Raw genomic sequence first — 67222 nt, 5'->3', positions numbered from 1 at the left:
GAGTGGGAGTGGTTCTGCTATGTTGGTTTAGATTGCAACACGTGTTGAAGTGAATGCAGGGAAATCGCACTCACCGCAGAGAGGGGGGTAACATTTTAAGTATTTCTTTTCTGCGATTTCTGCATCTAACATTGATTCTCTGTCACATCCTCACTTTCCAATATTTTCTTCTATTATATAACTCAAACTGCATAAACTCAGTCATTCAATTCAGATTTATAATAATCACACCATCTTTTCAACACAGAAAAAAAATAAATAAACAGTAATCACTATTTCGTATATAGTGATAAAAGAGTAACCTAACCTAATTTGAACTCTTAATCTCACTTATTTTAACTCATTTTTACAACTCTAATTTCTACTACTTATAACTCTTTTAGTTTTAAAATAAACACGTTTATATTTTTTTCTTATCATCTTATTATAAAATGAGATTCACACATGTTTAATCTTTACTCAGAAATATATGTTTATAATAAATAACATTCACCTCATTTACATTTTATTTTTAATAAATACTACTTTCTCTTTTATTTTATTTAAAATACCATATAAAACTAAACTATGCATTACATTTTTAAAATATGAAATAAATATTTTTTATATAAAATTTAAATGATTTAATTATTGCATATTACAATATAATAAAAACTAAATTAAAAATTTCTTAAAAATATAAAAAATATTATATTTATGAGAAAATAATAATTTGATATCAAATAAATAAATAGATATAAATATATTACTAAATTTTTTAACTTATTACTATATTTACATATAACTTTAAATCATGGAAAATAAAAATATAAATAACATGAGGATTATGATAGTTACTTTATTAAGAGTATAAAAAAAAAGAAGTAAATAACTATTTTAAGATTAAAATATGATAATATCTTTCAGTCTCCTTCAGAGAAACACGAGAGACACTTTATTTAAAATGTAAAAAAAAAAAATCTTTTATTAAAATATAAACAAATTTGATATTTATTAAAAACATATAAGTAGGAGTATTATTGTATTAAAAGTATCAAATATATGCATCTATTTTAATTTTAATGTGGCTTTAATAAATATAACATCCTCTAATTTTTTATATGAAATATGAATTTAATTTTAAATAGGACAAAATAGTTATGATCAGACTCCATTGCGGTGTGTAAAAAGGTGCTTACATGCAGAGGTTAAGAGTCACATTACAGAAAAAAAAAAAAAAACAAAAAAAACTGCTTTCTTTACCTTAACCTTTACCTACACTCGAATAAATCAGAAGTTATATTCTCACCATAATTAAATTAGAGAATACACCTGGAAATCTAATAAGACCAACGTTACAGGAAAATAAATATATACTTTCACCTATAATTAATGTGGCAAGATCAGATATAGTTGGATGTTCCATATATACCATCACCTATAATTTATGCATTATTAAATAGATATATAGATTATGAGTGAGTAAGTGTTATTATTGTAGATAGAGCTTAAAATAATATTTGAAAAAAAAATAGAACACTTTTACCAAGTTAAAAAATATAAAAAAAATAACATAATTTTGAAAAATAAATACTTATTGGTTATTGTTAGTCTTAGGTGCCGTGTGAAATTGGAGCGTATAAGTACATAAAAAGAGTGAGAAACCGATGAATGTAAGAGATTTTAGCTATAAAAAATCTATCATGTAGATTCTAAATGGCGGATTAATTCATATATGTTCTGAACTGTGGAGAAATATATATAAGGAGTTATGTTTTATAATGATGGTTGTCTACGAGTAAAATGTTTAAATTTAATTAAGTTTATTTTTTTATTTAATTTAAATCCAGAGAGATCTTCTAGAAAATGTTATTTTCATAATCTTTAAAAGAAAAAAAATTGTCATCATATTTATGGAATTATTCAGTAAAATTGAGATTTTTGCATGCTGTTGAATATATTGCAAATTTGATAAGAGATACATAGCATGTACTTTTTTTATTTTAATGGTTGAGATTGTTGATTAGACGTCTATAATTAAAAAAAATCAAAACTTTTGGTTTAGAATTATATTTACTTATGGAGACAAATACTTTACTTTAAATAATAGAAATTATCGAATTTTTTTCATTAATGATACATATTAAGTTTTTTATTTTACATATAGCATGTTGTTTGTTATATTTACTTATATAACATAGTTAAAAATTTGATTTTTGAGAAATCAAAATTTTAATATCTTTCATTCGAAACTTGTTTGTCAAGGAAATTAATTCTGTGAATGATTTAGAATTTTAATTTAGAGAAATTTATTTTTATTTTTTACTTTCAAACCTTCTCCATTCTTTTTTTTTTTTTTTTATCTAGCAGCCGTTTCCCTCTCATTTTTCTTATATAATTATGTAAAATCTAGTCATACAAATTTAATCAAAACTATAATAGTACTTGAGTATTGTGTTAAAGGAGTTTATAAAAATTCAATCATCTTTTCAACCAACCTATTTGACAAAATATTTTTATAAATGTAGAGAACTAGTATGTGCCTATAATATAGTATGTCTGATTTTTTATGTAATGTAGTATATGTGTATGCGTTTCCACCATGGACCATTTAACCCCAACATTCATTCACTATGTCTCAGGTTCATTGAATTCCATAACAAGAGATTAAAATAAATTAAATTTAACAATTTATAAATATACTCAACCACGAAGATTTTGGGACAAGATTTTGATGCTGCTATTAACTCCTAAGGTTTTTTTCTAAATTCCCTAACTAGGCTCATAGGTATGGAAGGTGCAATAGGAATGCAGAAATTCACATGACAACAATTATTTAAATATATTCATTGTTATTGCGTCCTCCAATGATTCATGAAGCAGTAGGTTGAATACTATGTAGCCCTAACTCTAGATTAAATAAATAATAATGCATGAATTAGTTGTTGAACATCGTCGTAATTGTCCTTGTTATTGATCCTGTGCAAAGACTAAGACGTGTATATAAACAAAGTTAACAAATTTTGTATGCCTCTATGGAGTCTTAGAGAGATGTGACTGAATTAAAAAGAAAAGAGAGAGAATAGCAAGGTGATGATGAAGATGGTGAAAGAGACACTAAAGGACAGGGAAAATTATAGGATGGATCGATCACTGTACTTATGATATTCAAAGTGAATAGGTCAGTTATTATTACTTTTAATTTTAATTATTTCCCTGTCTCTACACCAATTTTAACTATTTAATAGACGTTTCTCTTTGAAATGAATCATAATTAATAATGCAATTATTAGTGTAATAAGATTTTTTGCTAAATAAATTACTCTATAAAGGTTTCACATGAGATAAAATAAAATACTAGAAGGATAAAATAAAATAAAAATGAGGAGAATGTAAATTACCAAAAAACGTCTATATACAAAATTTTTGTACATAATATTTACCACTTTATGAAATTTTAATTACATTTTATTAATTTTTTTTAGCATACAAAGATTTTTTTTATATTTTTTTAATTAAGTATATGCTATTTAATTTTTACATTAAACCGCGTCATGTAATTGTTGTTATCTTTCGTCATCTCGTAGGTATATATGTATTCACGTGTGTTGGATATAAAAAATACAAATTTATTAAGAAAAAAAATATGTGTTGGATATAAAATTATATCGCAGTTAATATAGAAATACAACATATTTTCATTGAAAAGCCATTAAATTACAAAATTATCATGTTTTTCAACTGCTTTTACATTATCACATGTTATCAAGAGACGGTCTCATGACCATTAATGATGGAAGATTTAATCAAAAGTGTATTTGATAATGAGAACATTATACTCTTTAATAACTTTCATGATATCAACTATCCCATCACCACTATTGATGGTTGATAAAAATAATTTTTTATTTTACATATATAATTTTATATTAATAATTAGTGTAAAAGAAATTATATTTAATATCACTCATTTATATATTCTAAATTGTTTTGGGTTCTAATTAAATTGTAAGTTTAATTCAATTTCACAAAACTAATAAGTAAGGTAAAATTTACATTTATTTATATATTTTATATTGATTTTATCTCCCATCGATATATGAGACTTTTAACACAAATACAATTAAAAAACTATTTTATAACATTCTTAATTTTATCATATTCGTTGTAAATATTTGGTCTAGAAACATATAAACAAATGTTTTATCTATAATTTTACAAAATTTAAATAAGTTTGGCAAACCTTGACTTATATGTGTCTTAGGAAGCCGTGGGTCCCTACAAGCCAAATATATAAATAAAATGTTTCTTTTTTAATTTTATGTATTTTGGCCTCTCAAATTCTATACATTTAGAAAAAAAAAATTGCAGACTTGATATAATAGAAACGATCAATCTACTAAATACATATATATTATTTCCTCATTTTAAAATAAAAATACTTTTATCAAAATTAGTCCATGAGAGTAAGCTAAATAATAGCAAGATTTTGCTACTGTTGGTCTCTTGATCCTACATCATTTTGGAGATTTGTTTGGAGAAAACTTTGGTTTGCAAAGTATAATGTGTTATTTGTTTAATTATTTACATTAAAAATAATTAAATAAAATTTTCAAATTTATAGTTTTGTAACTAAGGTCATGAACATAATCATTCTCCTCCTGTTGTTTAATTTTTAAACACCTATTAATTAGTGTTATAACTTAATTCCCGTAAACCTTAAATATTAAATTAATGTAATTAATGAATTATATATTCAAATACTTCTGGAATTTTCATAATTTTAACATTGTTCTATTATCATTATACACTTTCAGAATTAAAATATAACTGTGTACAAAACTTGTTTTTGACTTTGGTTTATTTGACAAAATTAGATTATAAGTTAGCTCCTAGTTTGTAAGTTGCTATCTTATAAGTCAAGATTCGAGGATTTATATATAAAATGGCATCTAATAATTATAAGAATATTATTAAATAATAGTTAATTTAAAAATAAAAAATAATTAGATATTATACTAACTAATTTAAAAATTATTTTATAAATTAAAAATTATTAATATCTAAAATAGCTCTATTATTAATAAAAATTTATAACGAAGAAATTAATTTATCAAAATTTCTAAACGCACACTCTCCTTTGCAAAATTCACCCCTTACGCACTAAAATAACACTACACTCTTTTTCTTTTTTTAACTTTAAATTCTTCTTATCCCACTCAAAACTCAAATAAGTTCAAATCTTAATATTCAATTTCTCTTTAGTATCTATAACTCATGTAAACAAAATATATCCTGAAATAAATTAAAACTCCCGAAATTTTAAATTTGATTTTCACTTAAAAAATATTTCACACACTTATACTAGTTTAATTTAAACTTTGATCGCTATCATATTAATCTAAGGAAGTACTTATCTTAATAATTTAATTTATTGTACTAAACAAATATATTAATAAAATATGAACGATTATTAAAGAAATATAAATTATACTTGATTATGTTATATAACATGATTGTGGCGTTGACGAGAAAGAGAAAAAAAAAATCCACGTATTATATATATTATTTAATATGAAACAATTTTGTAACTTCAAATATGTTTGACTTTCTTAATAAATGACTAAGGTTTCCCTTAGATAAGAAGGTACACAAGATCCTCACAACTTTTCATATAATCAACATATTTGAATAGAAGCAAACAAGAGAGTCTTGTTTTGTGGCTTTCCCTACTTCATCAACAACCTTGAAAGCAAAAGTAGTTTTATTCAACGAAGTTAAACTTATTAAGTAATACTTTTATGTGATACGTCGGCAACTTATACTTTATCACACTATTACATTAGATCTCCAGATAAAATTTTCCCCTAAGATTAGATTTATATGTTAAAGAAAGTGATTTTTAATCTGCTGAAGTGACCAAATAGTTCTTAGTTGTGACTTGTTTATGCTTTAGTTTTGCAGCGGGCGAGGGGAAACAATGTACATGCTTGAAAGGTGAAGGTGAAAGAAGGGAGTAACGAGGGAGATCCAAGAAAGAAAAAGAACTATCAAATCGTATTAGTTGGGTTGGAATGCTATAATGGCTCCAACATATGATTAAGCCTTTTCTCATTACACAGCTGATGGACATTATAAGCATGATTACTTTTGTTGCCTCTAATTATTTGGTGAAAGTTGTGATTTTCTGTTCTGTGCTGAAGGAGAGGAGAGGGGTACCAATGTATGTGTGTCTGTAATTGGACGACATTGTCTGCTAATAGACATGTCACCTCTTAGAGTACGGTGTATATATAACTCCACAATTTTATCAATCAAACTCATTTTCGAATACTCTCTGATAAAATTAATATATATCTAATAATAAAATTGATTTTAAAGAGATTATGGAAAGGAAAAAATGAAATTGTTTAATAAAAACTGAAGCACTGACATAAACTCCTCAGTCCTCAGTCACTTCACCCCAAGATCTAACCTCCAAAAGAAAACAAAAGGTCTGAAAGAAATGAGAAAAAGTGATGTAAGTACTTGACTATTTGGACACACATAATCTTACAGCTCATTCATGCTTAAAGAACTGAATCAATGACATGATAAAAGCTGATGCTTGCCCATATAATGCTGTACTCCATTAGAATGCAAATCTAAATGCTGTCTTCCTTTTAGTGATATATGGCAAAATTTACCACCTAAATGACAGAAGATGTGTCAAATTTAGGAAACTCTTATCCGTGGAGGAGAAAGTCACCTCACCACAATAGTTTTTCATCATGTTTCTCTTCACACTTTACTAGTAGTATGTATGAAAATGCTTTTTTTTAATTCTTTCACAAGTTTTTCTCATTATATTCTTTGGTTGAGATCGATGTGCAATTAATCTTTAGGAAGCCACAATGTATATTATGTTTAAAGTTGCAGTAAGTCGTGCTCTCTCTTACATACCAACCAATAGAAAATGAACAACTTTTACTCCAGGGAGGAAAACAGTCCCTTTCTTTTCATTACGGAGGCAGAGAAAGATAAGGGATTGGAAGTACGCAATGAAGGTTTATTGTAATTCGAGCTGCCATGGAAGAGAGCACCAAAGTTTGGGTTGTCATCCATAATGCACCACTGACTCATTGTAGGTATATTTGATTTATTGATACTTTAGGTAAGAAAAGGATTCCTGCTGAATTTTGATTGGTTTTCTTTGGTTTAAATGTTAAGATCAAATTATTGCTGTCATTTTTTCACTGCATTCAAAATGGTCCACACTGCCTACAATCCTTTTATTCCCCTCTCACTTCATCATTACTGTTAGCAACACATTCCCAAATCGTCTCTACTTATATTATTAACAAATTCCAGACATTCATTACCCCTGATTTCAGAAATTATAGCATCTCTCTCTCTCTCTCTCTCTCCAAAACAATGTAACCCAATGATCATAAAAACTCAAGCAAGCTTTAAGAACCTTAGTTTATTATAAAGGGTAGTAGATAATCACCACAAATTAAATTTTACAATATTTTACCAAAAAATACGTTTTCTTTTTTCTTTCTTTTGTTCGTTCGGTGAAAAGGACATGTGAATGCGCAGATGTGAAAATAGCCATACGAGAAAAAGGTATACAATGTTATAAAGTATTGTTAGAATAAAGCGATTTTCATCTTTTCTTCCCTGCATTTTTCTCATCAATGAGAAGTGTAATTATTGTCATCACATGACTTCTTAAGCTTTCATGAGAATCACATTAGGACAATTATGGGATCCCACTTTTTTTACACCTACAAATCCTCAACTACTGATAATTTTATTGGTAGAGACATATCAATATTATTATAATGAGAAATAAACTGCGAGTTCAATGCATAGTGCCTTGGTCATACATATACTACTTTTTCTAATTCTTTCTCTCATCGGTACATAGAAAAAAGAAAAAAATAGTAAAAACAGAAAACAAGGGGAAAAGAGCCCTTAATTTCTTTAATGGCAAACACATATTTGCGGGAAATCCTATTTTTGCTAAGCTATTTACATTTTTTGCCGTTAGAAGTATTCAAAATGATGAGTTCTAAGCTGATATGGCTGATCCCTGTCTGTTTTGCTTAGTTTTGGTAGCAAAACCCTACTACTCCTAATTTTGTTCATATCACTGGGGACTTCAGGTGGCCTAACTGATCTAATTAAGGCCCAATTCACACCCTTGAAGAACTCATGCCTTTTGATCTCAACAGAACCCATACAGCTTCCAATTCTCTTATTTGGATTCTTCACCAAGAGCTTGCTTATAAGGTCTTGAACTTTCACCATCTCTTCATAATCCTTGCTGCTGCTAACTGCGATTCTGGGAAAAGCCAATGGTTGCTTCAAAATGTTGACCAGAGTTTTTTCATTATTTTCACCTTTGAAGGGTGTTCTCCCGTATAACATCTCATACAAGAACACCCCAAACGTCCACCAGTCCACTGCACTCCCATGTCCTTGCCCCAAGATCACTTCTGGTGCCAAGTACTCGTGTGTCCCCACAAATGACTTCGACTTCGCATCAATAGGCTCAGCCACCAGCTCCGGATCAAGCTCTTCCACCTCAACATTTTCTCTTATAACTGTTGTCACTGTCGCTTTCTTCTTCTTGCTTGATGCCAAGAAACATGACAGCACAGGCTGCATGGGGGCAGTGCAGGCTGGCACAGATCTCTTTGTACTCTTGATACTGCGTTCCACTCTCGTCTTACTCCTTAACAGCTTCGGCACAACGTCACATTTTAGTGAAAGATCAAAATCTGAAAGCATAATGTGTCCATCCTCTCTCACAAGCACGTTCTCTGGCTTCAAATCCCTGTACACTATGCCCATCATGTGAAGATACTCTAATGCCAATAGCGTCTCTGCCGAATAAAACCTGTGTAGTGTTTTCCAAAATTTACCCCGACGTTAACACCTTATCAAAATTGATCATTATTCAACCATAAATCACTTCATAAGTCTTATATTAACTTTTAAAATATTATAGTGGTTGAGTACTCTGATATAATTACTTATTTTTCAAATGCAATATTAAAAAGTTGGTAAAGAAAAAACACCAGTTCTCTAAAAATAAGTTGACACTTTCGTAAAGGAGAGAAGGTACAAGGCTTCGGATTCTCTACACTTGAATTAAAAAGCATGATTAAGAAGAGAGGGTGGGATTAGTGATGAGTGAAGTGATAAAAAGTTTGTATCAGAAACATGATTAAAAAAGAGGGTAAGAAAGGAGATAAGAAAAAGTGCTTACTTAGTGGATGTAACAGAAAAGCGCTTCCCGGGCTGGCGTTGGCGTGCAGCGTACAAGTCGCCACCGGGGCAGAACTCCATGACCAAGCAAGAGTAATGAGAAGCGTCAAACTCAGTGTACAAAGTAGGCAAGAAAGGGTGATCAAGCATGGCCAGAATCTCCTTCTCCATCTCCGCCCTTTGCAGCTTCTTCCTTATCGCAAGTGCCTCTCTGTCCACCACCTTCATCGCATAAAAGCACTGCGGCAACCCCACCACGGGGTTCCTTATCTGGCAAAGGTACACGTTCCCGATGTCGCCGCTCCCGAGCCGCCGCATCAGGCGGAAGTGCTCCAGACCGACCTGCCCCTTGTCGCGACGGAGCCGCCGCATGACCTCCCATGCAGCCTGGTTCGCCTTGTGGGGCCTCGCGTGCGGACTCTCCAGGGTGGAGGAGCACACGGAGACGGAGCTCCGGCGGCGGCGGCTGCCGAAGCTGAGGTTGGTCATCCAGCTCCGGGTAGATTCCGGCACGGTGATAGAGGAGGAGCTGCTGTCGTAGTCGGGTTCATCTCTACTGGGCGGTGTGGTGGTGATGGCGGTTACGGTGGTAGGAGCATTCATGGTTGGTGCAGGGTATCATAACATGTAGGTGCGAGAGTTTTTGAAAGTGTGTGGGTTTGTGATGAAGTGGGGTTTTTATATTTGCTTATGTATGGTATCTTGCACATGCGAGAGCAAACAGTGACGTGGAGCAAGAAGCAATTAGGAATTTTAGAAATGTTACTTTTACTAAATTAATTGAATGGCATTTTAACTAAAATTAAATGAAAGTTACAGTATCTAAGTTGTCGATTTTGTGTTTATAAATTGAGAGAATGTATATAGAAATAGAAACGGAATATTTTTTACTGAATGATCCTAGGAAGAAAAAATATATATATATATTAAAAGAGAACAGTGAAGATTCCTGAAATATTAATATTCTGTGTGATAGGCTATGTTTGGGAGTGAATGAATCCTTAGATTTGATGCGAATTGAGCATTGGATTAAAATTTGATGGTTGAGATATAAGATATTGTGTTTGGAAGGAGTGGTGGTAAGAAGGCATCAATTGTATGAAATGTGAGGAGCAAAAGGAAGCTTTTGAAGAAGTTGTTTATGTTAGCTCACGCACCAGGCACTACTTTTTGTTCACCCTCTAAACTTATTTCCTTAACCATCTATTCTATTCTCTTTGCTTAAACTTTAATAAATTCTCACTTTTCTTTCTTCTATTAAAAAACTATATTATCTACTATCGCATACCATTTTAATAACTTTATGCACCATCTTATTTCTTTTAATATATATATACATCAAGATTATCTCCTCATAATTGTCCTTCTAAAACTTCTCTTCATAATAACTCATTTCAACTTCACTTATATTCTATCACATATTTTTAATTCAAATATACGCTAAAGTGTATTTTCAATAATTAAATTTAATTACTAATATTTTCTAAAATATTTATTCTTGTTTGAAAAAGATAATCATTGTTGAGAATTCAGCTGTGATTCAAAGTTCAATTTTGATAAAAATAAAAAAGCATAATCCTATATAAAAATAAAAAATTCATTAATCTATTATCTTAAAATCTTGAATAAAGAGTTTTGTGTCTTTTTTAGTATAAGAATTAATTAAGTGTTAAAGTTTTCTTAAATTTTGTAATCTTTAACAATAACAAATTTTTGTTAAAAATTATTATACTATTAAGTGTTTAAAATTTTTATATTTTTTCAATTAAGTTTTTCTATTCAATTTTGTCATTAACTAGATTGTTATAATTATTACCTTGTATGATAATTATGTATTTTTCTTATAAAAAATAATATACTTCATTTTATTATGATATTTATTTTATTATTTAAAATTTAATATTTCAATATATTGACGTATGATAGTTTATTTTGCTTTTATTTCTAAATAATTTTTTATATTATTCTTATTATTTTAAATTTATTACTCTTATTACTTGTTTTAATCATTTTTAGCACAATATGATTAAAAAAATTTAAATATTACACAAATTAATACCGTAAAAATAAATATTTAGTTAAGTTTATATTCTTTATACTTCAATTTATTTATTTTTTCGAAATTTGTAAATATATAAATAAAATTGATCGTATAATATACGCATGGAAAAAATAACAATACAAAATATCTAATCAAAATTTAATGAATTATATTTTTTCAGGAGTTTAAAATTAATTAAAAAAATGTTGTAATTAGTCTAAATATATTTAGCCACAAAATAAACTTAAATTTATAAAAATATCATATAAATGTTATATTTTAATTTTAAGCATTTATAAGTATTCTAATAAATAACTTATTAAATATTTTTAATTTAATAGACTAACTTTACCTATTTACTTTTCTCAAGACATTCAATGTAAAATAATGTATATTTTATTTTCGGATACTTTAAATCTTTCAAACAATTAAAGTCAATGTTAACAATATATACTTTTTTTAAAATAAGAATGACATTAATGTGTAAAAAATAAATGCACTTTATAAGGATTTATTAAAGTTTAGATAACAGAGTTTAAAATAATTAAAGAATAAATATTATATGAAATTAATTCATTTTTTATTTATATAAAAATATTCTTTTTAAAAATTTAATTTGTTGTGATTTAGATAGTTATATTCTTTATATATGATTTTGTTCTTGTTTTCTTTATAACGGAGAAAGATCGTTTTAAGTCAAAAATAGGTTTATGAACCAATCAAGGGTTGAATTTTGATTGAAAAAATTACACTTTTAATATGTATCAAAATAAACTTAATTGAATTTGAGTCAATTTAGAGGTGATTAACCCATAAGTAGTTTTTATATGAATTTTGAATTATTGCATGATTTCAGAATAAGGATATGAGGATAATGTTTAAGTTAATTAATTTACTAATATGTGATAGATAAATCTATATTATAAAATGTATGTTCATGAGATGGATTACGTTCACCTATATTTAGGTTGATTCACTTTCACATTTTTAATTTTGAATATCTCATATGGTTTATAGATATTATTAAATTATATTATATAAATAGTTGCAAATCTCATTAAAATTAATGATTTTGTAAGATTTAAACTTAAAAAAACTTACCTATATTATTATTTTTAGTATAGGAAAGAGTTTTGACACTAGTTATTTTGGACATTGTTGTATTTCAACTTAATAATTTTTTTTAAATATATCTAAGTAAGGTAAAAAAAATGGTAGTTTTTTTGCTTCAGTTATGAACCGAAGCATAAAGTTTCATATTATGCTCCGATTCTAGAGAATCGAAGCATGCAACTATCGCATTAAATCAGTTGGATGACGAAGGAGTACATCACTTCTTCTCTCATTTGCATGTCATATAAGGTTTTTTAACATCTTTTAGATTCGTAAGTAAACACTTAAGTCTAAGAACGATTGAAAGGTATTAAACTACTTTCAAAACGAAACTATCCTGTTTTATGTCACCACTATCTTCACTATTATTTTTTTGCTTGTACTTTGATAACCCACACTTCGAAAACTTTTTCAAATCTTTGAATTCTTTCTTGTAATATACAATCATTAGGACATACATGTATCCTTTTATACTCTATATCCATCAAACCAAGAATTTTCTTAGCATCATAATTACGAGTAGGTAGTATATTTCTATATGGAAGCATTTCATTGAATTACACCAACAATCTGTGAAACTCTTATCCCCCATTGATCGCTTTCAAATTCATGAGTCTTAACATCGCTGACAACCGTGTGAGCTTAGTTAAACTGACATACTATGAAGTCTCCATATCAGTAGACATCATCTCATACACATGCACTTGTGCAAAACCTTTTGTGTCAACATAACGAATTATGTCTTCTAATTTCACTTCATCATCACTTATATCCTTATTATATTGTGTAAATTGTAAAAATTTTTCTACTCCTTTTTTTATACTTAGCATTGATGCATAGTAAATTAATCCAATCTTGATCCACACAAATATATACTAAAATTGTGTAAACAATTTCAATAATAGTTAAATAAATGATCACCTCGCTTTTATATTTAAGGTGTAATCGTATCCTATTCAATATTTTTTTTTTAATTCACTTTGATGAATAATATGCTCTTATTAGATGAAAGCTGAGAAAATAAGAACAAATAATATTTTTGAAATTTATAGTCTATTATAGAAACAGTTTTCATGTTATTGGAAACCAAGTTTTAGATTTATGAAAGTGGAAGTAATAATGCACAAGAAGACAACATGAAGCACGGCGTTAAATGAGTATTTATTAATGAGCTAAGTATTATGATTAAATCATTGACAATATCATCATAGGTAGCGTGTGTTAACTTTTATTTTAATTTCCCTTTTGTTTTGAAAAATTAGAAGTTGCTTTAATAATTAGCTCTCATAAAAATATTATGATTTTTAGACTTTTGTTGATCAGAAAAATAAAATACTCTTCTTTTTATTATGTTCGATCTGAGTTTTTTAAAGCGAAGAAAAAAGTTTAAAAGTTTAACTCAAACATTAGTTTAATATTGATAAAAAAAAACGTTAGTTTAAAATATGAAATGCCTCTAACTTTAAATGTTTAAGTGATTAATTGGAAACAGCAATCAGGCTTAACTTCCACGTCTCCACATATGAATGTTTGGGACATTGGATACACAAATTTTGAAATGCTAAAATTGCAATATATGAATCAAAATTCGATTTTTAAATCAAAATGCATCTGTAAGCGTCCAGTAATTATCTTTTACAATAATTAAGAATATAAAAATTATCAATTAATACATTTAGAAATAACAGGTAAAAATAAATAAATATTAAGTTACGAATTTGTACGAATCACAGATGAAAAGTTACATGGTAGGTAATGAAGTTTTACTCGTGACCCGATATTCATGGTAGTGTATTTTGGTTTTGTTGAAACAATTATTGTTGCCTTTCATATCAGCTTTTTGGGATAAAATGGCAAGGCTGTGTGTATAAAAATGGAAGTATTATTTTGTAATTTTAAAATTTCAATGTATTAAATTTTTATATAAAAACTAGTAACATTTGTCAATTTATGAACCAACTCAATCTTAAATGCTGTCCCTTTTCAGAGGACAAAAATAGTTAATTAAAGGAAAGTTTGTAATGCATAGATGATTGCAAATAGATTATAAGATGAATCCAAGACAATAATATTTCTTTTATCACCGTTTAGTAATAACGATAATAGAAAAAAAAAATAAAAAAATCTTAAAGGTAGATGGTCAAAAGCACCCTCTCTTTGTGTTAAAGCTTGTGCAACCGCAAATCAAGAACATTTTATTTCTTTTAGTTTTCTTTTCTGCTAACAAAGCAGAAAGTTGAAGCAGCATGCAGAGGACATCGTAAACTCTGCCATGGATGCTTCTTTTTGTCTGATCAACTGATTACTTGAACTCTTGTTTAAGGATATATCATATATATAATATATATGTGCATTCTTTCGTATTAACTAACCAGTGTTATGTCATGTGATGGAAATTAAAGAAAAAGAAACAAAATTCACTGAACAAAACACAGCAATAAATTGTCACCTATTACTCCCTGCAACGAAATCATTGCATAGGAATGAGAATGCACGAAGAACCCGTGCCGCGAATTGAATTCACCACCCCAATTTGAAATTGGATGGGAAGGGAACAAGTAACATTAATATTTTTGGCTTAGGTGTGCCCGTATTATTAATGTATGTAATTATTAATCATACGGTACAGTGTATAGTATAGTGCAGCATACTGATCTTAATTTATGGTATCCTTGGGATGCATGTGAAGCAATATTACCTTTGCAGGTGTGTGGGTTAGCCACTCACTTTGGTCCACACCCGCGCCCACCTGACAAATACGAAATATCGTATATACATACTTTGGAAAAAGTGAAACTACAACCATTACTACGACTCAATGATGTCATCTTAATCATGATTCTTAGAAATGCTCATGCTCTAGCTCTAGGATTTGATTTTCAATTGAACCTGTTTTGATGAAACATTCGTGCATGACAATCTGATATTGTTTCATAATGTAACAAGTTTATTACTTCGAGTGAAAACTATGATATGGTCCATCTTACATGCTCGTGTTTGCATTGCATAATTATCTCTTCGTAAATCCCACTTCATTGCATTTTTGCAAAGGCACGAATGCACTATCATGTACCTCACTTTTCAAACTTTATACATCAGTCAATAAAGGCTTATCCCCCCATCTTTCTTTCTCAAAGTAGTCTGACTACTTGTCACGTATCCATTTCATTATCTTGATCCTGTGGACCCTCAAACGGTCATTTTTCCTTTTCCCTATTAAGTTAATAATTATGCATGAATCACAAGAGCAAGAAAACAAATTCAAGCCCGAATGCCATGATATGGGTTGATTACGACCGAATTGGATGTATGCATATGCTGGCATATGTATGTCAAACCAGGTCTTGTTTCTCGTTTGATGCCATTGTGTCATTTGTGATTCTACAGAATTCCCTTTGAATTGTTGCTTATTGCTGTTCATGTAAGGCAATAATTCTAATCATTCTAGTGTGTCTAACTGAGTATCAGCAAGTACATTAATAAATTCTTTTTTTTTTTTTTTTCATTTCTCTCCTTTTTATCTGCAAGATCTTGTCGCGTACACTTTTGGTCACAATTCTGGTAGCAACCCAGCATAAATTGCAGTCATACAGAGAGGCAAACATATAGGAAGACTCGAAGCTCCATCACTTGCTCCATAACATTCTTCTCCCCAGACCTTCAAAAAGTACCATCAGCTATCCTCCAACGACCTACCTTTATGGTGTCTACTTGTTTGCATGAAGGAAAACACAACCCACAAAGAATTGGGATAGAAAAAAAGACAAAAACTTTGAAATAAGTAAAAGAAAAGAAAAGCTAGACAGATAAAATTACTGATTACTATACCAGTTTAATCAGTGATTCGAGTTTAAAAACTCACTAGGAGTTTATCCTTATAATCACGTCATTTTCATTTGCAATACTTAAATTTCAAATTTTGCTTAAGGAGAATGCGTAGTAACTAACAGTCAGACTCAAACAAGTTATGTTAAAACTTAAAGAAAAGTCTTGTTGTTTATAGTAATCAAACAAAATTTGACTAGGGTTAATTCTGATAAACGTTGGTAGCAGGATATTGAAGTGGATTATGTATGGAGCCCACTTATTAGGATGCCATAAAAGGAAAGGAGCAGGAAAGTCGAAATGAGAGTGGACTTATTTAATTTAACTTTTTTTAGAGATATGAGAGGGAGCCAGGATTAATGGTGTAAGATCTGAAGTGGGGTTTGTTGTTGAGTTCTACATAGAAACCTGCCACTCACACTATGAGTCTCAGCAATATTGATAATGATTTGACAGATTGTGTTAGATTTAACGACATGAAATGGTGAGAAGATAACTGCAAACGACGAGGACGCAGAAACAACCAACTTTAACATCTCTGAGAGGCAGCAGAGTAGTCAGACTTCCATTCCTTTAATAATTTGGTGCATACACTGAACAAAGCGTGGCCAATCTGTCAACCGTGCAATGTGATGAATGAAAATAAAGAAGAAGAAGAAGAAGAAGAGGAATAGCAGAAGTGAAATTGAGAAGCATATAAAATATTGGGAAGCATGAATTTCAGTGAAAAGTGGAGGAAGTGTAGAAGGACACGTACGGATGCATATAGCGGGAAAACAGCAGTGGCAATCTTATGCGATCTTCATTTGTTGTTGTCTGGGACATGTCATAATGGGCACGCCAGCTTCTGCTCATGGGTTCCAAACCAAACTAATACTATATCTATTTTTATTTCCTCTTTTTATGCATGTGAGTTTCAGTTTAAACCTATAAAAAGGATTATGGATCATACAATAAACTATATAATTTGGGTTTAAAAATGTTTCTTAAAACTCACAAATAAATAAAAATTAAATTAATTCTACAAATTAATTTATACATATTTTGCTTTTGTCTGTCTGTAAATAGATGGCATATATATAATATGCATCCACTTAACCATAAACGAATGCATATCATGCCTTCAGGACATACTTTATTATTTTTCATATGATAACTCCACTTATATCTTCAAGTATATAATCAATTATAAGTATCTCTTCTCACATTATTAATAAATGTAATTAACGGATTCCAACCATTATAATCGAATCAAATTTTTCTCATTCAATCTCAGTCTAAAGATTTAATTGACCCATAACCTAATATCATGTTAAAAAATAATTTAGTCTTAATTCAATTTTGGTTTAAACCCTCTCTTCGTCCTAATATTTGTGTGAAAATCTCAGTTCGGTCCTCAAGTTTTAAACTGTCTCAATTGGGTCATAATTTTTGTAAAAATGCATACATTTTACCCCAACCGTTAACTGATCTCAAACGGCGTTAAGTTTAGCTGACGTGGTATGCTGACGTGTTGGCTTGATCCCTTCTTGGTCCTCGTATTTGTGTGAAAATCTCAGTTCGGACCTCAAGTTTTGAACTGTCTCAATTGGGTCATAATTTTTGTAAAAATGCACACATTTTACCCCAATCGCTAACTGATCTCACTGTGCAACAATTATCTTCTGTTATCAGTGGAATAAATAGCTTAAAGGTTGGTGATAAACCTATAGGCTACCAAGTTGGTTCATTTGCAGAAAAGGCTGTGAAACTGATTGCACTGGTTACGCGAGTTTTCCGGTGACTTTATTTTTTGAGTACGCGAGTTTTCCGGTGACTTTATTTTTTGAGCCGACGAAATAATCTGTGTAAAATCCATGATTCTCAGAGAGATGAGTAAAATCCCTAATTCAAATAAACTAAATAATAGGCATTGTGCCACGTGAAACACTGTTTATTTTAAAAAATAATTCATATAATTAAATAATACATGTCAGCATGTCCTCTAGCTACCACGTCAGCTAAACTTAACGTCGTTTGAGATCAGTTAGCGATTGGGGTAAAATGTGTGCATTTTTACAAAAATTATGACCCAATTGAGACAGTTCAAAACTTGAGGTCCGAACTGAGATTTTCACACAAATACGAGGACCAAGAAGGGATCAAGCCAACACGTCAGCATACCACGTCAGCTAAACTTAACGCCGTTTGAGACCAATTAACGGTTGGGGTAAAATGTGTGCATTTTTACAAAAATTATGACCCAATTGAGACAGTTGAAAACTTGAGGACCGAATTGAGATTTTCACACAAATATTAGGACCAATGGAGGGTTTACAAAACTCATTAGTAAAATGAGATTTATACATACTCATTCCCATATTATAAATTTACTTTATTCATAATTGATATAAAACATTCAATTATACACAAATTAATTATATTAAACACATTTAATTGTTGTCCTAATTCATACACACTCTATAATACATGGATAGAAGGTAAAATGATCGCTGTTCCCATTATGTTTTGATTGCAGAATGGACGAAATGTGTTATTCTTTGAATTAAAAGATGAATAGTATGATTTGAGTAGATTTTAAATGAAAATTTGTATATAATACGATAGGTATGATAAATTAAAAAATATTTTAATAAATAAAACTAAATAATTATTATTTTACCTTTAATATAAATATGGTATAACTTTAAATGTAAATAATGAAAATTAAATTCAAATTCATATTACTTAATACAATGAAGTAATAATTCTTTTAACACAAGTTCTCTCTCAATCATTTTCTTTTTTACAAATATGAAACTGAAAGACTTTATCAATTTAGTATCACCCATACCTTTGGTACAAACTAATACTATTTAACTAAACAAGAAAAGCCTAGGAAAATGTTTTCATTTATGAGGTGGCAATATTAATGATGATAATCTCTCCGAAGCCTACTTCCTCAATTTGGATTGGTAGAAATAAATAAAATAGAAAAAAACTACATCAGTTCTATAATTTAATCCCTACATTTCTTTAGAATATTTTGTCATCCCAAAACTATCTTTCTTTGGTAGTGGTAAAAAGTAATTGTCATCAAATTAATTAATTATATATTATTCAAAGAAATAAGTTAATTTTATTACACTTTACTACTTTTACATTTTTTTTTGTTTCTTTTTAAGTGTTGTTGTTTCTTAAAAGAAAAATACAACAATTTTTTTTAATAAAAAAAGTTATGAATTTTATATTGATTTTTTTAATTTTTACATCACATTAAATAGGAACTTTTTTTCATTATTTACGGTTCTTTTATGTTGTAATCTTATCCAAGATTTTCAGTAGCAATTTAAGGATGAATATGAGTGAGTATTTGACATACAAGACAAACTTATTATGAAGGTGGAATGTGTTTAGGATTTAGGATTTTTTTTAAGAGTGAACTAGTATTGATTTATAAATGATGAAATAAGTTGACAATTCTAATTATTTCAAAAAGAATATACAATACTAATGTAACATGAGTGAGAGTAATAGATAAAAGATTGACATTATTTTTTATTCAAAATTTTAAGACAATAAATTTTTAGATCATTATTTATATATAATATTTAACTTTTTTATTTTTATTTAATACAAGACCCAAATTTATATCACTTCACTTCACTTAAATATAAATGAACTTAAGAGACATGGCCTGATAAGCATTATAAATTCATTTACAACTCCAATAAAAATGTAAAGGTGTGTTCATATATATAGAAGATACAACGATTGTTCTTGTTATATGCAACAAGTTTTTTGCGACCTTGAGCATTGTTACCGCTATAATATCATTGTTATTCCTATTGTACTTTTTGTGATATATTTTAACACATTAACTTTTTATTATGACAATAAATTATTAACATACTATTTTGCAATTTTGGCTTTCGTAAGCTTTATTTAGATAATGATTTTAATATTAATTATGTTGTTGATTGTGTTGAATTTGGAAACGTCTAAGCAATGGTCTTGATATTAATTGTACCTGCCAATTTTTCATTGTTTGAGCTATCACATCCATTATTAATTGTTTTAAAAACTCAACCATATATATTTTTGTATTTTGACATGATATTTTGAGCAAGATTTAATGGTATAATGGCTTCAATTTTCTCTTTTCCTACTTTAATTTAACTTTTCAGGTCTTGTTGTAAGCAATACTTATAAGTCTGGTTGTAACAATACTTATAACTTATCCTGCAACAGCTTCCTTTTTCCTCCATCTAAATTGTTTCCTTAATCCCTTGATGATTAGTTAGATTACTGCTTGTCTTTGTTTTCTTCTCAAAATTTATAAGTATCACTTTTTTTTTTTTTTATATTACCACGTGTCATATCACAAAATCGGACAAGTTTGTGTTGAGATACGGTGACTTTGATACTTTTTATGATAGATTAGAAGTACATAACCTTAGTTGCAGCATGAAGCACGAAACTTGGTTTTATTGAACTTTGTTTAGACTTTAAAAAAAAATCCAAGGTTACTATCTATTTATTTAGTCTTTGTTCTCTAATTATGTTTTAATGTTGTTTTATGAACAACAATGGTGAAATTGGATAAATTTGTGTCGAGATACCGTGACTTTAATGATGTTTGTGATAGATTAGAAGGATATAAACTTGATTGTATAAAGAAACTTTCGTTTTAGGAAAGGAAAATGTATTTTTAATAATTTTTTTTGAAATTCTTTTTAGAGTTGTTTATGTGATGATGATTAGTTTGTTTCAAATATATAAATTAATAAAATAATGATATACTATTACTCAAAAGTTGTTAAAAATATTATAGTCTTTTGGAAGCAATTCGGTTTAGGTTGTAAAAGAAATTCCTAAGACTTAGTGCCTATTTATCTTTACTCGTGAATTATGTTCCAAATAACTCAACATTTTCGAATTAAACATCATTTCTTACCCTTTTCCGAATGTACACTGATGACAACTATTCCTTGTAAACATTCAATTCATTTACAACAAATGAACCAAAAAGAAGTCCAATAACAACAAAATAAAAAAATTTAGAATTTTTTTATGACGAAGAAAATGAAGTTGAGATTATGTATTTTACTTCTATATGTCTTCTTGGACTTCATTAAAAAATCCCCAAACACAAAACAAGGAAAAAAAAAAACAACAAAGATGAAATCATGTTTTTTACCCTGAAATTGTAACAGAGAAAGCTAGATTTTCTATCCAAAGCGTTTGAAAATGAAGCCTAAGAAACTCGCCCATCACAACCAACTTATTTTTGAATGACCGCAAAACACAAAGAAAACAGAAGGAAGAATGATAGAATGTTGGATTTCAAAGGTGGACAACAACCACAGAAAGAAAGCAACGAGATACAAGTCCCGACTGAAAAGAAAGATTTGGAACAAAGCTCGTCCACCTACGTTGCTCGAAAACAAAACTCAAAAACTTGAAACGAAGATGCATCACGTCATTAAAATTTTGCATTTTCCAATTTTTATTTCAGCACAATAATAATTAAATAATAAATCAATAAAAAAAATTACACGTAAAAATGTTACAAAAAAATAAAACTGTTAAGATATGGTTTCAAGGTTTATGGTAATTAAATTATGTTGTCCATACAAAACGACTACGTTTCAAGTTGGAGTTTTTTTTTTTTTTTTTTACTTTCCGCTGAGGCACGTAACGACATGTCGTTTTGATGTTTTCAACATCATTTCTGTCGCTGCAGCAGAGTAGCACTGCACGTACTCTTCAGCGGTAAAATTGAAGAAAAACGCTTGTTTGATGAAATAATGAAATTCGTAATTGCGAAGAGTCCCGTTAATCTTCTCAACTCTCACAGTTCGCTTGTTCCCTTTGGTGTTCCTTCCGTTGAGCGCACTTTTCTTCACAGTTCGAGGGAGAAATGGACGCGTGGCTCCAAGCCCCTCATGTTTTCGTTTTCTTCCTTGAGAGCTCGGTGCGCTTCTTCTTCTTGTTCCTCGAATATGTACGGAGGTTGGGACGATCTCGGCAGTTCAGACGCGCCTGGTGAGTCCTACGCCTTGCGCAATTTTCTCGTTTCTGTTGGAATCGATGATAGGAAGAACGTTTTCGTGTTCTTCTTGGGCCTCGTTTGTGCGATGGCGATTTCTAGGGTTAAGGTTTCTTCTATTGTCGTTCTTCCTGCTTCCGCGTTGGTTTTTGCTGTTGGTTTCACGGTAGGGTTTCTCCGAAACGGAGCGTTCGGCGAAGTGAGGGCGAGTGGGAGTAAGAGGAGGGAAAAGCAGGACAATTCGAATTCTAAGCTGTCTTCAGAAAAATTGCGGAGTTTGGTGGAATTTTTTGACGAGCTTGATCTTGTGGTCAATAACTTGAAGAGTGAAATAGTAAGTGCTATTAGGAATAATAAGATTCGGGTGGATGATTTCTATGGCTATCTTGTAGTTACAGATAAGATTAAAATTTCACTTAAGAATGCTAGGAGTGTACTTGGGGATTTGATTGACAATGAAGAGAACTCTGGTGGTGTTTTGGTTGAGAACCATAAGAGTGGTAAAAGAAAGAAACAAGTTGGAGAAGGTGGGTACCAGATGTTGCAGGCTTTTAGCAGTTTGTTTGGGGAAAATTTGTTTAGTTCCAATTCGACCAAAGTCAGGGAAAATGTTAAGCAAGAGGCAGTGCATAGAACATTGGATCAAACTAGAGGAAATGATACAGTGCCTGTTGTAGAAGACAGGGCTTTGAACTTTGTTGATGAACATAAGGGAAATCGTGAGTTGGATTTGGATCCTACTCAAAGCTCGTCTACTAACTCTGTTTTGGATATGAAAAAAAGTGAAAGAATAAGAACTACTCCCGAGGGAGACACATTTGGCTTAGGGGACATACGGAGAAGCAAAAATAAATTCTTTGACGATAAAGAGCATAGTTACCGGAACAAAGGAATGAGGTTCACAAATAATCGCAGCTTCTCTTTGAAGATGGATTCCAGCATAACAGACATGTGGGAATCCCATGACAATCTGCTTGACTCTGAGAGCTTTAAAGTCAGAACGAAACGCATGGAAAGTGAGTCCTCTTTTACGCGTGAGCAGCTTTTCAACCAAGATCAAAAGACTTTCAGGTCTTCTCGTGACTTGAGGGAGGATGGTTCGGACAGGTCTCAATATAAAGATGATACAGTGAATTACGATGATCGTCACCACCATGCAGATGATTTGTCTGCACACGAGAACAAATTCAATACCACTTCATCTCCAAAGATTTCAGATGATATGATGTTCGATAGGTATCTTGATGAAGCAACAGATCTTTTAAAACAAGCAAAAGAGTTTATAAAAGTTAGGCAGGATGAAGAGCAAGCTGAAATCATGCTTTACAGGTCTGCAAACATACTATCCAAAGCTGTGGGCTTGAAGCCCATGAGTTTGTTGGCTGTAGGCCAGTTAGGAAACACTTACCTTCTTCATGGAGAATTAAAGTTGAAGATTACTCGTGAATTGAGAAGTCTTCTTTCTGGCAGCATCCAACCATATTCTGGAAAACATAGTAAATTATTGAAGGGACTGAGGAATAAAATCACTAGCGAAGAAGATATTGCATCTTTTCTTATTGATGTTTGTGAAGAGTGTGAAGAGCTACTAGTTCAGGCAGGCAGAAAGTATAGGCTGGCGTTGTCAATTGATGCTAATGATGTGAGGGCCCTGTATAATTGGGGTCTTGCTCTTTCTTTCCGAGGCCAATTGATAGCAGACATTGGTCCGGTATGTATTATTCTTGACATCATTAAATTATCTTTTCAGTTCCTGAATTTGTTAGGGTGTTTTTGTTGCTCATTAGAATACATGTTAGAGTGCTGCTAAATTGATTCTCAAATTGGTAATTTGTTTAACTTAATACTAAAGCTTTTGTGACTTTAATTTTTCCTTGACATGAATTCTTCTTCCATTTTGCTAATGCATACCTTTGCTGTAAGTTCTGTTTCCAAATCAAATTTAATTTATCTTCAAACATCACAGGGTGCTGCATTTGAGGCCGAAAGAGTATTCCTGGCTGCAATTGACAAGTTCGATGCTATGCTGTTAAAAGGCAATGTTTATGCGCCAGATGGTACTATGTCCATTAATTTCTGAACTTACCATTTTGTGATTTTCACGCATATGTGCAACTAGAGAATACTCTGTTCACAGATTCTTCATAAATTATATAGCCTTCTATGGACTGTTAAGGTCAAAAGCATGAATCTAGCTCAATAATAATTTCATAAAATATGTTGGAAAAACAGCATTAAGAATAGGAAATTATATTTTTATGACATACACATGCACTACAGCCTGAGATACGCAACAGTTTAAAACAGACTCCACGCTAATTGCTTGATATGTTTGATGACATTGTGTCATGGAAATTTTTAAAATTGAAAAAGTTATCTCCGGGATACCAACACTTCTCCTGCATTGATCTCATCAATTTTTCCCTTTCATTTATCTTTTTTTAAATGTTTCGAAGGTCCTCTTGTTATTGAAAAGAAGTTTTGCTAACCTGTTGAGTTGCAGCTTTGTTTAGATGGGGCGTCGCATTGCAGCAGCGATCTCGATTAAGGCCAGGAAGTAGTAAAGAGAAGGTGAAGTTACTACAGCAGGCTAAAAGGCTATATGAGGATGCTCTACATATGGACACCAATAACATGCAAGTGAAAGATGCCTTATCCTCGTGTGTCACAGAGCTTAATTATCGAGAGTTTTAGCCAATTCACGAAAGAGTTGCCCAGAAGAATAATTTTGCTTTCAATCCTTGTTTCCAATTATTTTATATCTGCCTGACTTGGATCCACCACCAGATACAGGTATATTTGCATAAGTGTCATTGAACACAAAATGCTATGGTTCCAGGGTCGTCGTCGTCTCTGTATTGACTCTCCCTAGAACCAGATAAAGATAACACGCATAGTAACAGTTATAATAAGGATAGAATGTAATCATTTTATTTATGCACAATCTTGGACATACAGGGTTCACTAATTGTTTTTGATTATCAATCTTCTCAAAACATGGTGATAGCATGATTTGAAAGGCTCCACCAGTTTTATTTCACAAGGCTACAACGTGATGCTCCTACTGCTTCGTTACCAAGATTAATATTTCAAGGAAAATGCTAAATTTCATTATCAGGAAATGCACTGCCTGTTTGAATGTTTATTAGTTAGTATTTAAAATTCATTAATAGTATCTTAAAATAGACTATATATATGTATAGGATTATAAGAGACAATGTCATAATTGAGACTTAAAATCGAATAGTAAAAGATATTCAATAGTATATTTAAGTATTTGGCATTTCACTTAATTACTAGATTTTAAGAATGACTCTAAATTATAAATGAACTTGATTATTCTTTTCATTTGTATTTGGTCATACTTTTATTTTTTTTCATCTCTGTCGTTATTTTCCCTATAAATATTTTAAGCCCGATTCTTGTAAGGAGTGAATTGTGATTAGAATTATTTAGTTTTAGAATTAAGTTTGCAAGTAAAATATCTTGTTTGGAAAGTTTTTCAGTTAAACTGTTTTTTTCTTTTAAAAATGAGTAAGTATTGAAGACTTACTGGACTTAATCAAGTTTGGAATAGTTTAGATACTACATATGAAGTCATAGATTGTTGTAAAAGAATATGGATAAATCTTTGAAGATATGGGTAGATTTGAATTTTTTTTCTTTCATGTCAAGATTGTTTGTACTCTTACAAGTAAAATAAATAAATAATGATATCTATAAATTGTTTATCTTTACCCTCTAGATGATAAGTATTAAGGGTGATATTTGTGATTAATTATACAATCAAGGTTATGTATCATGGAAAGGGGCTTTGATAAAAATTCATCCAATATCCATTAAATATTAGAAATAGCTAAAGATTTCAAAGATTATTTTGTTTATTTATTATTCATTTATCGTCTTCCTTGTATTATTTGCTGAAAGAACATCAGTATTGGATGACATATTTATTAAGATAACAAGACAAAAAGAATATTTTTAAAATTGAGAATACATGGAAAGAAAAACATTTCAAAGGAGATAACAAGAAAAAAAAAACCTTTAATATTGTAGAATTACTCAAATCTTTATATAAACAAGTAATATTAATATTTCTCGTACTAATATTAAACACTATAAAGAGATTTTTCTGAGATATATTGGACATATCAATACCACTGAACTTAACTAACGCTGTTCACTTAAGTTGATTCCTGTTCACGTATTATTGCAAACGAAGAATAGAAGAGAAAGTCATGTTCACTTGAAGCAAAATGTGCGAAAAGAATAAAAGCGAACTGTGAGATTCAGTACTTTTCAGTCATTCGCTGAGAAGGTAAGATTTGAAGGGATTGGAATTCAAAAGTGTGATGTGCCCTTTTACTTTTTGCTAATTCCACTTTCAATTTTGTTATTTTTTACCTTGCAGGATTGGAGATGAAGAAGATAAACTTGATGGCTGGAGGAGATAAAGAAGAAAGTGGTTGATAAAGAAGACGAGTCTGCGAAGCTGGAGAAGACGAAGAAGGTGAAACCATATTCGATTACCAGATGCCGTATTCAGTTACAGGCATGTGAAGAAAAACATTGGGAAACTGTATTCGGTTTCCATCCCAGCGTACTCGGTTCCCGCATGGTTTATTCGGGTAGGAGCGCCTGTGTTGGGGGACGCTGTAGCGTGGATCCGGTTCCAGAGGGCGTTGTGCCGCAGAGATTCCCTGCTCTGCTTTGTGGTGTTTTCGTTTCTCCTCCGAGATCCCAGCTCCCACCACGGTGTTTGCACCACTCAACTCAAAATTCCAGAATATTCATCTCTGGCTTTCTGTTGTTAGGATTTATCCATGGCCACCGTTATTTGCAACCCTCTGTTCATTCCCTCCTCCTCTCACCACCACAATCTCTCAACCGCAATAACAACATCGTATTGCTCACCCTCTGTTTCCCTCACACTTCATTAAGACACTCTTCTCTCCAATTTAAATCCCGATTCGCCGTTTCCTGCTCCCAATCGGAACCTTACTCCCGGCGGCGTCCTCCGTACATCCCAAACCACATTCCGGACCCTTCTTATGTCCGAATTTTTTACACCACTCTCCGTGACGGTGAGCAGTCACCGGGAGCTTCCCCGCCGCATCCAAGGACGACTTCGAAGCCGTCAAGATGATCGCACAAGATGTTGGAAACGTCGTCGACGACAACGGTTACGTTCTAAAAAAATATTAAATTTAAAAATAATTTCATTTTACTAAATTATAATTTTTTTATATTTTTAAAATCAATTTTAATAATTAATGTTATCTTTTACTTTTTATAAATATGTTAAAAATTAAATATAAATTAATAATTTTCATTTTATATTATTTTAATGATCAGAAATATTTTTGATAATATTTCATTTCTATTAATTAAATAAAATTTTAAACCTATCACATTAATTACATTTTACACTAATTTTTATATATTTTATTTTCAAATTCATTTTTAATTATTTTCAAATCCATTCAAATAAACACTAATAATAAATAAATCCACTCAAATAAACACTAATAAAAATAATAAAAAAGAGGTATTCTTGACCAACCAAATGTACACAAACTTTATTCCTATACTCTTTTATCATCTCTTTAATACATTTATTTTTCATTATTTTTTCAGGCGATGAATCGAACTTGGCTCAGAAACTTTGAATACTTTCACAGATTAAATTGTTAATATAATAATACTTTTACTTATTTGCTTATTTTGTATAATATGATAAAATAAATTAATTTTTATATTGAATCATTTTCAATTTTGATCTTGTATTATTTAGGAGTAGTTATAATAAAATGAAAAATTATATTTTAACACTAACTTTTTAACATTATTTTGACACTGCACATGTGTCAAAATATGGTTGAACGATTTCGAATTAAAAAAAATACTTTGATTTTTCTCTTTTAAATACATCTTGTCTCAGCTTTTTTTAATTTGAAATCGTTTAACCATTGATATGTGTGCAATGTAAAAATAATGTAAAAAATTGGTATTAAAATATATTTTCCTAATAAAATCTAAACTGTTTTTTATTTTAAAATGATGTTTGGCTGAACTAATGATGAGACAAAAACTTTAAGACAACTATTAATGATATGTATAAAACAATATAATTTGACACACATTAATTTCTTATAGAGTAATAATAGCTTGACAAGCCCATGTGTCACGAACATTCTTTTGACCGGTGACTTGGCATTAACTTTTAAATTGGTGTAATTGATTGTTTACCATTTCGGGGTAGATTCGTAAACTCCCAGATCTTTAGTAGTTTTCATTTGTTCGAATTGAAGGTTTTCTTTCTGTACTTCTTTTGGAGTTGTTACTTTTAGGTGAGTGTTTGTGGGGAAGGTTTTTTTTTATCGTGGTGATTGTGCATGTTTCCACTCTCCAGTGAAGGCTACCCATTACTTTGTTCTTCGTCTTTGCTTATTCATTATTTCATTGAAAGAAACACAAACCCTAAATTTAGGAAAAAGGGGATTTTTGGTACGGCGGCAAGGTCGCGATGAAGGATCAATTCCAGGTATGGGAGAGACTCATTTGAACTTGTTTAAGTTGTCTTAATATTTGATGAATCTATGAACCTATGTTTCTGTTAGGGTTGTGATAGCAAATTGAATGATAACATATTTGGGAGTCCAATTTTGTTTTGATCATAAGCATGGGCAATGCCAGGGCTGTGACCTGGTCCTTCACATTTCATGGTGTTATGATCTTCTGATGTAATCATTTAATGGCCAAAAACACCAGGACTTCCTCGGGGTGTAGTGGGTCGAAAGCATTTGTTGAGCCTGCACCTAAATCTTCCAATTTCGTAGATTTCTCATGGTGTGGTGAATCAAATTTTGTTTTAAATGGTGGAAGGTGCTTCAGTGCCTTTAAATTTATTTTCCTGGCATGTGGCAAAAGGGAACCATGGCAGGCAACTAGGGCTAGAAAAATGAACAAGTATTTTTGCAAGGTTGAAGAAAAAAAATGGTTCATGCTTGAAGAAAAAAAAATGAAAGACTTGTAAATTAGTGATCTGAAAAGGGAAAAGAGTCTAATTGTGAAGTTGCACTTACACAATTAAAAAACTGAGATTGTTTCATTTGATGAAGCTACTGCAATCTTATTTTCATCTGATGTTGGCTTAGTTACTAAATAAAAGTTTATAATGTCTTTCTCTCTTTGTAGGAGCTCTGTTCCTTTTTAATATCCCACCTTCGTCAAGTAAATGCTTATTAAGAGAAATTTTCTGTATGCAACATGTTGGATATGGCAAGAGAACAATGTGAAAGTCAATTCACGAAAAGATTTCGTACATTCTCCTAGCAGGTCATCTTTTAGCAATGTCTAACTGTACCAGTTAGATCAAGTATTATTTTTAGGGCACGCACAATGTGAAAGACAAATTGTTTTAAAATTTTAAAAATTAAAACTAGATTCAGATAAAATTAAAAAAAAAACTTGAAAATATAATTAAGAAAAATAAATAAATAAAATATCATCTGAATAATATTTTGGCAGAACATTTTTTTATAAATTTGGATGTCTGCAAAATATATTTTATATAGCTGCACCGTGGTTTCCCCCTCTAGCTACACACGACCCAGCTCTGCAAACTGAATCAGTTGGCGCCCCAGAGTGTATGCATTTTTGCTCATTAATTATTCATTCCCATTCATCCGCTTCACTCCTCCATAGGGTGAAGATTTGTGCTTCTGCTGTTTTTTTTTTTATTTTATTTTATTGTTGATGTTTATTTTGGATTCTGAATTGTGTTTCTTTTTAGGGATTGTGATTCTGTTGTTGGGGATTTTGTTTATTTGTGTTTGTGTTTTTTGAATTATAGATATTTTCCTTTTCGTGTTTGAGCAGACTCCGTTAAAGGAGTGGTGATGTGGGACTCGGTATCGCGTAGCTCCAGGACTTGAATCTCATCAACTACCTCCTACAATCTCAAAGATTCCATTTCTGTAGCAACTTATCTTTTCCAGGTAACTAAATCCCCTGATTTTTTTCTTACCTGATCAATTGTCCTTGGGTCTCATTTCCCCTAACTCTTATCTTTTTGGACTTTTTGCCCAGATACCTATTAGTTTTACTTTGATGTTCAATTGTGTTTAATTTATATATTATAAGCCCGAGTGCTTTCATCTGCTCTCTGTGTACTTCTTTTATGTATTTCTTGTGTGCATTTTTATTTGTTATGATGTTGTCTCAACACAGCTGTACTGGAAGTGTTTTTTCTTAGTTTGATCGATTTATTGTTACTTATTCATATATGCACGCATTATTATGTTCATCTAGTGGTTTATTTTATTTATGATTAAACTAGCTATGAGTCTGTGTGTATAGACTTTCTAATAAGGAGAGAAGAATAAGAAGAAAAAAAGAAATTCCTCTATAAACTAAAATAATTTGTGTCCAAGTTAAAAGTACAAAATATTTAGAGAAATTATATAAGAGAGTGTTTACAGATCAGCTTATGCATAAACTCATTTTAACTTAAAGGAGAAGCTAATTTCAATTTTCTTATTTTTCTCTCCTATAGGTGCACATGGACAAACTCTTCTAGACGGGGGCATGTGTATTACATCAACAAGGAATTAATTGTCTTGTTGGTTACTGTCTGCTCTTCTTGGAAGAGTAGTTTGTAATTCATGCCGAGTTGTGCTTTGACTGTATGTAATTTTTTACCATTGAGCTCACACTTTCACGCTACAGCATAAACAGTTATAGGATTTGGTGGAGTTTTCTGAGAACATGGATGACAACATGGACTTGCAAATCTCCCTGGATAAGCTACCAATCAAGCGGTTGGATTCCATTGAAGAAAATGGAATGGAACGATTCCCACCGTATGCTTCCTCTTGATTCTTACTCCTTTTAAAGAGAAAACTATTTGCTAATGATGGTGGCCTTTCAAATATTTACATTGGGCCCTATATTTTGTTTGCCTTTCTTCTTTGTAATTTCTCTCTTAATATGTGCTTGTCTATTTGTGTTTTTGCAGAGATGTGGACTACGATGAGAAGCGACTCTCCTTAATCAGGCGAATTGACTTTGCTTGGGCCATTGAGAAGGATGAGGAGAAGAAGAAGCAGAAGAAGAGCTCCAAGGAGACCTCAACACCATGGCAATGGCAGGGCATGGTAGAGAATTTGCAATTGGCACATCAGGAGCTCTCTGTCATCATTGATCTCATCAATACCGTGAGTTGTGCATGTTGTCTTTTGCATTGAATAACTGATATTTATATTAAGTTTAATTTTCTCCTGGGCTTCTGTTTGAAACAATGCAGTAAGCTTGAGGGTATTTGGTTTTTGACACTGGTGAGAGATTGCTTCTAATGGAACTTTCTGTAGAAGAAAAGGCCTATTTGTGGCTTATAGGAAAGTGTGTTAGTTTCATTCTTAAAGGAATGGAAAAGTGTGTTAGTTTCATTCTTATAGAAAAGTGTTTGAGAACTTCTATAATTTCAATTGGCAACGCTAGAGCAACTAATTTTCATTGTTTCATCACGAGACCTTATTTGGTCTTAATGGAATCACTTCTTTATAACCATCTTTTGTGAATTTTGGGTGGCATGTTTGTTTTGAATACTGATTAAGATTTTATTTTGGGGTCTTTTGGCATAGTTGTTTTTAGTGTGACTGTGTAAGTTAGGCAGAGGCTGACAATACAAATATGCTTTGTTCAAATTATTGTGCTTAGGTGGAAGCAAATGATGCAGTAACAGTGGCTAGCATGACAAGACCAAAACTGTTACCAAATGAAGCTTTGTCTGATCTGGCTGTATCTGCAGCCACCAAGCTGCAATGTTACCGTGTAAATGTTCTTCTATCTTTTTCTTGAAAGAAAAATTCTACATTTTTTAATGTTTATTTTTATTGATAATCATGTCAATATTAGTTCCTTTTTTTTACTGTAGCAAGCTTATTTGCTTAAATAAAAAGAATACAACTTAAGTCGTGGCTAGTTTTGGGTCTCTTAAAACTTGTATATGTGACAATTTGTTTAGCTTTCAATGTGGTATGTTATGAAATATTTGAACAAGCTTTCTACCATGTGCAGCAAGTTGGAAAATATTTCAAGCAATCTGCCAAGGCTTTCGAACAACAGGTTGCTCGGGAAGCTAGGTTTTATGGTGCCCTTATCAGGTGAATTCCAATTCTTAACTTTTCACTTTAATATTCATTTGTATGGGTTGATGTTTGTACGCATTTGAGAACATGTTTAGATACCAAATAACCCCGTTTTGTTTCTTCAAAATCTGGTTTTATGGATATATCCATTTAACCAATGAATTAAAGAAACCCTCCTTTTATTGTTTACTTAGCTTACATCATACCTATCACATGTCCTAACAAATGGACAGGTTGCAGCAAAATTGGAAGGTTAAACGGCAACGTCAGGCGGCTATTGTTCCAGGGAATGAAGGCTTCACCTTTGATCTCTTTGATAACTCATACGATCAAGCTTCTATTATCCGGTCATTGTCTATGTCCACTGTTCGAGTCAATCATGATGCCGCTGGAATGCTGGCAATAAATATGTCTCCTGATTTATGCCATTCTCTCCAATTTGGTTTTGTCGGTGCACAATCAGATGACATACTGACGAAATCCAAACAAAACAAATCTCGTTTCTCAGATGACCATAGTTTGGGTGAAACTGGCAAAGAGTACTCAACAGATGAAGAGTGTGTTAAGAAAACACATACACTCCTTCGTGAAGCACATGAAGCAATTTTCAATGAGCAGGTAATGAATTCTTTCATTATTATTATTGTTGCTTTGCTGTATCTAGGCTAGTTTGTCCTATATTCTTACTTTGACCATTTCCTGGTGGTGGTTTGTTGCTTTGGACTCTTATTCTTCTAGGTGTTTGATTTAGTGAATCGAGAAGCATTTACCACAGTTACGGGTGTTAGTGTGACTGGAATACGGGAAAACTATTTACAATTAAGCTTAGGTCAAGGAACCTCTGTGTACTTAGCACTTGTGTCCAATGGTCAAAAACACTCCACTATTGAAAATGAACTCACCAATAATGCAGAAAATTCAATGTTACCACTAGAATCGTCTGATGGAATGAAGCGCGAAGCCAAGCAGAATGCCCCGAAGAAAGGGCTGTTTTCTAATTCCATCTGCTATGAGATTTACATTCAGCAGATTTTTCATGAGCATATATTCGGAAAAGGTGGCGAAAAACCAATTTCCTCTGGGAATCGGTTGTCTGGGGTTCAGGCAAAGGAGACAAAGGATGGTGGATCCAATCTTCTTGGTCATTTTTTTATGTCTTTATCGCACAGGATCTTTTCAACTAAAGTTCTTGCGGAGCTGGAAAACGTGGTATTACTCTTTTCAAAATTAAATTTAGCTGGTTGAAAAATAGACATTTGCTAAGTCTTTGATACCTGCAGGTATCCAAGGTCCCATATCTGCAGCTAATTTCTAATCCCACGTGGCATTCTCGGGCTTCATCATGGAATCTGTACATGGAGGTTCCTCAGTCTATCCTTCGTGGTAGCCAAATTAAAACATCAGATTGTTTGGAGAAAAATGCTGTCAGGCGTCAGTTTTGGATTAAGGCGGTGGTAAATGACAATTGTATCAATGTTAAAGCGGAAGGTTCTCCAAATGTCGCAGGCCTGTTCAAGGGAAAAATTGAGGAAACCCACTCAATAAACAAATATAACTGCAACTTAGCTGATCTTCCAGTGATTATTCTGCAGCAGGTATGTAGCTGATTCACAATGGAGTCATACTTATAATAAAAGTTGTTTATTTCTGCAATTGAAACCATGCAGGTTGCGAGCCAAATTATTAACTGGTTATATCAGGAAGCTCTGATGGTTGGGATAAAAGCAAATCGAGACTTCTTATGCTTATCTTTTGAGCTAGAACAGGGTGAAACACTAGGCCTGGTTGCAAGTGTTGATCCGGAAGATAGTGAAGGGTGTATATCTTGGTGGTTGGTTATGGAAGACAGTTTTGCCGAGGAGCAAAAGCTTCATATGAACATCACAGATGGTGCATCTGAGTATAGGAAATTCCTAGGTCACTTGTCTCTTGATTTGTTATACGCAACACTCATCGACTTGGTAGGCTTGTGCAGTGGTGGCAGTGGCCAATGAAGTTGATACAAATGTTTTTCCTGCACTCTTCAAGTCTAAGAACTAGGAGAGGACTCATGCGCAACCATTGTATATGTTTGCCATTTTAACTTTATTCATGTACACTACACCTCAACTAATTTGCTGTTGTCATATTTTTATAGGGGGAAATAGCTATTTTGAGATTAAGAGAAAAATGTTCTTTTTTTATGTTTCAGTTTTTTTGTTTTGTTTTGTTTTGTTTTTTTTTTCAGTCTGCAACCATGAGCTTTTTTTTAACTCACCTCTCATTATACATTTGATTTTTCAGATTTTAATATGATGTCATAAGTGAAAATAGACTGAGCTATAAAATATTTTAAAGGAATACGGGAGTATAAAATTTTTCATTAGCTGTGAAAACAAAGTAAAGACAATGTTATTCTTGGGGTACTGTGACTCTGAAATATGATATAGGAGGAATACCACTACTTGATGATAGAGGTGTCCATGGATTAATTCACATCTAATCTAGATCTAAATAATTGGATTGAAATTAAATTTATATTTATTATTTATATTTAAATATTTTGATTGGATTTAAAACTCAAATCCATTTTTTTTAAAAGATAATAGTTTGGGTGTTTATATATCAGTTTGATATTTATTTTAAAATTAATAAATTTTTAAAAATCCATTTTAATTTAAAAAAAAAAAACAAAATTATTATGTGTTTTCTGAGAATATTATTTTTACAATGAAAATCTATTAAAATGTTCTATATTTTATAAACTGTGCAGTCATTCAAAATCTTATGTGCTTAATGGTACATGTTTTCTATAAAGTTGAGTAATGTATGGCATATCTTGAATATGAGTGTATGTTACTCCCTAATAAAAGAAAATGGTATACTTCTTAGAACTTTAATGTTGAAACATGAAGATTCAGATATGTCAATTATCGTATTTTAGTAAAAGAAATATAAATAAGTATAAAAATAATGTGGTGACCCACCTTTACTTAACTAGCTTAATTCCTTGCTCCATAACTTGGTTAATAATGTACAAATATTAGGAATAAGAGGACAGATTATTTTTATGGTTATGTTGAAATCACATGAGATTAGATTTCAGTTAAAAATGCTATGACTATTTCGAGGTCTTTGATTGACAGTGGGAAAAGTTGAAAAGTTACCGTGTTTTGTTGAGAGTCATAAGAGTGTTTGAGAAGAATGATATGGTAAAATCAATTCACAAATTAAATTTATTACGTGATTTATTTAAAATTAGAGTTTTTTAATTAGAGTTTTTTAAAATTGGAGAAAAACATAAATTAAGGTTCATATTAATTTCATAAAGGTCTTTAAATTGATAATTAGGGTTTATCATAATTTTAAAAAAACATAATTAGGAAAAAACATCATAAAAAAATTATAAATCTAATAACAAGTATCCCCATGTACACATAATTAAATTAGACTTTCTTGTATCAATACAGCTGATAAAATCTGAATCTATATAACCAATTACTTCAATGTGACTAGATTTCCTATAAGTAAGTATGTGATTATTTCTTTTCTTGTAAATATCTTAAAACTTTCTTTATAATTTTCCAATGATCCAATCTTGGATTACTCTGGTATTTACTAAGCACACCAACTACAAAACTTATATATAGCGTTATACATGTTTGAGCATACAACATATTTCCAACTACAAATGCATTTAAGATATTTTTCCTCTATTTCCATTTCAAATCATTCTTTAGATATTATGCGAGACTAAATTTGTCTCCTTTCTATATTGAAACGAGAGATGTTGAACATTTATCCATTCCTTCTATGTTCTTGTGATCTATAGTAGAATATTTCTATTCATATCATTATGTCTCACCCACATCTTTTTTTTTTCAAATTTATTAGAGGGACATATCAATTCATAATATTATACAGCAAAATACATAATAATTTATTCATAAGGTGGAACAAAACATATTTTAGCAGAAGGAGTGATTTCATGAAAAAGTGCGAAGTAGTCAATCATTATAGCATCCACCATGGAAGCTGAATTTGTGACATGCTTTAAGGTCACAATTCAGGCTAATTGACTGCAAAACTTTATTTCAGGACTTGGAGTAAAAAATAGTATTGCTAAACATTCCAAAAGTGCTAAGCATATGGAGTTGAAATACTTTGCCTTTAAAGAAAAAATTCAAAAATGTATAGAGTGTCAATAGAACATATTAGCACATATCTTATGATTGTTACTGTCCAAATTGTATATTTTTCATATAAAGAATATATACATTATGTCTACTAGTGAATGTTAAATGTTGAATGTTAATGTTATTAATGTTTAGATATTTTGAGCTCTTTAATGTATAAGTTTATGAAATTTGTGTTTTCTTCTTTATATATAAAGAAAACAAATTGTGTTATTGTTATTGCAAAATGACATTATATTTCAACCTATTACAGACATCTCATTTTAAGGTCATATTAAGGATACATGGATAATACAATAGTACATGAAAACGATCATGTTGATTGAATATGTGACTGTTATAACTCTTATTATTTCTATATTTTTAATTATGAATAATGATTGAACCAATTTATGTAAGGTCTTTAACGTGCATTATGTTTATATATTAAATCACATAATGTTATGACATCATATAAGCCAAATGAGAGAATGTTAGAATTAATTGACAAATTAATTTTATTATATGATTCATTGAAATATTATAATAGATTGAAATGTGATTTAGTCAAATATAAAAACCTATTAATTATTATGGAATGTTACTATAATAAAATAAAATAAAGATAAAATAAAAACTAATTTGATACATGATGGTTTATAAAAGAGATTAGATTTTTATTCCTGACATTAAAGTTCTTTCACAATAGTCCATACAAAACGTGGGAGAAGAAAATAAATTGGAAAAAAGAATCGGAGAACAGATAAATTAAAAAACACATACTTATTAAATCTCTCATATGAATCAAGGTCAGGATCATATTATGTTTTATTATGAGAATCTTAAATCCTAAAAGTACTAGAATAATTTTTTGAAATGAATTAAGAAGGTAGAAATCTATAAATTAACTTACACCAGATGCTACAGTCTTTTTAGTAGTTTGTCAGTGGAAAATTTGTTTCACTCCAATTCGAAGAAAGTCAGGGAAAATGTGAAGCAAGAGAACACTGAATAGAACATTTGATTCAACTAGAAGAAATGGTACACTGCCTATTGTTGAGAACAGGGCATTGAATTTTGTTGATGATCATAGGAAAATCGTGAGTTGGATTTGGGTTCTACTCGAAGTTCGTCTACTAACTCTGTTTTGGATATGAACTAAACTGGAAGAACTGTTCCTGAGGGAGAAAATTTTGGCTTAGGGGACATCTGGAGAAGCAATTACAAATTCTTTGACGATAAAGATTATATTACCAGAACAAAGGTTTATCTTGTTTGGTACATATGCTCTACTAAAGTGATATCTTCCGTTGCTAAAACGCATTGGCTGACAACCTTCATAAGATTTATGAGTTGAACCATAGACATTTAACGCACCTCTGCGTTCAACTTATCCAGTCCTTAAATTATACTTCTTCAAACACTATTATTGTTCACTGCAACTTCATGTCCAAATCACACTCTGCACAGAAGACTACATCTCGATACTAGAAATTTTATTTTCTTACACAACTTAACCTGACATGATGTGTAAACAAAAAGCAACCCACTTCTGCAAGCTATAACAAAAACAAAAACATGAAAAATTATAATATACTTAAAAGTTATAATTGTAAGCTAGTGATGAGAGAGCCAGTATACAGGCAAATTAAGTTTAAAGCCCGTCAGCATCTCCAAGGAGCACCGCCAAGCCACAGAAAAGGTTGCGATGATTCCTCATTTTTGTAGGCCACGATTTATTACAGAACTCAAAATAATCTTGATCAAGTCACTCGCTTAATCATCATCCATCACAGAACAAAATAAATGCAGCACTATCCATCTCAAAATCTCATAATAGTCAGTCATAGCCTTTTCCCAGACAGTTCAAACAACGCTGAACCCTGCAAAATTAAGAGGAAACATTAGGAAACTACAAATAGTCCAAAAAATCATAATTTATACCATTATATAAAAGGGTGTATTCACTTTCTGGAATATATTTTTCTTTTTCAATTTTAATAAGCAAGTGTTTTTTAAATTAAAATAATTGATTTTTTTATTTAACAATTTTTTAAATTTAATCATTTTCTAAAATAAAAAATGACTATCTATGATAAAAAATTACTAAAAAAATAAAACTTATTTATTTCATTATTTTTTGTTATCATGAAAAACTGTTCAGCGCATATTTGTTGTGATTCTTATGAAATATAATTATGATTCTAAATATGATTTAATAAAATACTAGTACCTGAAATATAATTATAAATCTAAATATGATTTAATAAAATGCTAAGAGGGGAAGCTATCATTTAACAAACTAATAGTAACCAATTTGAAAAGAAATAAGGATTCTAACTCTGATATAATTGATACAATGGATTACTCACTATTAACCATAGAAAAAGTTGTGACCAAAAAAGAAAGACTAAGAAATGTGGAAAAAAAAATTTGAAGAACTTATTTTAGTTATATCTCTCACAATTTGATAATTCTCTCTATTATAATCTACGTGCTTATCATCATTAGAATTCATGTAATAGGATCTAGGAAAACCACAACTTACACATCTTACATTTTCTCTACAAGCATACCCCATTTTCGAAATTCTCATCGAATATCGAACTAGGCATAAAATGAAGCAGAACAAAGGGAAAACAAACCTGTTTCCTTCGCAAGTAGGACAAACGCAGGGGTTAATTGCAATAGGGTCGAACATGGGCGACCAAGCTATGGTGGCATTCCCATTGCACAGTTTGCATATATAAAACCCCTTCCCTCTACAAGCCCTGCACGGCAACGCAGCTTTTTCCTACATATAAACCCACGAAACATGTTCCATTACATCTATTTCAAAAAAGTAATAGGATAAAGTAATGAAGCTGAACTCATTCTTACCCGTTTCTTCTCAGACGCAAAGCGAAGCAATTTAATGGTAACAGTGGAAGTCAAGTTGAGAGTGACTACTCCACCAAAGATAACTGCAGCCGTCCTAACCAATGGCACCAGTGGCCTAGGGTTCATGTCTTGTCTTCCAATATCTATACTTACTCCTTTTCTCGCCCAATTTCTCAAACAACTGATCCGCACCACAGCACACAAGTCACCAAGTACTGAAAATACACAGTTTATGGCAAGTAAATAATAATTGTCAATACAAAACGACTGCGTTTCAAGCCGGGGTTTGTTTTACTTTTCGATGAGGCACGTGACGACATGTCGTTTTGTTGTTTTCAACATCATCGACCTCTGTCGTTGCAGCAGAGTAGCACTGCACGTAGTCTTCAACGGTGAAATTGAAGAAGAACGCCTCTTCGATGAAATAATGGAATTCGTAATTGCGAAGAAAACCATTAATCTTCTGAACACTCAGGTTTCGATAGTTATCTTTGGCATTCCTTCCGGTGCGCGCAATTCTTGTTCCTCGAATATGTGCGGAGGTTGGGACGATCTGGGTGGGTAGTACAGACGCGGGTGGCGAGTCGTAGGCCTTGTGCAATTTTATCGTTTCTGTTGGAATGGATTATCAGAAGAACGTTTTCGCATTCCTCTTAGGCCTCTTTTGCGCGATTGCCATTTTTAGGGTTAGTATGCTTTCTTCTATTGTCGTTCTTTCCTGTTTCGGCGTTGGTTTTGCCGTTGGTATCACGGTAGAGTTTTCCCCAAACGGATAATTAGATGAGGTGAGGGAGAGTGAGGACAAGGACGGCAATTCGAAAGGCTAATATTTTTCATATTAAAGACGAATTTCTATTTCTAATTTAGAAATCAAAATTGGATTAAGATGAAAATTACGTTTTAGAAGGTCGAATACATTATTCACTTTCAGGTTCAAACTATATTTTTAATTGCATAATTTGAAATATGTTTTTAAATTATATATTTTAAATTATATAAAGCAAGAATGTATTCTAGATTATATAATTTAGGATACATTTTTTCGAAATATAGTGGTTGTGCAATATTAAGTACATTAATTTTTGTTATAATGCTTACTTATCTTATATTGAATTGGATTAATTTTAATTTAGATAGGAGTGGTGTTTGGAGTTCAACTCTACAAATTGCAAGAGGGTGAGGGAGGTGCAATTTGATTGTGTACAATCTCGTTTTTAAAGAAAAATTATATCTATCTAATGGATATAAATTTTTGTCTTATTTTTATTTTTAGGGAACATTGGGTACATTCTTATATTTTTACTTCTTACATTTTTTTCATACTACTTTGAAATAGTAATAGTCTCAATTAGGAGTTTTAATCTTATAAATTAAATAAACATTTTTTTATATTTATTAAACATGAGACAACATGCATCCAAAGATATATTAAAATTATGGAGATATTATCATTATGGTATTCAAATTTAACGTATAATTAAAAACATTGGTTAATTATGATATAATAATTAAGTTGAAAGTTAATTAAGGTATAAATAACTCTATGAAACTGTAAATCATCATCCAAAATCATATTGTCTTTCTAGTGACATCTTTTTCATTTAACAATTTTATGGGTATATTTATAATCTTTTTTAACATTTATAAAACTAAACCAATGTTATTTTTATCATGAAGACAGTCCCTGCTTTTGGGAAATATTTAAAATATCAAGAAATTATAACCATGTGCATTTTGTAGGGAGGGGTTACCCGAACCATGAATTTTGATACCATTGTAGAGAGGGGTTCCACACTCTCACATACACATAAGTCTCCACACTCATAAGATATTGTCCACTTTGGGCCAAACCCTCACGGATTTGCTTTTGGTACCACTCCAAAAGGCCTTTTATTAATGGAGGTATCTTATGTATAAACCCATGTCCATCTCTTATTTTTTCTGATGTGGGACTTTGTTTGTACCCAACACATTTGTGATACAAAATTTTTCTATTGGCTTATCTAGGTTTGATAAAGCATTATCTAGGTTTGATAAAGCATAAGATTAACCATCATTGTTTTATGTCATAATCTCTTATGATTTTAAAAGAAAAATTTTGTTTGAATTTTGCCAACATATTGATATCATTTTAAAGAAAATTTTAAGTTTAACTAAAGTCTACAAATCTCATAAGATAAAGTTTACTATCATTTATATATTGTAAATTTATCTTATCTCTAGTGAATATGTGGATCTTCAATACACCTTCTCAAGTCGAGGCAAATACATATCAAACATGAGACTAAACATTAATGGATGGTCCTATAGCAGGTGACATAATAGGCTTAACAAATAATAAATCTTGTTAGGATAAAATTATTGGATGACTTTGTAAATAATGAATGTTTTTTGTTAGACATAAAAATTTTGTTGTAGCAACAAGCAAAGAACATATGAATTTTAATTGTACAGGAATCTAGTTGGTATGATACAGTGATTGATAAGATACGAGAACTGAAATAGAATGAGACTTGGATTCTTAAGAAACTATTGTCCGAAAAGAAATCTTTTAAAAGTAAATAGATATACAAATAAAACATCACTCAGACAGAGCATAGATCCATTGATAGTAAGTCATGTTATATTCGTACATTAGCATAGGAAATAGTGAGACTTGTTATATTCATTAGAGAAAGCAAATAAACTATGACAAAACCCAATGACAAAAATGGTGACTGCACATACCTTTTTTGTAGCGGTGATAATTAAAAAATGACATGTTCACCACATGAATGTACAAAACGTATTTCTCCATGGTGATTTGGTTGAGGAAGTGTACATGAAAGTTCTTCTAGATTTGAAAAGCACTCACCCAAATTTAGTTTGCATGTTGAAAAGGTTGTTGTACGACTTAAAAAAACAAACTCCTTGTTGTTAGTATGTTAAGTTGGCTATTGTCTTGGTTTTGTTTGATCATATTCATTTATATTGCATAGGAGAGAAATACATCTTTATGTGTTAGCCTATGTGGATGCGTTAATTATGACTGGAAATTATATTTCAATCATGAAATTTTTAAATCTTACTTAGACGCGTGCTTTTATAGGAATGATGTGAGAGTTTAAAATATTTTTTGGGGTTAGAGGGAACATGTAATTCTGAGGAGATTTATCTTTGTCATCAAAAATACATGTTGAAAATCATTAAAGATACATGTTTTTTAGGTGTAAAACGTGTGGATTTTTTAATGGAGCAACATCATAATCTAGTGTTGGTTTTTCGTACACTTCTTGAAAATCCAAAACTCTATATTGGATGATTAATCAATTTGTCTATAATTAGACCTGATCTTGCCTACTTAACATTTTATCTCAATTTTATCTCAATTTGTGTAGAAATCTTCTGATGAGCATCAGGAGAGATCTTTAAAAGTTATTAAATATTTTAAGAAACATTCAAGATAATACATGTTTACTAGTAGAATTGAGTTATAAAAATGATGAGATTTGGATTGAACAGGTTGTCCACTTACTAAATGTGTGAGTTAAATATATTTTTAATCTCATAATTTTAACATAAAATTAAAATTCATCATCTTCAAAACTCTTCTTAAACTTTAAAAATAAATTAATATAATTTTTTTACTCAATTAGGTTAATTTTTTTTTTCTTGTCAAACACGTCATATTAACATTTAGATTTGGCACATCAAAACAATTTAAAAAGATTATATTTTTTTTTCATTTTTAAATTTAAAAATCAAAATATATTAAAACTTTTGACAAATTTCAATTTTGTGTGAAAATTCAAAAATTAAAAAATATATTTTAATATATATATATATATATATATATATATATATATATATATATATAAGTTTTCTTAATTATTATCGACAACCTGAAATTTATGAAAAATTATTTTCATGATATTAAAATTAAATATAATTATATAATATATTCGTTAAGATATTTGGCTTTGTTTACCTTAAATATTTGTTTAGTTTATCGGTACGTTATTATAATGAAGGGTCCTCTTCTTTCTATAAATAATATATTTGTATTAATAATTTGTTTACCTTGTATTCTTTATAGAACCAAAAATCAGCGTCAGTTCTTAAATCTCTTAAAAGTAAAATCCAAAATCCATCCCGAACAATATGATTATGTAACTACTTATATACAATTATAATAAAAAAGTTACTTAGATCACAAAGTTAACGTCTCTTATTACTGTTACTATGTATAATATTATTATTATTATTAATCCTTAACGTATTTTTAATATATATATATATATATATATATATATATATATATATATATTTTGATAAGATGTTGATTAGTTTAATTTAAACACAGCTTTAAATTCTTTTATAACATCTTCCTATGATAATTCTCTTACTTTCTTTTTATATTTTGAAAACATAGAAATACAATTTTAATTACTCTTTTTATGAAATATTTTCCTCCCAACGGTTAGAAAACAATAGCATTACTCCTCAGATAAGTTTATAAAAAGGATGAAATTGAAAAAGAGTACATATGTATAAATATAAAATAAGGATACATTTGATAAGTGTAGTCGAGTGAATTTAGTCTTTAATAATAAAAAGATATTTGATTCTTAAATGTTAAAAAAATATAAATTAGTTCTAGATATTTATGTCCAATTACTTTTTAAAATTATATTTTAGTAACAAAATAATCCTATATAATTCCACAGTAAGATTACTCTAATTGAAATTGTTTGGACTAAATTATTTTTACCTGTAAAGTAAACTAAAATTCAGACCAACAACTGGTCTTATGCATAGCAACAGACAGAGAATAAAATTGAGAAAACTGAAAGGGTGGAACTAGACAGAGAAAAAAAAAGGAGTTGTCTCAACCCAACAATAGCAGAGAGAGCCAAACACGTCTTTTGACTCAAAAGTAACCAACCGCTTATCTCAATCAACTCGAAGTCTAATGTTTTCATAAGATTGGTTGCTTCAGCGTGGTATGTCGTGGACATGGATCTGTGTTGTGTGATTTCTTCTTCTCGTTCCATGTCCATGGAATGAGTGTTTCCCTTTGTAACTACTTTCCTCTTTTGGTAATTTCGTTTGTAAGGTTGTCCTGTTTGTGCTGGGTTCGGTAATTTTCAGATTGCTGCTACAGTATGGGTGTGGAGAATGCCTCAAAGTCCATTTCCACCTCACAATGCGATGACCAACTTAGTAACAGCAAAATCAACACACTCGTGCGTTTGAATGTCTACGATCTCACCCCTGTCAATAATTACGTCTACTGGATTGGATTTGGCATATTTCATTCTGGCATTGAAGGTTTCTCTCTGTCTCTCTCTGTTTCCTTGAACTTTTTTAACTAGCTTTTATGCGTATACCAGATCTGATTTACTGCAGTTTTTTATTTCAATTTTTCTATCTTTGTATTGCTTTGAGAAGGCTCCTAATTCACGATTCTGTGATATCATGTGTGTTTTCCTTGAGTGCTTGTTTGTAACTTTTCTCCATAAATTTTGAGAGCGGAGAGACGAGTATAACCTTGAGTTGCTGAATAGTAATGTGTGATTAACAACACCTTACCAGCTTGTGGCTTCTCAGATATTGAATTGGACAGCTAACTTCACAAGAGTGAAAAACTAACATGTTAATTCAATGGTTATAAACTAAACTCAGTAAGGTAAGTTGAGGCAAATTTTTTAATGGGATAAGAGATGAAGAAATTTTTTTAGATAATATTAGTTAATATATAAGTTAAAACATCATCTTTTAGATAATCAATATAAGCGCAACACTGTGAGGGAAACTAGTCCTAATCCAAAGGGGTAAAAGATATACTTAGTAAGACAAAGAACAAACTGAGTAGTTTAAAAGTGAGAAGGTGATATTATGATTTATAGCTCTGCATCCTTTCTACTGGTAAAATGGTATTTTTTTTTCCATCATAAACATTTTTACAATCAAGTTATTGCAGTTACGATTCTCTTACTTCCAAGTTAACTCTTATATTCTTACTATTTTAAAAAGAGAAAATAAGTTATCTCATTGGAAAACTCTTTTCTAGATAGACTAGTGACATAGTGTGTTGGAAAACTTTAGTTCTATTACATTATTAAATCTTATTATTGCTGTTTGCTACTTGACTTTATTATAAAGTTGAAACCCTGTCTTATTTTTGTGTTAAGAGTATTATGTTGTTCATTCAAGTCATTAATAGATTTTTAGTATTTTTTTATTAAGTAAATAAAAATTGAGTCAGTCTATAAAAACTCTACAAATTTCCTTAAACTATACAGTTTATCCTTACAATAGTGTCACAGCCCAATAATTATAAATAATCCAGTATTTCACACACCGACAGCAACAATAATAAATAATCCAGATTGCATATCTGGAATGAGAAAGACGAATGACGTTATGATGTTCAGTAATGACTTCGAATTCAGAAACACTACCAACAGTATTTATTGTACAATATCCAAGAAGGTGGTTGGCTGGAGTAAGGCTAACAAGTGAGAGAGAACTGAAACATCTATTGAACTTACAATAGCTCAAATGCAGCTCAATTTCTTTGATCTTATGCTTACGGTGACAGATTTTGTATATTCAGAAAGCCTCTAATCAGTTGAAGATAATTGAATGATTAGAATCCCATTAACAGCCGCCTTCCAACTTATCTTTTCATCGTTGTCTTAAAAGATTTCCCTTAAGTGTCAAACTCCTTACTCTGTTTAAAACATTTATATTTTGCAATCTTCATGTTTGGCTCTCCTAATCCACCTTATTGTTTCTAAAGACTTAAAATAAGAGTAACCCATGTACTCTAAACTGTATTTTACCGTTTACAAGAGTGTGTTTGGTAAGCTACTCTAGAAATGTAGAATTATGACTAATAGGCCTGTCGACCAACTTATAAGCTAGTTTGTCCAAAATCAGTTTGTAGATTAGGGAAGTCCCATGAATTAAGGGATTCTATGGTGGAATGGAGAAATTTTATTTCCTAAAATGGAATAGAGCTCCTCTTATGTACATGTTGTATGATTATTCGGAGTTAATGCAATTTCAGAAATAGAAGTTACAATCTCACTGTCAAATGTAAGCTAACGTGCATACATCTTCAGTTGCAATACAGACCTTGCTATCATCAAAATCATTATATCTTATTAGAGTCCTTTTTGGATATGTTGTGTGTTGTCTGTATACGAGGTTTCATGCTTCTAGAAGTGGTTTTCCTGGTTGATTGAGAGTCTGTATTCAATAAAATAAATAAAAAGAAAATTAGCATATTTTAACTTACTCATTTTTTATCCTTTTGATACACTACTTTATTAATAGCTTCCGAGTTCTAAATATTTTATTTTTGTATGGTTGTTTGGCAACAATCATAATTTTGTCAGAATTGTTCTGAAGATACCCCAGAAGAAGTGTTTCGTGATCTATGCTGATGAGTTTCCTGCTGTTGTAACTCTTGTTTTAATTTGTATATATAATGCTCTAATGTAGTGTAGTTTTTTGTCTTGCTTTGTTTCTTTTATTTTGAAACAGTGCATGGTAAGGAGTATGGTTTTGGAGCCCATGATTTCCCAGCTAGTGGAGTTTTTGAAGTGGAACCAAGGAAGTGCCCTGGATTCATATATAGATGTTCCATCACTTTGGGTCAAACTAATATGAGTGCTTCTGAGTTTCGTACATTTATTGAAAACATGGCTTCTGAGTATCATGGAGATACCTATCACCTTATAACTAAGAACTGCAATCATTTTACAGAAGATCTCTCCAATAGATTGACTGGGAAACAAATCCCAGGTTGGGTGAATCGGCTTGCTAAGCTAGGTAAAACCGTACTAGGAAATTCCTTGTAAGCTTATTTTTTACACTTTGATGCGTGATTATCTTTTTACTTCCATAGTTGCTTTCTGATCTCTTTTCATCTCTTCAGGGAGACACTTGTAACATCATGCTCCTATCAACCCCACCCGTCAGTTACAAAGTTTAGGGCCATTATAGGGCTCACATATTTCTGAAAACATACTTGAACTAGACAAGGAGAGAAAATATTGTCTTCAAACATCAAGTTATAGGCTCTATATTATGAATAACAAAATATTAGAACCGAGTTCAAGTTGTCTAAAATATAATCTGACAATGATATCATGTTTTGCCAATGTATGAATTTTAAACTTCATCAGTTTTTTTCAAGTTATTCTTGGCAATGAAAACTACTTTGAAAATATCAAACATCAGTTGCTTTTATCTGGATAACACCATTTGTAACGTCATCAACAGCGACTAACAATCGGACGCATTGATTTTCTCTTCTATACATTTTATGTCATTTTACTCCTAAAATACAATGAGCATAGTCCTAAGTCTATCTATCCTCTGGTAAAAATTGTAGGTGCTTTATGCAGTTGTCTACTTCCTGAAAGTCTTCAAGTAACAAGTGTTAAACAGCTACCTGAATACCATGAATGTTCAGGTGTGTGTATCTCTTGTTCTTTCTTTCTTCCCAGTCAACATGTATTACAAATGATGCACATACTAAATTTCCATCTTGCTAATAATATCTGCAACCTTTTTCCTGTCTGTCTTTACGAATGTTTGCAGAAGATGAATTTGTTGAATCTCTTTCACCTGCCACACCCCGCGAGTCCACAGAAATAGATGAGGAGCAAGAAAAGCACCTTCTTTCATCATCAACTGTAACTGAGGATGTTACTTTCGTTAGAGAAAACCAAGCAAAATAATTGGTATCTTTGACGTTAGAAATTACACAGGTGCCTCGCTTTGAAATTTATCCATTTGTTTGCAGTGATTATTTTTTCTAAATTTTCTCAATCATCCATGGGTTTGGGTTCACTGAAACTGGAGAATCCAGTATTTGTTGTGTACAAAAGATTTTCGAATGGGGCTTATTTGTTTGATTTTTTTTAGGGGTGGAAAGTGGGGCCAGGTTTGAGGCTTAGTATTTTGTCATGTTTGAAACTGTCTGTAAGCTATGGAATATTAGTCAGTTTGTTTGACAACATGGTACAAACAACATCTTCCAGTTGGAGGACGAGGGTTTAATGTTGTTTTTCTTATGAGGTTCATATCCTGCACAAAATCAAAAGATGAAATGACCACTGTAAGCATGGTTGAATAGCAATGCCGTGCGCTATTCTACATGATTGACATGATCTAATTTGATAGAAATACTTACTGTGATTTATGATTGTGTATAATATTTCCTTCAAATGAGTAAAATTTTATGTCAATTAGGGTTAGGATATAGTTTGTGTTATTAATATACTATATATTTCATAATAGAAACCATACAAAAGTATATCGTAACAATTATAGGGATTGAAAATTTTGGCTAATTATGAAACCACTAAAGATAAATATTTATATCGCTTGAAAATGAAGACTTTACATGACAACATGTTGATATTTAAATTAGAAGGTGACATTTGTATTATCGTTAAAATATATTAATACAACAGAATACAGTAGAAGTTCAGAATTTACACGCTTGATTATAATATTTAGTAGATTATGAGTTTTTATTATTAGATATTTTTAAGTTTGGCAATTTTATTATCATTTTAATATCTAAAATTTCCATATAGTTGAATTATTATTGTTGGTAATCTGATACACCAGTGGCTACAGAAGATGGTGAAAATTTACATAGTATGATGTTCCAGTGACAACACTAGACTGCAGTGTCAAATTCGTAAAATATGTATGTCTATAAGCATATCTGTACATGAAAAATGTAGATTCACATTTAAAGGGATAAATTGTTACGTGTATTACTAATGTAGTGACGATGCATTAAGACATATTGGTATGATTTAAAATCATAAAAGTAAAAGAAAATTGTTAACCATATTCCTAATAGTTCATCGAGAAATTAAATGTAATTTTTTTAAAATTGTATTGTTAGGGCTTATATGGTGGTGGTGCTGGTCAGTAATAGGATAGACGAGTATCGAGATGAGAGATGAAAGATGAGAAAATGAAAGACAAATTAATTATCCTATCATGTTATATATTAAAATGCAACTTCTCCTTAAAATAAAATATATGATAGATTAACATATTATAATGAAAAAATGGATAAAGAAATCATATCATAGTACACCAAATAATATAATTGATTAAAATATGATATAGTTATTATTTTCTTACATCAGTCCTCTGAATAGATCTTTAATATATTAATCTATCAATAAGAGTATGTTATATATATATATATATATATTAGTAATTAGTCTTTTAAGTTATTATATACATTTAAAACACAGATTTAATATGAATATTCAGATATATCAGCAAATAAATTTTTTTAAATGAAAATAAAATATTTAAAATAAAGTTATAAATTTTTAATGTAAAATAATATTTATATTATAACCGAAAGAAAAATAAATTAAATCTATTTATATTTTTACAGCTATTTCGTTTTAAATATATATTTTTTAATTTACTCATAAACTTCTGCACGTTCATACCCATTTTCAGTTTTTGTACGTTATCAAGCTTTCAAAGATAAATAAGGACAATTTCATCATCATACCTAACATTTTGTACATAGAGTTAGTTATCAAATTTAATATTTGAACATGAGTGGTATTCTCTAAAAATCTTCCTGTGAATTAAATAATTTCAACAAATGAAATGGTGTATATTTTTTAAAAATATTTTTAATAGAGGATATCATTCAATAATTCAGCATTTTAAAACTATCTGCTATATGATACATCTAGTTGTTTGTAATTGTATTTGGCAGCCTATGATGACAATACTATTCCTCCCAACTCATGAACTTATTTTCCATAGTTTTGACAAATTATTCAATCTTCCAAATAAACTTGACAACATAGTTAGTGGCGCCAAATGCTCCTATTTATTATCCAATGGAAATAGCCTACTTTTTGTGAATAAACTTCCCAAACTTTTAAGATCTGTTTGAAAATTCAGACTTTCATTGACAGTAGTATGATATATCTAGTAAGAACATCATAACTTGAGAATAGAATAGTTGGTGTATAGAAAATAAAATATATATGATAATAAATTGTGTTTGCAGAAAGAATACAACAATAATTTTTTTCAATTAAATATAATTATTTGATTTTTTTTTAGATGGAAAGTACCTGAAATTATTTAATGCTGCTTTAAAAAGAGGTCTTGATTATTCTAAAATTCGTATTATTTTTGGTGAAATTTCATTTTACTTCTGCTTTTGTATTTAAGCTCACGCGCTTTGTCGTTAAGGTCAACATGAGACTTCATTTTATAATAAAAAAGGTTGTTAAAAACGAAGTATCAAAGAATATCAACGTTTGTCTTTGTCATGAACAAGTCAGATATGTTCAACATCTATCTGTATTGTATTACAAGTCTTCATATGTCATAAGAAAGATAATTTGTCAGAAGTTATCCTTTATTTTGTGAAAAACACAAACATCAAGAATAAATAATAGGACTATAGTTTTGTCGGCCAGAGTTGTTTTCCTTCAATAAATTTTAACCATATTATCTGTTTGAGGTGAGAAAACCAATTCCTCCTTCGTAGAAAACTAAATTAATGTAAAGACGTTATTATACACAAACTTACAAAAGTTATCTTTTTACATTCCAAACTATTCGTTACTTATTAGGAAAGAAGGAACAATAAGTGAAACTAGAGTTAGCTTTTCTTTCTCTTTAAGTTTGACAATTTCTTCCACCACTTTTTCTTTATTGATTATACTGTATTATTTCTTACCTTGGCACGAAAAGACTGATTAGCGTAAAAAATTGAAGACTAAATCAGCAAAAACTTAGTCAAAGGAACCTCCAAATCATGGTAATGCCAACATACAGGCATTGTTTGCAGAAGAACCCAGAAAACAGGTTATAGTGAAAAAGAAAAAGATGAACTGCATGCATGTATGTAATATAATCTCCACACTGAAAATATTAGAACTATGTCCCAATTTATACAATTGAAGTAAGTAAGTAATGAGAAGCAAAAAATAGCAAGGTAATGAGATAGATTGAAGTGCATTAGGAGGTCTAATAAGCTATCTGCCAGATAAAATAGTTGTTCCCAGTGAGTAAGTAGATGTACAATCCACATTGCTAGAAACAGAGGTCAACAACCTAGCAAGATTTCGATGATCTACAGGATCTTCATCAACAGCTAGTAAATCAACTAGAATCATTCTGGAACCAGGGGGTTCATCCACCCTCACACGCTGCTCAAGCATATCAACCACTTGTGCCATGCTAGGTCTCAATCTTGGCTTCTCTTGTATACACCACAATGCAATATACACCAATCTAATCACCTCACTCTCATCCACACCCCCACTTTCAATCAACCTATGATCCACAATCTCCATGAACTTCCCCTCCCTCACTTTCTCGTTAACAATCTTAGGAAAAAACTCCCACTTTTTCTTACTGCTGTCTCTCGGATCCTCCACCCTCAGAACATTCCTTCTCCCTCCAATTATTTCCAACAAAACCATCCCATAACTGTAAATATCAGTTTTCTCTGACACCCCTCTTTCCAAAAGCCACTCGGGAGCCAGGTACCCTCTTGTCCCCCTCATTGTTGTCATCACCTGACTCACATCGTTTCCTACAAGCGTTGAGAGACCAAAATCTGAAACAAGAGCCTTATAATCCTCATCCAAGAGTATATTCTCGGGTTTGACATCAAGGTGCAAAACCCTCTTCCTACAATCATGGTGAAGATAAGACAACCCTCTGGCAACATCAATCGCAACCTTATATCTAGTGTTCCATGGCAAACACCCACTTTTACGTGCACGCTTTTCCCTTGAGGGAAAGATCCAACAATCCAAAGACCCGTTTGGGATGTACTCATAAACAAGGTACCTAGGCGATGTGGGGGCGTTACAATAACCAAACATACGCACCAGGTTGACATGGTGCACGCTAGCAATGGCGGCGACTTCTGATCTGAATTCCTTCTCCCCACGCTCCTCTCCATCGATCCGTTTCACTGCAACCGAAGTTCCATCGCTGAGAATGCCTTTGAAGACCGAAGCGGAGGACCCTCTTCCCAACAGTGATTGAAACCCATCCGTTGCTTCCTCAAGCTCCTTGTAACGAAACTTGGTGGGAACCCCGGCAACTTTTCTTAAGAAACTGTACTCTATTCGAAGCTCTCGGCCTTCCGTCTTCAACTGTGATTCCAACAACCTCCTCCGGCGGTGGTAACGGTGCCTTATGAATGCACAGGAAAAGACGGCGATGATGACAGCAATAGAAGCGCCACATATGAGGAAGAAGGCGTGTGAAAGCTTGAGGGAGACGCGTGCAACGATGATGAATATGATAAGTGCAATGACCGCTATCGCAGAGATTGTGTTGGCTTTTCTGTCCTCCATCAGAACTTCATTGTTTTCTGGTGAAGGAGTAAACCAACGGCAAAAGGGTCTCTTTAGTATTCTGACAAGACTAAAAAAAAAATGTGTAACTTGTTTTTATATAAATACAAGTATTTGATTAGTTTTAGTAAGGGGGACCATTCTTACCGTCGATAATGGTTGGTTTTAGCATTAATTTAATTATGTACATTGGAAGTAACCAAGAAATTCAATTAAAAACAACACAAGTCTGGAGCGTAGAAAAATGCATGGGGTTGTAGTTTTCAGAATTGTTGTGTGAAACGCGGGCTTTGATTTGGTCAGTGTTGTAGTTCTCCAAATCCAATGGCAACATATGTATGTAGTGACAAAGGGGAATGAAGAATGAGGACAAGTTGAGGTTTAATTTGGTCAAATGCAAAACTTTTTGTTCTGCTGTTTCCCTCTCTTCCACAAAATTTAGCACAATGAGAGAAAACTTCAATGCCCTCTCGTGTAGTTGTTTATAAGATGGCCCTCCAAGCATGTGAGAATTCAATGACAAAGCTCTTTTTCTCACTCCTATCATTTTGGGATGCCCCAGTTCATCTGTCTTCAGTAGGACATGATTTCTTTAATTTTAATTTTTTTTACTTAGGATATCAAATTTTTACCTAATTATATTACACCGATTTATTACGTGTTCAGAAATTATATTCCTAGGATTACTAATTCTGGAAATTATTTTCAACAAACACGTTTGGCAAATATGAGTCATTACTTGGAATATTTTGAAATTTATTTAATTCAAAAGTAAACATTGAAAAAGGGTATAAGGAGGTGAGATCGATAAATTATTTTACAAAATCACTTTCACTGTGTGAAAACATAATACTTTCACCCTTTTGCCCTTTTGCCCTTTTGCGTAATAAAAGAAAAACATGTACAATACAGATTCTTAAAAATGAGAGATGTTGAGCATATTATTTTTATAACTTGTTAAACCGAATTTTATGCTCACATTTCCAGTAAGAATTTTGCAAGACTTAATTTTGAATTTCAGATTGTTGAATCCCAAATATTAATTTACATTCGAAATTTGCATATAGAATTGTATAATTCAGAATGTAATTTTTTTTTTTATGTTTTGATTATCACGTTTTTTTTTTGTTATATTGTTGATGCATGATGAAATTGAAAGTTATTGTATTATTTTACAATCATTTTAGAGAGACTGAATATTGGAGTAATATCTAATGAGAAAAATAAATATCTAAATAAATGGAATTGATTGAAAGAAGAAAAATTATGGACGTCCGAACCTAAGTCCAAGCCCAAACTAACAACAAGATATCGAGAAGCCACAAGAGAGAATAACCCAAAAGCAAGCCTTTTCTTCCAGCACCTCGATAAATTCTAATGGTACCTCAATAATTTTCAAAATAACCATTTTCACCTTTTGTAAAAGTGACTTCCAAATCCTCGAAACAAGTTTTCTGGAATATGATTTTCAGAACAAGCTTAAAATGAATTTTTTAACCAGTTTATTGGAAGAGAATTTTTAAAACAAACTTTTAACAATACATAATATCTTTGAGAAAAAGTTTTTCAGTACAAACTTTCTAGAATAAACTTTGTGGAACCTGTGAAACATTTTCTGGAGCAAATGAGGCTTTTTTTTTTTTTTTTAATGAGCTCTTTTTCTTCTATTTTTTCCTTTTCAAAGGAAATTGGAGGCGCAAGTGATGACACCACAAATATGAAGATGCGGTTAGTTTTCAAATTGAAGTTGAGAAGTGATTTTCATCACTTGATTGAGAGTTATTTATAGTGTCATTTTGCTATCGTATGGTTTGAATTTAGTTCATTTTTTTTTTTTACTTTTGACTTTTGATTTAAAGGATGATTTTTCATATTGAATGAATGTATCAATAGTTACAAGTACTTCATGAGATAGTTTTAGAAATGTAAAGGGAAGTCTGAATTTTAGTATAAATAAAAAGAAATAAACATCATATAAAGAAAGAGAAAAATTGAGGAAGAATGAAAGAAGGAATGATGTTGGGTGTTCAAAAGAAAGAGGAAGGGAAGAAGAAAATAATGAGAAGAGATTGATTTTATAAAATAAGTCTATGATAAGATTTTACACCTTAATTTCATATAACGCTTGCTCGTCCACATATCACAATGATTCATCTTAGAATTCACCTAATTTATGTATAAATTCGAATTTTTAATTTATAATTTAAATTATATTGCTTTACAAAATACTTGTAAATAAATTTATTTAAATATAAGGAGAATAACATTTGACATAATTAAAGAAAATGGACGAATGAAGTCTGCAGGAGTTGGTGCTTACTTATGGGGTTTGTAAGATGATGCAACAGCAATTACAAAGATCCAAACTTTTGGAATATAATTAACAATTTAGTAGTCAAACGAACAAAGAAAAAGTAATAAACTAAAGGTGAAATGCATTGTTATTTCTACAATTTAATCGTTTTTATTTTGATAAGGGAAAACACACAGCGTTTCACTTTTTTTTTATGATAATAAAAAATAAAATTTATATTATAATTATGAAATTAAAATACATTTTGAAATTTTATTGTAAATCATTTTTATTAATTTTGTTAGTAGTTTTATAATTAAAAATTAGTTAAATTTAAAAAATGGTCAAATCAACATAAAATGATTAAAATTAAAGAAACGATCACTTAAAAAATAAAATCGATAGAATAAATATTTTAATTCGAACAAAGAATCATATGAAGAGTAAAATTGAAAAAAAAAAGAAGAGAATTTTAGGATTCAACGTGAATCTAAAGTCTCATGTTTAATAAAAAAATATTAAATAACTAGTACATAAGTAAAATGATCCATAAGTATATTAAAGAGAAGATTATTATAAATTAATGTGCGTCCGAAAAATTATCTAAAGTAAAAATAATAGGAGTAAAATCTCATTGTAAACAATTAATGCAACTCTCTTAACTAAAATGTTAATTGGAATAGTAATTTAATATTTAATTTTTATTTAAAATATATATATTACGAGAATAATATCTTAACGAAAATCATAAACAAGATAAAAACTAAAATTAATATTCTTTAAATATATGTATCTCTCACATAATAAATATATAATAAACTAGTTATTTTTAATATTTATTTAAGTGAATTTTGATATTTATTATAAGAAAAATATGATTTATTTATTATTATTTATATACAAATTTGAATTTGTTGGTAATGCATGTAATATATACGAATTGTATCTAGAGAAGAGGTGTAAAATTGACTTACATATAGTTTTTTTCATAGGTAGTGAAAAAAAATATTTCCTATCGATATTTTTTTGTATATTTGATACATTACGGCATAAACATTTGCGAAGGACATAAATTGTAAATAAATTTGTATGTAAGTAAAAAAAAATTATTGTTATCAGTTTTTGTTGTTACTAACTTGAATTCTCACAGTTGTATCATTCTAAAAAACTTCTCAGTCACTCGAAAATCTATCTTTCACTCAAACTCTAACAACTTCCCTCTTTGTTTTTCGTAGCAAAAAAACAATTGTCGATTCGTTTAAAACCTTTGTCGAACTCCTTACAAGGTTAAAACCCTAGCTGAGGTCCATTGCTTGCTCCTCAATCGTTCACATCTTCACAGCTCACACATTCATTGCTCGCACCTCTTCTTCTTTGGCCCACCCATTGCCGAGCTCTGTGTAGGTTGTTCAACTTGTGAAAGCTCATACTATTGTCACTGCTTGATATAGCTCTCGTTCCATAACCATCATTGTGTTTTTTCACCTCCAATGAGGGTTACCAAGGATAGGGCAAACAACTTTCGAATCCTATAGTCAATTAGGATTGCGGGTCAATAGAAATTTTGTTTATTCTTTGTGTATATTTTGGATTTTGACATGAATTCATATTTATTTGTGTTTAGGAGAGAGTTTGAGGTTTTTAGGGGTTAAAACTCCAAAAATCGATCTTTTTAGGAGTTAGAATTCATGAACCGAGTTTCTTGGGATTAGAACTCGAGAAACCGACTTTCTTTGAGGTTAGAACTCAAGAAACTGAGCTACATCTAGTTTGAAACTTCACAAACTATCTTACAATTCGAGAAACATAAATTTTGTCCTATGGACATTTTTTGTGGAAGTCCAATTTTGGTATCCTCATCACAACAACTATGAAATAAATTAAATGTAAATTATGTGGATCATGATCGGATTTGGATATGATTAGTATAACATGTTATTAAATTTTGTTTTAGTGTTGTTTTAGCCATCATGTTTATTATTTTAGTTTCTTTGACTATGTTGACCTATAGTTGTAGTTTCTATTGTAACTTAAGAACTACTTAAAGTTAAAGCTAAAAAATAAGAGTTTTAAAACAATTTAGTTGGTTGGAAATTTTTAATTTTTTGAAAGCTTAAAAAGAAGACTCTAGATAGTAATGGTATAGTAGAAAAACGGAGCAAGATAGAAAGAAAATGACCTAAATTATTTAAGAAGATTTATTTATGATAGACTTTACATAAGGCAAATGTCTTAATATAAAGACGTGTATTATAACTACTATTTAAATTTTCGTTAATTGATATATGTGTATAATACGGTTGAATTTCCATCATGAATGAATACATGATAAGTAGTGTCATAAAGAACTGGTGTTGTGAAAGAGTCTTTTATAAATTTTCTTGGAGAGTAAGTTACGCATACCAATGCATCATCCCATACCCAGATGAACTCTAATAATATTTTGATTTATGAAGGGATTTGATTCTGCCGAGTTCCAACCAAGTGCATGCACATGCCATGCCTTTAAATACTCTACAAGCTGCTTTCTAAGCGAAGCTTTCAACCCCTAGATTGTTCTTATAAAATCAAATCCATTTGTTAATTGCAACCACAGCTAAGTAGCGTGTAAATGGCAACCTCGATTGAAACAAAACCTTTTTCAGCTCTGAAAGCAAATGGTTGGTTGGTGGGTACGCAAACGTCTATCGATCTTGGAGTTTGAGGTATCCTTATAACATAGTATATAATACACACACATATATATGAGACAAAACTTGAATAATTCCGTTTATATATAATCTTTGTTCTTAAAAATGCATAGATCTTCAAGTATCTCAAGAGCGTCTGGTGAGTTCTTGGTTGACATTTCAGCCACTGCTTTAGCTTTTCCATCTCTTAAAATGGCAGATTCACAGGGCTTGCCAATTCATTATTCTATGTCCGATGTTGTTAACAAGAAAGAAACGGCACTCCATGGTAAGCCACCTCCACAGAAAGCTGTTCATCTCATACCTCTTCTACTCCTCTTTTGCGCTTTTATTCTTTGGATTTTCTCCCATTAGACATCTGCTCACTGCTCAATTCTATCTCTTAACCGGAATTTGTTGTTTACGTCATCTATGTCATGTATATTAATCATATACTCAAGGACTCAAAATTTCTTTGATTTTCATCAAGATTGTCTGATATATATTGATCATTGATTTCTTTAATCAAGGTGGTGTAACGTAACGGATGATAAGATGTAAAAAGACGAAGAAAGACAGCAACTTTCTTTAACTCTTTAGACAAAATTCATTTTTGTTTATTTATGATTCTGTCTCAAAAAATGTTTTCTTACGTTCAGTTATAGCAATCTTAAAATCATTTGATACGCATGATTATGGCAAATGATCCTGTTTAGCAACCCAAACTATAGTTATAGTTCCATATTAAAATTCTCATAACAGCTGCTCACTCTCTTTTTATAATGAACTTCTAATTATTGGAATTTTGGATAGAGTGACAATTGATTGATTTTAGCAACCTTGTCTTATATTTGTTATCATTATTTTTGGGTAATCAAATGTATTCAAAGATGATTCGTATTTCTAACTTGTGAAAGAATATGATGATTATAACCTAAATATATATTTAGTTTTTGTTTTGTTTAGGTAAAATGTAAAAATATATTTTATCTTTGGAGGAAATATGTTTTACATATTGAAATACACCTATATTTTAAACTTTGATTTCTTTTTATTTTCAAATTTTAAAAATAAATCTATATACGATTTTAATCCAATTATATTAATTTTTTTAGTCAAAAAATGATAAATTAAGTAAACAAGTCAAATGTTATCCTAATACATCATTGTAAAAAAAAAGTTAATTTCATTAAATAAAAATAATTATAATTATTCATTTTTGTAAAATTAAAGACAAAAATATATAATAAAAACTAATTTCAATTTGACGTTTAAATTTAGAAAGTAAAAACCTATTTAACTTTTTATTATTTAATTTTTTCATTGAAATTTAACTAATATAAAACAAAAATTATAATCATAAGAAAATTTTGATATGCCTTTTATAATGACACTATCTAGAAAACAAATAAATGTGCCAATTTCAGAAGTAGATATATTTATATAATATGAATAATTAATTTGAAAAAAAAAGTATTCGTAGTTGCATAAATATATGTACTAATAAAGTTTTAATATTTTTTCTAATATCATACAGGAATTAATAATTTGTTAATAAATAGATAAGTAAAATAATAAAAATTTATATAAATTTAGATTGGATGAATTATATTGAATTAAAAATTGGATCGAAATTAGATCCAGTCCCAATAAATATTTTTCTTTTTCACGTTTTTTAGTTTATGAATGTCCCTATATAGAAAAAGATATTGAGAATTTAAAGATTGAGGAATTAAAAGATAAAAAAAAATAGTGATAAATTTTATTAGTAAATTTGTTTTAAAACCTGATACATAAATATTTTAGGGGTTAGGTATTTTTTTATTTTAATTTGGTTGTGATATTTTTAATAAAACTTACATTGAGTTATACTTGTAATAATTGTTACATGTGTGTAAATTTTATTAATAAATTATAATTGTTGAATTGTGTGTTTATTGGGAAATTGAGCCGAACATATAAAGGTATAGTTTAGTGGGTCTGAAAGCAAAATGCACCAGTTCTTATGCTTATTAAGAATTTTTTAAATCGCAAATGAAGTGGCTGATTTTAGATTTAACCTAATCTACAAACATAAACTAACTAATCGTTTATGAGTTTAGTTAAATGATTGTTTATGAGTGGACCAAACTTTCTATGTAACAACATGAATTACGATTTGTATTAGCTATAACATTCTTTCCGCCCACCACACTCACTAATTAAGATAGAGTTTTCTCCCAACCAACACGCTTATCTAATACTTGAAATAATTAACTTTTATACTGTAATTTTCTACAAATTGATTTTTTTCTCTCTTTTATTTAAAATGCCACACAAATCAATGATTGAGATAATGGTTAATCCTATTATACATACATGTATCAACTATAATAAACTATAATAATAGTCAACTGTAATACTAAAAGAGAAATACTCAGCAAATTTATTAATCTCATTTAAAATTTTGACACATGTTTATTTTATTGATTTTTTTAATCCTAACTACCACTTAATTGACTAAAATATCTTCAGTCTTTTTTATTTATAAAATGTCACTTATAAAATATTCTTGTTACCTTCCCCATTACAATAATATCACGAAAATATTTTTAATTAGTATTACTATTATTATGTATTATTATTGTTGTTATTATAATTTATTATAGTACTAATAAAATTATTATTATTATTATTATTATTATTATTATTATTATTATTATTGTTGTTGTTAATATTATATTATTAGTATTAATATTATTCTTATTGGAAAAGTTATTATTATTAAGATTATTAATTTAAATAAATTCATTAGATTTGGTTAAATTTCAAATAAATATTGAAAAATCGATGGTCTAAATGTTTTTAATTCATGTTTAATCAATCATTTAATTGAATGTAAATAAAATATGAGAATCTGCTATTATTTTATAATTATAATATTTTTTTCCAATATTCAAACTAATACATATTAATTAAATAAATTATTAATTAGTAACATTATTATTATTATTATTATTATTATATATTATTATTTGAAATATATTAGTATATCCATATTATTATTATTATTAGCAATTAATAGTATTATTATTACAAATTATTTTTATTATTAGTATTACTATATTATTACAAATATTAATATTATTGTTCTTTTTATTCTATACGAGACCATATTTTATATTATGCTTACATTTTTATTTTATTTATTACGGGATCATATTTCAAATGCACTTTTATTTTATTCTTTTGTTATTTATCTTTATATCTTATTCTTTCCTCTATATGTTTTCCACAACTTGATTTCAGTAGAAAAATTGTGACAACTTAATCAAAGTAGAGAAACATTGTTCGTTTCTTAAAAATTTGAGTATTACAATCTCAACATTATTCTAAAAAATAATTATTATTGAATAATATTTTGGGTTAGAATCATGTTTATTTTTTATTGATATCATTCAATTATTTTATTATTATCTAAATCAAATTTATTTCTCTTATAATATTTATAAAAAAAAATGTGTTCAATATTATGGATGTTTTTATATTAATGTGAAATTAATTCTAACACAAAAGAGTTTTTTTTAACATAGTTAATTCTCTGTTAGGTGTAACAAAAGTTCATGTTAAAAATATATGGTGACATTTTTGTAAATATTTCATCCAAATTAATGTTAGATCATTTTAGTTTTTCATTTTAACTATCTATTCTCGGTCTAATAGACATTAAATAATATCAAACTATTTTATGACTAATGTTAAACGAGAAATTATTGTTTGGTGAGTGATGAGCCAACTTTAATTAATCTTTTAAAATTTTAGAAAACAACATCAATCATCACTTTTCTCTTTTTTGTTTGGGCTAAATCTCTCACCTGCAATGATAGTGTCAAATTTGTAGAAAAAATTATTTAACCTATTTCTCTTCATCTTGTTATAGTATCAAATTTGTAAAAACAAATTATTCAACTTATTTCTCTTCATCTTATTGTTGTGGTGTTCGTTTGGACTCAAACTTTTATGTTTTATGATTGTATTTCGTATTAAAGTTGCGTCTCGTGTCATTGTTATGTGTCTAAAGGTTGTGTTTTCTGTCATATTTCATCTTCTTCTTTCTATTAACTTAATCTATTTAATATATTGGTATAAAAATTAAAATTGTCAAGATTTGATAGTTAAAATTTTTTAAAGGATCATAACATTTACTATTCACCTTGGATGAAGAGATTCTAAAAATAAAAGTTATTAGAAATAGAGTGACGAAGGCCATGACCATTATCCAAAAGAGATTAAGGATATGAAATTATAAAAATTCCATTACTCACGATATGTTTCTTTTAGTATTTTTCACCAATGTTTTCCTAATTTTTTATAGTTTTATTTGAGATACTCATCTACTTAAAAAATTGTAAATTTTGTTGTGATGTACTCTTGTATTATATATTGATTTCTAAAACTTTAAAAAGAACATAGATTTTGATTTAAAATTAAAACTAAAAAGAACTACAAATTTAGGTTTTTTATCCGGCAAAATATGTAAATTAAAGGGTGTTGCATTTATAACCTCTGACTTTTACATCTCCCATACGTATGACTTTTAACATACGTAAAGAAAAAGAAAATAACAAACATTAATGTTTTTTTTTTTAGTTATTGTAATTTTTTTTATCTATGTTAACAAAAATTATTTCCGATAATCAAGGGTTTTTTATTTTAGCAAATATCAACGTGACTTATATTGTTTATTGATCACGGCTACTTAAGGATTTCTTTTGACCAATATTAAGATAACTATCTTTTTTATAACAGGAGTTTTGTTTTTTTTTTTCATTTATTTTGTTAAGATTATATTGTTGTTGAAGATCATATTGATTCTCCATTCAACACTACTTAATGTCAAGAGATTATTCTTTTACAAATGTAAATTAAATTTTTTTTCAACTAACTTTTTTCATAATTCTTTTTTACTTTCATATTTTGTTATCAGTTAATTTTTTTTAATATTAGCTGAAAAAAATTCAATTAATATTGATCACGATTTTTTTTTCAGCCATAAAACATTAAAAACAAATTTTAATCTAAGTAATTTATGTTAGTCTAAATAATTTAATATATAGAAAATTATTTATCGACAACCACTTTAAATAATTTAATTAAGATATGAAACTCTAAAATCAATGTTAGAATTTAATGTAGAAAACAATAAATGTGAGACAATGCTTTAATAATTAGATTTTGTTGTCCAGTTTGCATAGGAAAAGAAAAAAAAAAAAAAAAGACATAATCAGAACTGACAATATTTAGGTCTAGGAATGAGAGGGTGCAAGTGATGATGGATGAGAGAAGTGGAGTGTCAGTCATTGTCTTTTATACGATAGGTAGGACACAGAAGAGAACAAACACTTTGTTCCCAACTCCAACCCAATTTGTAACCGTCTCATTAGGCATCATCAATTTAGACCTATGCTTCGTTCATTTTTATGTTTCTTTTTAAATTTAAAACGTTAAATATTTTTTTTTATCTTAAATTTTGATATAAATTTTGATTATTTTTTTTCAAATTTTGATATATTTTAGTTCAAAGTATAAAATGAATGGATGTAATTTTTTCTAATCCAACTAGGTTTTTTTACATGTGATATGCATGTGAAGATATTTGTAAGTTATGTGTATCATTTTTAAAGTTTTGAAATAAAAATATATCAAAGTTTGAGACGAAGATAAATTTTAATTTCGCTACTAAAAACATATTTAATCTAACTTAATATTAGAGTTTCAAAGTTTTCAAATAGGTCATGTTAGATATAAATATGAATTTTGACATTCTACCCATGCTAACACCCTAAAACTCATCAATCATTTGTTATCACATTAAAAATTATTATAAAGAAAACTATATCTCTATGAATTAAAACTATATCTCTAATCACATTAAAAATTACAAAACATGGAGGGACCACACCAAACTCATGATAAAATTAAAACTTACACTTCATGAAACATAAACAAACTATATCTATTATGAAAAAAAAAAGCATTACATTAAACTATTTATATTTATCTCTATGAATTAAAACTAAATTATTTAACCTATCGGCACAATGATTTCTTTCACGAAAAACATGAGAAACTTTGGATTACATATACTTAAAAAATGCAAGTATTAATGTCATCTCCCTCTATGACTCCAAGGAAGCATTTGCTGATCCAAAAGATCATAACACACTAGAGAAGAATCACTCTCCAACTAAATCCTTTGAAAGTCCTACCTCAAAACATGCTCCAATGCATAAATGACTCCACAAATTCAATATAAACAAGAGTAGGTACCCTTAATAAAGCTGAAAACTACACACACACTCACCTCAACTTCCTCTAAAAATATCTTACACTTATGGTGACCTTTATCGTTGTATAGAGCGATTGCCAATAGGTTTTACCCTACCACACACAAGGTTAGTTTGTCAACATCTTTGGCCAAGGTAAAACCCCTAGACTAAGATCTCCTACACTTATCACCACATATCCCATTCTACTATACATAAGCTTGATGGTTATTAGAGCAATAGGATAACCTCCAACATCTGAACTCTTACATCAATACGTACACGAATGAAATGCCATCATAGAATCTCTCCAAGAGATCCATGGAATCACTCCAAACACATATACAATACACATCCTCATTACAATTTCATAGATGAATAACACCATAATACTCTTAAATATGCATAAAGTACATTGTGAATTCTATCTCAAACAACCATGGAATAAGAAATTTCAAACAAGCACACTAGCACTCATAAGTGGCACACAACACTAGGTTTTACGCATAAGGTGACACTTAGTGGCAGTCTTGACACTTTGCACCAAACCTTTTGCAAAATGTGGCTCGCAAAAAGTCACGCTTATCGATATCCTTTTGTTGCTTAGCATCCTAGAACAAAAATGCTTCAGACCTGCAGTAAAAGACGACGCTTAGTAGTACCCTGCTACTGCTCAACGACAAATCATTCACACTTTTACAATAACTCAATAGTTTGGAGGTAAAATGCTCATAGACCTACATAATGAACTAAAACTTATCACTAGTCTACCATTTCTCAACGTTCTATCAGAAAATAACAAATCAATTTTTGTGATTTGGGAAAAATGAAACTTGTTCAAAGGGTCAAATTAGTATTTCCTTCCTAGTATTCCCTTCTTAGTATTTTGGTAGAAAAAAACATCCTTTAATGTTAGGGCATATCAACTGGCTCAATTGATCATATTTTAAGTTCTTTAATCAACACAAACTCAACCAAAACACACAACATGACAAACATCCAAAACAGACCCAATCAAACAAATCACACTTCATCCTACAACTCAATAATGCAAAACGCAAATTTTAAAATATTTTTAACTTAAAAACAATACAATTAGCTTTCCTTATCTGAAAGACAAATGAAATTACTTTAAGGAATCTCAAATCCCTTCAAGCTCATAGAATCCAAACCAACGAAACTCCTTCCAACTTACAGAATGCTCTATCTACACATAAAAATATTACAAGAACGATTAAGACATACTATTATGATCATTGATCAGTATAAACTCATATAAATGACTAAAAAGACACGTGTAAGTAAAAACAGTCTCACGTGCAACCCATAATGAAAAAAGACCAAGAAAAAAGTTAAAACTCAACTTACGCCAACAAAGAAACTGATAAGTTCAAGTTAAAGAGTTTATCGCAAGGATCAATCCTATGATCCTGGTTCTTCAATCAAACAAGCAGAAAGAAAAACTATTAGAAAAATAAGTCAGATAATTTTAGAAAAGTAATTTTTAGATGGATGGTGTGATTTGAAATAATCTAAAATACAACTTTCTTAATTTATCTATTTTTTTCTCCACAATAAAGGTATATCTAAATTATTTAAAAAATTATTGTAAAAGTTACGGGTATAACGATAAAAATGTATTATTGAGACATAAGCAATTAAGAACTAGCAAAATGAAGTGAGAGAGTAGTGCATTTTCATTCCTAAATCTTTAAACTCCAATTGTATGGGTACTTGTTCAAGCGACTAACGTTTAGACTTTAAAACCCATGAGATGGAAGCTCTGTGAAGTAGTTTGTGCATCTTTTATGAACATTGAATTCGAACCAGAAACATACTATTCTATTCATATGCCAAGAGGGACCTTATTCTAGTTCTACTTTTTTTTTTTAATTTTTTTTTTTAAAGTACACGTTTGTTAAACGTGCACTTCACTTTAAAAGAAAAGAAGACAACAACATATATGCTACTTACTAAACCTTATATTTCATATGTAAACCCAAAATTGAAATTTGGGTAAAAAGGAAATGCATAGCAAAGATTGCTTGGTTGTCCGAATTGCAAGGAACGTGTGCTTCGATGTAGCTTGATGAGTAGGCTTAATCAGCTTTAAAATGACTATACATATAAATAGTTGTTTTGTTCTTTCCTTATAAATGCAGTGATGAAAAGAAATGAACTCTTAAGCTGGATTCCGGAAGAAGAAATGCGTTGAAGCTGGAGATGGGTTGAAACAGAGTACAACAGAAGCAACTTCAATGGATTTGGTTGTCTTCGCTTACAAGTTGGTCGTTGATTGTGATATGGGCCAACCGCAACATAACAAGCACGATTAGCAAAATAATTCAATTATTTTAGTAAGCAAATGTCTCATTATTTATTTATTCCTGTAAATTAAACATGGATATAAGAAATTAAAACAACTCTTAAACTATTATTCAATATGCACTCCTGTAATAATGGTGTTAGATTTAAAAACAATAACTATACGTTTAGTGGTTGAGTATGATATATTTATGTCCTAGAAGTATATGCATGTTTTATATTGCATACGATTACTGGATTAGCTTAGTAAATCTGTATTCGATTAATAAAAAGAGTGTTTACTACTTTAAAATATTTAATTAAGTTTCAAGTTTTTAATAAATTTAGATATTTTTAATTAAAATTTTATTAAATTTTCTTGTATGGTGATAATTTAAAATTTTTATATTTTTCAATTAATTTATTACTGTTTAATTTTTTATTGAATAGATTATGTGATTATTATCTTGTTTATTTGTTTTTATAATTGGATGTTAGTAAATTCTACTTTTAATAATATGTAACAACTTATTAAAATCATCCCATGTCAAATACAAACACAGTCAACTCAAAGAAATATATAAAATATTATTACAATTATTATATATATAAAAGGAATGTTATTACACCAAATACAAAACCTAATAGAGTCTTAAAAAAATTTGATATAAACATAAAACTAACATTCTACTATATGCTTCAGCATCATCTCTGTCTTGTATTTGATCAACTGATGCATCTTCATCTGCTTACATCATTGGGTGATAATTACAAACAAAAAGACAAATATACAAAACAAACAGAGATAGAAGGGTAAACTAAAGTATCAAAAAGAGT

At 30.0% G+C, this 67222-nt stretch overlaps 6 protein-coding genes across 11 annotated transcripts; 3 read left to right on the top strand and 3 right to left on the bottom strand.

The window, feature by feature from the left end:
- Positions 1-7824: 7824 nt before the first annotated feature.
- LOC106766834 (protein kinase PINOID 2) lies at positions 7825-9902 on the bottom strand. Its single transcript, XM_014651597.2, has 2 exons — positions 9239-9902; positions 7825-8866 (listed from the first exon to the last, which is right to left on the bottom strand). Exons 1-2 carry the CDS (start codon positions 9838-9840, stop codon positions 8011-8013), a joined length of 1458 nt encoding a protein of 485 aa, XP_014507083.1. The 5' UTR covers positions 9841-9902; the 3' UTR covers positions 7825-8010.
- Positions 9903-21937: 12035 nt separating this feature from the next.
- LOC106769462 lies at positions 21938-25211 on the top strand. Its single transcript, XM_014655087.2, has 3 exons — positions 21938-23958; positions 24214-24304; positions 24751-25211. The coding sequence occupies exons 1-3, from the start codon at positions 22006-22008 to the stop codon at positions 24939-24941; spliced, it is 2235 nt and encodes a 744-aa protein (XP_014510573.1). The 5' UTR covers positions 21938-22005; the 3' UTR covers positions 24942-25211.
- Positions 25212-28507: 3296 nt separating this feature from the next.
- On the top strand, positions 28508-34581 carry LOC106769198 (mediator of RNA polymerase II transcription subunit 17). Of its 4 annotated transcripts, XM_014654709.2 has the most exons (11): positions 28508-28791; positions 29445-29585; positions 30129-30247; positions 30805-31111; positions 31267-31465; positions 31968-32081; positions 32328-32413; positions 32632-33016; positions 33137-33607; positions 33679-33993; positions 34066-34581. In XM_014654709.2, the coding sequence occupies exons 4-11, from the start codon at positions 31017-31019 to the stop codon at positions 34390-34392; spliced, it is 1992 nt and encodes a 663-aa protein (XP_014510195.1). In that variant the 5' UTR covers positions 28508-28791; positions 29445-29585; positions 30129-30247; positions 30805-31016; the 3' UTR covers positions 34393-34581. The 4 variants fall into 4 exon arrangements, with proteins under 4 accessions (XP_014510195.1, XP_022639492.1, XP_014510194.1 ...); XM_022783771.1 differs by lacking the exon at positions 29445-29585 and having other exon boundaries at positions 30978-31111; XM_014654708.2 differs by lacking the exon at positions 29445-29585.
- Positions 34582-37555: 2974 nt separating this feature from the next.
- On the bottom strand, positions 37556-40254 carry LOC106767077. Its single transcript, XM_014651898.2, has 4 exons — positions 39728-40254; positions 39433-39647; positions 39198-39346; positions 37556-38435 (listed from the first exon to the last, which is right to left on the bottom strand). Exons 1-4 carry the CDS (start codon positions 39750-39752, stop codon positions 38393-38395), a joined length of 432 nt encoding a protein of 143 aa, XP_014507384.1. The 5' UTR covers positions 39753-40254; the 3' UTR covers positions 37556-38392.
- A 3977-nt stretch (positions 40255-44231) lies between these two features.
- LOC106769303 (deSI-like protein At4g17486) lies at positions 44232-48631 on the top strand. Of its 3 annotated transcripts, none has more exons than XM_014654872.2 (5): positions 44232-44414; positions 44563-44742; positions 46966-47253; positions 47819-47899; positions 48028-48631. In XM_014654872.2, the coding sequence occupies exons 2-5, from the start codon at positions 44577-44579 to the stop codon at positions 48165-48167; spliced, it is 675 nt and encodes a 224-aa protein (XP_014510358.1). In that variant the 5' UTR covers positions 44232-44414; positions 44563-44576; the 3' UTR covers positions 48168-48631. The 3 variants fall into 3 exon arrangements, with proteins under 3 accessions (XP_014510358.1, XP_014510357.1, XP_022639489.1); XM_014654871.2 differs by having other exon boundaries at positions 44528-44742; XM_022783768.1 differs by lacking the exon at positions 44232-44414 and having other exon boundaries at positions 44422-44742.
- Positions 48632-51343: 2712 nt separating this feature from the next.
- On the bottom strand, positions 51344-53004 carry LOC106767371 (probable receptor-like protein kinase At5g20050). Its single transcript, XM_014652250.2, has one exon. The coding sequence runs from the start codon at positions 52812-52814 to the stop codon at positions 51477-51479; it is 1338 nt and encodes a 445-aa protein (XP_014507736.1). The 5' UTR covers positions 52815-53004; the 3' UTR covers positions 51344-51476.
- Positions 53005-67222: the final 14218 nt, after the last annotated feature.

This window comes from Vigna radiata, chromosome 7, assembly GCF_000741045.1.
Source record: "Vigna radiata var. radiata cultivar VC1973A chromosome 7, Vradiata_ver6, whole genome shotgun sequence".
Lineage (NCBI taxonomy): Eukaryota > Viridiplantae > Streptophyta > Magnoliopsida > Fabales > Fabaceae > Vigna > Vigna radiata.
The sequence above is the reverse complement of the archived record's forward strand: the minus strand, read 5'-3'. Positions and strand labels throughout refer to the sequence as shown.

Excerpts from the sequence above, each read along its gene's own strand:
- LOC106766834 (XM_014651597.2), bottom strand. The coding sequence starts at position 9,840 with ATGAATGCTCCTACCACCGTAACCGCCATCACCACCACACCGCCCAGT. Across the intron at positions 8,867-9,238 it reads TTTTCTGTTACATCCACTAA|GTTTTATTCGGCAGAGACGC; the intron begins GTAAGCACTTTT and ends AACACTACACAG.
- LOC106769462 (XM_014655087.2), top strand. The coding sequence starts at position 22,006 with ATGAAATTCGTAATTGCGAAGAGTCCCGTTAATCTTCTCAACTCTCAC. Across the intron at positions 23,959-24,213 it reads TGATAGCAGACATTGGTCCG|GGTGCTGCATTTGAGGCCGA; the intron begins GTATGTATTATT and ends CAAACATCACAG. Across the intron at positions 24,305-24,750 it reads CAATGTTTATGCGCCAGATG|CTTTGTTTAGATGGGGCGTC; the intron begins GTACTATGTCCA and ends GTTGAGTTGCAG.
- LOC106769198 (XM_022783771.1), top strand. The coding sequence starts at position 31,017 with ATGGATGACAACATGGACTTGCAAATCTCCCTGGATAAGCTACCAATC. Across the intron at positions 32,082-32,327 it reads CCAAGCTGCAATGTTACCGT|CAAGTTGGAAAATATTTCAA; the intron begins GTAAATGTTCTT and ends TACCATGTGCAG. Across the intron at positions 32,414-32,631 it reads TTTTATGGTGCCCTTATCAG|GTTGCAGCAAAATTGGAAGG; the intron begins GTGAATTCCAAT and ends ACAAATGGACAG.
- LOC106767077 (XM_014651898.2), bottom strand. The coding sequence starts at position 39,752 with ATGTCGTCACGTGCCTCATCGAAAA. Across the intron at positions 39,648-39,727 it reads GTCACGTGCCTCATCGAAAA|TACTTGGTGACTTGTGTGCT; the intron begins GTAAAACAAACC and ends GTGTATTTTCAG. Across the intron at positions 39,347-39,432 it reads TTGCGTCTGAGAAGAAACGG|GAAAAAGCTGCGTTGCCGTG; the intron begins GTAAGAATGAGT and ends GTTTATATGTAG.
- LOC106769303 (XM_014654872.2), top strand. The coding sequence starts at position 44,577 with ATGGGTGTGGAGAATGCCTCAAAGTCCATTTCCACCTCACAATGCGAT. Across the intron at positions 44,743-46,965 it reads ATTTCATTCTGGCATTGAAG|TGCATGGTAAGGAGTATGGT; the intron begins GTTTCTCTCTGT and ends ATTTTGAAACAG. Across the intron at positions 47,900-48,027 it reads TGAATACCATGAATGTTCAG|AAGATGAATTTGTTGAATCT; the intron begins GTGTGTGTATCT and ends GAATGTTTGCAG.
- LOC106767371 (XM_014652250.2), bottom strand. The coding sequence starts at position 52,814 with ATGGAGGACAGAAAAGCCAACACAATCTCTGCGATAGCGGTCATTGCA.